Source organism: Schistocerca gregaria, chromosome 2, assembly GCF_023897955.1.
Source record: "Schistocerca gregaria isolate iqSchGreg1 chromosome 2, iqSchGreg1.2, whole genome shotgun sequence".
Classification (NCBI taxonomy): Eukaryota; Metazoa; Arthropoda; class Insecta; order Orthoptera; family Acrididae; genus Schistocerca; species Schistocerca gregaria.
Window position 1 is genome coordinate 368,415,458 of NC_064921.1, and position 72,089 is coordinate 368,487,546.

Here is a 72,089-nt window from a genome sequence, read left to right on the forward strand (position 1 = left end):
GCAGGACATTAAAAATGCTGTATCCAAACATTATTGGTTTGTTTTCCTCACTCATCCACATTAACTTACATTATCCCATGTTTAGAGGTAGTTGCCATTCATCGTGCCAAATAGAAATTTTCTCTGTGTCATCTTGTGTCCTCCTACAGTCACTCAACTTCGACACCTTACCGTGCACCACAGCATCACCAGCAAACAAACGCAGATTTCTGCTCACACTATCGGCCACATCATTTAAGTATGAGTGCATAGAAAATAACGGCGGCCCTGTCACACTTCCCTGGGCACTCCAGATCATACCCTTATCCCTGACGAGCACCCAACATCGAGGACAATAAACTGGTTCTATGATTTAGGACATATACGAGCCACCTACATATCTGGGAACCCGTTCCATATATTCGCACTTTCGTTAATAGTCTGTATTGGGGACCATGTCAAGTGCTTTTCGGAAATCTATAAATATGGAATCTACCTGTTGCCATTCGTCTATAGTACGCAGTATATCATGTGAAAAGAGGGAAAGCTGAATTTCTCAATAGCGATGCTTTCTAAGAAGATGCGGATCGTGGACATAAGGTTCTAGGTCTGAATAAAATTTATAGTATTCAAACTGAGAATGTGTTCAAGGACTCTGCAGGAAACCGATGGTAGGGATATTGGTATATAATTTCGCGATTCCGTTCTTTTAGCCTTCTGTGTATACAGGAATCACGTGCGCTTTTGTCCAGTCGTTTAGGACTTTGCACTGTCCAAGAGATTTGTGATGAATGAAAGCTAAGTAAGGTGCCAATGCCGTGGAACACACTATGTACAGTCGAATTGGGATTCCAACCGGAAGAGGCGACTTATATGTTTTCAGTCCCTTGTTTCTTTACGATAGGGATGCTTCCTTATTACGTTGACCATACGGGAGTCTGTTAGATGATCAAAAGACTGTTTGTTTGTACGAAACTCTTTCGTGAACCAGTTCTTAAACGGGAACTTCAAAATTCGGCTTTCGTTCTGCTATCTTCAAGTGACACATCAGACTGGTCAGCAAGCCATTGGATGGAAGCTTACACCCTCTTAGCGTTTTAACGTAGGGTCAGAATTGTCTGGAGTTATTATCAGTCTGATTAATGTATAACTTATTTGGATTTAGTGCCACCGCATTTTGAAGCCCATATTTCCTCGCACGTCAGTTCTCTGCGCTGCACACACCAACATCCTGATCTTGGCTTCTGCTTCAGAGGCACCAAAACTGGTTAAAAATTGAGTTTATCCTTACATCAAATGATGTATGAAACGAAGAGCTAAAATATTAAGTTTCCCCATTATTCCTTGATGCTCTGATTCGATTTCTGATCACAAATATAGCGGAGTAAAACCAAGGAAAACTGGATCTCACTCTTTGTTGTCAATTTTCATATGTATAATTCCAATAGTAAGACCTAAGTGGGTCTTTCTTAATTTTAGAATGATTTGCGCTTAGTAAGGCTTATGCTTAATAATACGTGCTGGTTAATCGAGAGAAACTAGTGTTAGAATATCATTTAACGTCCTGATAAAGAGATGGTGCTGATACTTATGAAATTTTGTGATTGTTACATTGATACATATTATATTATTAGGGAAAGCAAGCGTCAGTTTTTTCTGTGCAGCAGTTGACTCATTCCTAGAGTTTTCATGTAAGCGGTTGGAATATTTCTTGCCAGTTATTTTACTGAAGAGGTTGGCGATTTAATCATGAAAACATAAATAACAGAATTACTTTCGCATCTACTAGTATGGATTCCTTGGCCACGTATGAGAAGAAACTGACTTCGATCACATTAAGTAGTAACTGTCATCTAATAGTGCCAATTACCTTTTATAAATGTCATTATAACTGCAATATCCTGATAGATAAATACCGTCCAAACCTTAAAGATATATAAAAAGTGTCTTCCTTCGTGAATAGTACAACTTATGGAAAACCTTACTGTGATATGTAAAGCTCTATGAAATACTATGATTCCCACGCTATTTTGGCATACCTGTAACTTAAAGCAAGACAGTTAATTAAAATAAGATCCTTCTTCATCTGTTAGAACTGTAGCGACTAATATAGAAAAGCAGAATTTGTTTAAGACATTTGTCAGAAGAGGGAATGATATTTTCTCTGACAATAGGACGACTGAATTTCCTGCAGTTGTGTTTTTACGATACTAGGTTTCTATTCTTCACATCTCAGGCACGTCTGACCGCAAACCACGCGGCTTTGTGATCATGTATACAGCAATGTGCATATCGAATGACGTCAGCAGGTGTTATTGAATGTCCACATGCAGAGACATGACTGCCAACTATACACATGACATCAGTATGCACCAGCCTCTGTCCCCTCCCTGTCCCCTCCCCCTTTAATCATCTCCCTTCTCCAGCACTCACATAACTCCCCTCCAATTTCCCCCTTCACTCTACAGCTAATCACAATCTAGTATTTTAGTAGTCATTGAAATAAACTAGACATGGCCTGCACCTCAACAGGTATGGGATGGGGAGGTTGGGAAAGCTTATAGGTGACAGCATAGGTGGGTGTGGTGGGATCACTCATGGGAAAATTCCGGTAGTTGTGGGTGTTAGAGCTGTACCTTTTTTAGATTGAAGTCAGCTGATAGGTATTCCTGCTTAAGTGAAGTCTCTCTAACAAAGAAACCACTTTCAACAAAGTTTAGGCATCAGATTAATGAGGGAATTAGTATATTTCATCAAAATATACAGGGTATTAGAGATAAAGTCAGTGAACTGCTTATAGATGTTGACTCTGAAATTATTGGTATATCTGAACACTTCTTAAATAAGGAGATAATTCAGAGGCTTCCTTTACCACGATACAGGTTGGCTGGCAGCTTTTCTAGGAGCTCTTTGCGGTGTGGGGGAGTACCATGTATGTGAAAAACTGTATCCCATTGAGTCAATTGATGTTACAAAGTACTGCACTGAAAATGTGTTTGAATGTTGTGCAGGTGTGGTTAAATTTAGTGGAGCTAAACGTCTTACTATTGTTATTTGTAGATCCCCAGACTCCTAGTTCACAACATTTTTGCTAAAGCTAGATAAGGTTCTTGGTTCACGTTATAGGAAATACAAAAAGTTAGTTATATATGGTGACTTCAATATTAATTATATAAGTGATTGTGCAAGGAAAAGGATGCTGGTAGAACTCCTTAATTCATATAATCTTGTTGTTGTTGTAGTTGTGGCCTTCAGTCCTTAGACTGGTTTGATGCAGCTCTCCATGCTACTCTATCTTGTACAAGCTTCCTCATCTCCCAGTACCTACTGCAACCTACATCCTTCTGAATCTGCTTAGTGTATTTATCTCTTGGTCTCCCTCTACGATTTTTACCCTCCACGCTGCCCTCTAATACTAAATTGGTGATCCCTTGATGCCTCAGAACATGTCCTACCAACCGATCCCTTCTTCTGGTCAAGTTGTGCCACAAACTTCTCTTCTCCCCAATCCTATTCAATACTTCCTCATTAGTTATGTGATCTACCCATCTAATCTTCAGCATTCTTCTGTAGCACCACATTTCGAAAGCTTCTATTCTCTTCTTGTCCAAACTAGTTTACGTCCATGTTTCACTTCCATACATGGCTACACTCCATACAAATACTTTCATAAATGACTTCCTGACACTTAAATCTACACTCGATGTTAACAAATTTCTCTTCTTCAGAAACGCTTTCCTTGCCATTGCCACTCTACATTTTATATCCTCTCTACTTCGACCATCATCAGTTATTTTTCTCCTCAAATAGCAAAACTCATTTCCTAATCTAATTCCCTCAGCATCACCCGACTTAATTCGAAAAAATCAGCTGTTTAGGAAAGCAGATTCATTTGCTGTAGAGACATTTGTAAAGCTCATCAAGGAACAACAGTGGCAAGATGTTTATAGCGCTGATACAGTGGATGATAAATATAATACTTTTCTCAAGACTTTTCTAATACTCTTTGAACGTTGCTTTCCGTTACAACGTTCAAAACAGGGTACTAGCACAAACAGGCAGCCTGGGTGGCTGACTAGAGTGATAAGAATATCTTGTAGAACAAAGTGGCAATTATATCAAAACCTTAGAAACAGTCACAATCTAAATGCAGCAGCCCATAACAAACAGTATTGTAAGGTGCTTAAAAAAGTTATTAGAAAGGCAAAAAGCATGTGGTATGCAGATAGAATAGCTAACTCTCAGGATAAAATTAAAACCATATGGTCAGTCGTAAAGAAAGTAGCTGGTCTGCAGACACAGGTTGATGATGTAGAATCAATGCGTAGTGGGAATGTCCGTGTTACTGATAAGTCGCATATATGTACAGTATTTAATAATCACTTTCTGAAAATAGCAGGTGAACTAAATAGAAACCTAGTCCCAACAGGGAATCATATAGCTCTCGTAGAAAAAAGTGTTCCGAGACAGTTACCTGAAATGCTCCTCCATGATACTGACAAGAGGGAGATTGGGTTAATAATTAAATCACTAAAGACCAAGAACTCTCATGGATATGACGGGGTATCTAGCAGAATACTGAAGTATTGTTCCATGTATGTTAGCCCAGTACTTAGCCATATCTATAACTTTTAGTTAAGGAGTGGTCGGTTTCCTGACCGATTAAAGTACTCGGTAGTGGAGCCACTTTATAAAAAGGGAGACAGGGATAATATTGACAATTATAGACCTATTTCTATGCCATCCGTGTTTGCTAAAGTTATCGAGAAGGTTGTATATACAAGGTTACTGGAGCATTTAAATTCACATAATTTGCTGTCAAATTTACAGTTTGGTTTTAGAAATGGCTTAACAACTGAAAATGCTATTTTCTCTTTTCTCTGTGAGGTTTTGGACGGATTAAATAAAAGGTTGCGAACGTTAGGTGTTTTCTTTGATTTAACGAAGGCTTTTGACTGTGCTGACCACAACATTTTACTGCAGAAGCTGGACCATTATGGAGTAAGGGGAGTAGCTTACAATTGGTTCGCCTCTTACTTTAAGAACAGATAGCAGAAAGTAATTCTCCGCAATATTGAGAGTGCTAGTGATGTTCAGTCCCAATGGGGCACTGTTAAGCGGGGTGTTCCCCAAGGGTCGGTGCTGGGGCCACTGCTGTTTCTTATTTATATAAATGATACGCCTTCCACTATTACAGGTGATTCAAAAATATTTGTTTGCTGATGACACCAGATTGGTAGTGAAGGATCTTGTGTGTAATATTGAAACATCATCAAATAATGTAGTTCAGGAAATAAGTTAATGGGTTGTGGAAAATAATTTGATGCTAAATCACAAGAAGACTCAGTTTTTACAATTTATAACTCACAGTTCAACAAGAACTGATATTTTAGTCAGACAGAATGGGCATATTGTAAGCGAGACGGAACAGTTCAAGTTCCTTGGCGTTCGGATAGATAGTAAGCTGTTGTGGAAAGACCATGTTCAGGATCTTGTTCAGAAACTAAATGCTGCTTTATTTACCATTAGAACAGTATCTGAAATAAGTGACATTTCAACACGAAAAGTAGTCTACATCGCATATTTTCATACGTTTATGTCATATGGTATTATTTTTTGGGGTAATTCTTCTGATTCAAAAAGGGTATTTTTGGCTCAGAAACGGGCTGTTCGAGCTATGTGTGGTATAAGTTCGAAAACCTCTTATCGACCTCTATTCAATAGGCTGGGAATTTTGACATTGCCCTCACAGTATATATTTTCTTTAATGTCGTTTGTTGTTAGAAATGTTATCTTATTCCCAAGAGTTAGCAGCTTTCACTCAGTTAATACTAGGCAGAAATGAAATCTGCATGTGGAATGCACTTCCTTGACTCTTGTGCAGAAAGGAGTGCAGTATTCTGATGCATCCATTTTTAATAAGCTACCGCAAGAACTCAAAAATCTTAGCAGTAGCCTAAACACTTTTAATTCTAAACTAAAGAGTTTCCTCATGGCCCACTCCTTCTATTCTGTCGAGGAGCTCCTGGAAGAGCCAAAAAATTAAGCAAATTCCAGTGTTACATTATTGATTTTCTTTATTTAAATTAACGACTTTTTGCCTGAATACACTCCTGGAAATTGAAATAAGAACACCGTGTATTCATTGTCCCAGGAAGGGGAAACTTTATTGACACATTCCTGGGGTTAGATACATCACATGATCACACTGACAGAACCACAGGCACATAGACACCGGCAACAGAGCATTCATAATGTCGGCACTCGTACAGTGTATATCCACCTTTCGCAGCAATGCAGGCTGCTATTCTCCCATGGAGACGATCGTAGAGATGCTGGATGTAGTCCTGTGGAACGGCTTGCCATGCCATTTCCACCTGGCGCCTTAGTTGGACCAGCGTTCGTGCTGGACGTGCAGACCGCGTGAGACGACGCTTCATCCAGTCCCAAACATGCTCAATGGGGGACAGATCCGGTGATCTTGCTGGCCAGGGTAGTTGACTTACACCTTCTAGTGCACGTTGGGTGGCACGGGATACATGTGGACGTTCATTGTATTGTTGGAACAGCAAGTTCCCTTGCCGGTCTAGGAATGGTAGAACGATGGGTTCGATGACTATTCAGTGTCCCCTCGACGATCACCAGAGGTGTACGGCCAGTGTAGGAGATCGCTCCCCACACCATGATGCCGGGTGTTGGCCCTGTGTGCCTCGGTCGTATGCAGTCCTGATTGTGGCGCTCACCTGCACGGCGCCAAACACGCATACGACCATCATTGGCACCAAGGCAGAAGCGACTCTCATCGCTGAAGACGACACGTCTCCATTCGTCCCTCCATTCACGCCTGTCGCGACACAACTGGAGGTGGGCTGCACGATGTAGGGGCGTGAGCGGAAGACGGCCTAATGGTGTGCGGGACCGTAGCCCAGCTTCATGGAGACGGTTGCGAATGGTCCTCGCCGATACCCCAGGAGCAACAGTGTCCCTAATTTGCTGGGAAGTGGCGGTGCGGTCCCCTATGGCACTTCGTAGAATCCTACGGTCTTGGTGTGCATCCGTGCGTCGCTGCGGTCCGGTCCCAGGCAGACGGGCACGTGCACCTTAAGCCGACCACTGGCGACAACATCGATGTACTGTGGAGACCTCACGCCCCACGTGTTGAGCAATTCGGCGGTACGTCCACCCAGCCTCCCGCATCCCCACTATACGCCCTCGCTCAAAGTCCGTCAACTGCACATACGGTTCACGTCCACGCTGTCGCGGCATGCTACCAGTGTTAAAGACTGCGATGGAGCTCCGTATGCCACGCCAAACTGGCTGACACTGACGGCGGCGGTGCACAAATGCTGCGCAGCTAACGCCATTCGACGGCCAACACCGCGGTTCCTGGTGTGTCCGCTGTGCCGTGCGTGTGATCATTGCTTGTACAGGCCTCTCGCAGTGTCCGGAGCAAGTATGGTGGGTCTGACACACCGGTGTCAATGTGTTCTTTTTTCCATTTACAGGATTGTATGTTTCTTATATTTCATTTTATCTGTTTCTACAATCGTGCTACAATTTCATGTACTGATTCGTTCCATGACCATGGAGCCTTCTCCTTAATGTGGTCCCAAGGAACAATAAATATATAAATAAATAAAACACCAGCCACAATGTAGACCCATGTAGCCCCAGGGCAGCCATATGGGTCACGATTAGAAGTATCCAAATGATAAAAACATTTTGCACCTGCTCAAAGTATTTGTCGAAAAACGGACATCACGGGTGTAGCTTGCAGGATTTTCACACACAAACACATCTTCGAAACACACGCACAAACACACACACACACACACACACACACACACACACACACACACACACACATACACATACACATGCCCGCGCGCGAAATTCTTGTCAAGTGCTCCACTCTAAAATATGTCAACGATGTTAGCATTTCAATCTGTGGCTGTGACGTTGGTGGTGTATGAAACTATCTGACATCACCTGACCATTTTACAAATTTTTCAGTAATATTTCACCTTCGCGATCGCGAATTTAGGACTGAAGAAGATAATTTATTAGATTGTATACAAGGCAAGTATAGTTGATGATATAGTTGGCAATCTTCGTTTCAAGTGATTTAGGCCTACCAGAAGTTTTACTCAGAAAAAACTTTCTAGGTTGGTAGCAACGGATAGGGAACAGGCAGGTAGGATAGGGTGGCAAGGTGCCAGACCAGGAATAAGCACAATTTGTAGCCAGGATATTTACAAAAAAAAAGTCAGTGATTTTCCCTTCTCTAAAAATAAAATTATTCAATACAGGACTTCTTGAGAAACAGTTCTAATCATTTAACAAGAGAACAACATTTCCTCCGATTGTTACACAATATTTTTAAAATTAATAAGCAATTGAGGTCAATGAATGACTAGTACTATAATTAAAAAAGTTACTTCAGCACAACTAAAGGAATACAATTCTATAATTATTATATTCACAGGAACTGACATAAAACGCCTCTAGGAAACTATAAGAGGTAATAAAATTTGCAATAATTACAAATGATACAGAAGTAGATAGGGTGAAAGGAATATTTACATCGTTATGACACCAATTTAAACAACTAAACGGGTCTGGCAATAGAAAAATGTAGTAGATTCCGAGTATTCATACGTCAGATATGCTCTGAAATCATATAGAAGGTTGCAGCTGAACATAAATAATAAGTAGTAGTGGTTAAGTGTTCCTAAAACTACGGTCTACCTTGGCTAGGCTTAATTAACACATTAATTTCAGAGAGAACAATAGTTATAAAATGCTCCACATACGTCAGTATGTTAAAAACATTAAACATGTATCTCAACCGTTAGCAGCGGACCATGAGTAAGGTGAGGGGTACACTGCTTATATCGGTAAGTACCATCACCCACAATAAAATATAGGAGTAAAATATTAATCCAGGAAACAGAAAAGGAAAATATTCAACGCCAATTTTTGGATGAGTTCCGAAGCGATAACAGCGACAAGTTCTCTATGAACAATTTTCCCCTGTCTTGGTGTAGCGGATTTACAGCCTCCGACGTTGTGTGCCGAAATTAATACGCCAAGGCTAACCTCTTTCTCAAGGCGCTTCACCAAGCCAACAGACAGGCTTGGACTGTAGGAAGTGCACTGGAAGTAGGACGGCGCCAAGAAGAACGTACTCACTCCGGTACAACATACAGTAATATGGCAGTACACCGTGCCTAGCCCATCACTGGTCAAGTCACGACACACTCCAACACCATTTGCTTGGCGAACTGGACCTATCCGCGTAAGTGGACCTGGAAATTAATGGAATTCCCGCCACCTCAGAAAACGTACACCGACAAGAGAGATGAAGAAGTCATGGCATGCCGCCTAAAACCCTTCGGACCTCTATTTTCCCAGCGAAGTGCAGCAAGTCGACGTGGCATGGACTTAAAAAAAGTCGTTCGCAGTCCGCTGCAAAAATATTGAGCAATGGTACGTCTATAGCCGTTCATGACTAAGAAACAGATTGTAATGTAATAAAATATAAAAATTTTATTTGTTTTCTGACTATTAGTGTAATGTAATAAAATAAAATACCAGCCGTGACTTATACAAAAAAAGAAACACATATTAATGCAATGGTTCAACATAAAAGAGAAATAACTAATGTAGGAATATAACTAACAGGGTAATACGTTGTTCAATTTAGCCTGACGTGTATGAGCACTCAGTAAACTAGCTCAGTTCTCAGGGTAGTTACGTAATCGTCGATACATCGGTTTCCTCTCGATTCCCCAATATAAGATAACTAGCATCTACAGATGAAATCCTATAGTGGAACTGGAATCCTGTGACCAAACCTTTTCTGCCTGGGATGTTATCTCGTTATATAAAGAAAATCTGTAAATAAACTTGTTAAATTAGTAGTAGCTGCGTCCGGTCTCGTGGGATCTGAAATAAAATTAATTGTCCTAACAGACGGCACGTCTCGTAGATGAGCGAAAAGAGGAATGTTAAAGATTTTTCTAAGTTGGCGCCTAACAATGAAAATTCTTTGTTGAGGCCCATATCTACTTAAAACAATAAAGGTATGAGATTTACGATGGATTGACCACATACACAAATTCTTGTGACAAAATAACCATTATATTTTTCGGGTTTTAAGTACAACTTACATTATCAGCTGGTACAGCAAGATGAGCTTAACATAAGAACGTCCTCTTAGCTCTGAATCCAATCAGATAAGATAAGCGAATGACGAAGGAATGATAGTTAATGCATAGAAGCGCAAGAGGCCATGGAATAAGATGTCCATTGTAGTTCTATCTCTTCTTCCTTGGCGAACTTGTCGATAGTTTATAAAATTTATCATAATACTTTGTTTACATTTTTTTAACCCTAGTCAACCCAGGAGAAACAGTACATGATGCTGTTGCAGGATTTTGTGCACAAAGTGATCTCTTGATTATGTCCCATAAATGCTCGATGGGATTCATGTCAGACGATCTGGGTGGCCAGATCATTCACTCAAATTGTCCAGAATGTTCTTTCAACCAATCGCGAGCACTTGTGGCCCGGTGAAACGGTGTATTGTCATCCATAAAAAATCCATCGTCGTTTGGGAACCTGAAGTCGATCAATGGCTGCAAATGGTTCTCATGTAGCTGAACAAAACCATTTCGAGTGACTGGCCGGTTCCGTTGTACTAGGTGATCCATTCCATTCCATGTAAGCACAGACCGAACAATTATGTTCCCCCACACAGGCCTGCACGGTATCCTGTTGACGACTTGAATTTTTGACTTCGTAGGGTCTGCGCTACACTCTAGCCCTACCATCAGCTCTTACCGGGACGCGGTTTTCCATCTGTCTACGGCCCAAACGATATCCAGGAGAGACGTTCCAGGCGAGGTCGCGCTGTTAGCAAAGGCACTTGCGTCGGTCGTCTATTGCCATAGCCCATTAACTCCGAATTTCGCAGCACTGTCCTAAAGAATAAGTCCCACACTGGTTACTGGTATTATTTCACGCAGTGTTACTTGTCTGCTAGCAATGGCAAGTCTACACTAACGAGGCTGCTCTTTGTCGTTACGTTTTCCGTGGTGCCTGAAATATGGTATTCTCGGCACACACTTGAGTACAAAATCACACACACAATATGCTTACAATAATAATGTAATTATAATTATGGATCTCTGATTATAACATAACATTCGATCTTTGTACCAAAATTAAATTATTTCTCAAAATATGGAAGACCTCAGGTACAAAGCACTCGTGGCACTACTTGCAGAACTTAGTTGTTCAACAAAATTTAAAAATAATATACACGAGTTGCATATTGGCACTACTAATGCAATTTATTGGATAAGCAGCATTCATTGACAATGAAAGTTCGATGTCGGTAACACACTTTGCTGGCAAAATGGACTTTCGAATTAAATATTTTTACATTTAAGTTGGCGTATTAGTTATCAAAATACACATTTAGTACCACTACTGCAATAAATAATATGTTAGTCAATACGTGTATAAAATTTGTTCTATAGTGTTGATAGCCACATGCTTGGGTTCTACTACTGATATAACTTATGGGTTAAAGTCTGTTGGTCGACGACATTTATCAACGTAAAAGATGTTATTCCCAAAACAGCAGCACTGACAACACCTTATGCTCACAAAAAGCAGTTTGAGCTGCTACACTATTCATAAGTACATCTTCCCAAACTTGGAATGCATCACTGGATAGTGCCGTAAGTGGTATATCAAATGACGATTGTCAATACCAGTCAAAAAATTCTGAGCTCTTAGCAGCAGTTGTTGGTACCTCCTCAGCATAAAGAAATACTCCCACTATCATCATCTTAGCCAGTCTGGGTTCACTTGGCAACTTAGCAAGGATCAAACTGCAAAAACGTAAGTTCATCGTATTTTATCTAACCATATCATTTCCTAATTAAGACATCAGCATCATTTGCAGCAATAGGTGGAGTCTAAACTTCCTTGCTAAGAAACTACTTTATTGCTCCTAAAAGCAACAGTTTTATTGACAAAAACTCGTCTTAATGTTGCTAAAACTGATACCGAAGTCGGCCAAACATTATACTGACACACACGCTGTGGACCCGACTTGATCTTGCAATACAAAGGCCGAGCGGTTCTAGGCACTTCAGTCCGGAACTGCGCAACTACTACGGTCGCGAGGTTCGAATCCTACCTCGGGCATGGATGTGTGTGATGTCCTTAGGTTAGCTACGTTTAAGTAGTTCTACATTCTAGGGCACTGATGACCTCAGAAAATGGTTCAAATGGCTCTGGGCGCTATGGGACTCAACTGCTGTGGTCATTAGTCCCCTAGAACTTAGAACTACGTAAACCTAACTAACCTAAGGACATCACACACATCCATGCCCGAGGCAGGATTCGAACCTGCGACCATAGCAGTCGCACGGTTCCGGACTGCGCGCCTAGAACCGCGAGACCACCGCGGCCGGGGATGACCTCAGATATTAAGTCCCATAGTGCTCAGAGCCATTTGAACCATTTTGCAATACAAAGCATTGGTTATCTTATACTGTCACATAGTGAGGAATGCATGACATTTCGTCCCATATATCACCACGTTACAATATAACACCAACCAACTACCCATCTTACAGCAAAACTGTAACAAACTGCTATCCTTGTTACAGTCAAACTCTAACTGACCCACATAAAAACAAACAGTAACAAACTGCCCTTCATGATACAGTGAAACTGTTACAAATTGCCCAAGTTGTGGGGAAACTCTGACAATTTTACGTCCGTGTTACAACAAGACTATAATGAATTTAGCTCCGTTTCACTACAACACTGTAGATATCACTGTAATATTGTCACAGTGGTAACGCTGTAACAAGGATGTAACTACTGAGTACCTTTTTTCCATTGTAACCATTTCCCAGTGAAACTATTGTGCAGTTGAAATTTACGCAGCATAACGGTTTTCCAGTGTAATCTTTTTCAGTGTAACCATTTTAATGGAGCCATAGCATCGGAAGCCTAATGATGATGTTGACTAATCAAGCTGAGGCTTCTTCTGGAAAGTTGAAACTTGTTTTAACAGATGAAATTGATTATTCAGCACGTTAATACATATCGATTTCAGCAAGACAAGACTTGTCCCAACAAGCAAATTGCTGTATTCGTATTCGTGATGTCATATGTGCATTATGCATTATATCACACCTCTTTAACTTTGATGTTGTCATGATATCACATGCACGCCAAAAACGATGAAAGCATGATGACAGAAACCAAGAAGTTACTGAAGTGCTGTCTTTATGGCCTTTAAAATACTGTGCTGTGGTCGACTATTATGTTTTCAAGGCTGTTATAACGACAAAGTGCCACAAATTTCATAATTTTAGAGTGTGGCATCATTGTTCTATTATTTATAATTCAACGTGAAAATGGAATGTTGTCAGTCCCTTATAATGCTCTAAAAACAATTTCTTGTGCTATGAACCTTCATATCCTGGATATGTGCTATAGTACATCTACACTGCAAATGTGCCCAGTGGGTGGCAGTGCACTTCAACAGCATACAGAATATCTAAAGCTGTCTAACAAGCACCGACAGGGGTACTAGAGGACACGATATTGTGGTGAGGATCCAAAGAGGCTACAGAAAATTAATCTTTTTTCAGCTTTTGACAAAGACAATGTGTAGTTTTATTTGTTAAAATCGTTCAAATGGTTCAAATGGCTCTGAGCACTACGGGACTTAACATCTGGGGTCATCAGTCCCCTAGAACCTAGAACTACTTAATTCAAAACTATCCTAAGAACATCACACACATCCATGGACGAGGCAGGATTCGAACCTGCGACCGTAGCGATCGCGCGGTTCCAGACTGAAGCGCCTAGAACCGCCCGGCCACACCGACCGGTCATTAAAATCGTGTATACAGACTACAATTACCCATTACTCTAAATTTTATTACAGCTCCACGTCTTTTGGTTTAAATACATAACATTCCATGATGACTTTATTTACTGCTATGAGTAGTACGAATTCATAGTGACTTGCCGACAGCAACATATGCACTTCCATACGCAGATTACGACCATAGAGTTGACAACATTACTGTTCTGTAAGTAACAATACTTCGTGGTTGAAAGTTTCCTGAGGCTGTGATTCCATCGGTCTTATTCTTATCTACATGAACAGTACCTAGATGAACTATGTTTTGTCTGCCATGAAGATTAGTAATAATTAACGCGAAATGAAAATACCACATAACACCACATTACCATGGAACAACTGCTAATAGCTAGCTGTGGCAATATCGAGGCTATCTCAGTGTCGTAACGTTGCTTGCAAGTGGTAGGACGCCACCTGTACGCGTGGTAAACACATCGAGAAGGCATCTTGGTGATTGAGTTACGACAACAGTCAATACAATGTCCAGGCAGCTGAACATTTTTCGGTCTATGTACCGTATATTTGAGAAGGTGTATACGTGTGTGCGTGGAGAAGGGGGGGTAGGGTGTGTGTGTGTGTGTGTGTGTGTGAGAGAGAGAGAGAGAGAGAGAGAGAGAGAGAGAGAGAGAGAGAGAGAAAGAGAGAGAGAGACAGAGACAGAGAGAAAGGGTGGGAGGGAGTGGGGGCAGGAGGGAGGGCAGGAGGGAGGGAAGGAGTGAGGGAGGAAGAGAGTGATTGTTCATGTGTGTGTTCGATCATCACGTGACTGAATCAAAAAGTTGTACTACAAACCTGAGCTCACTTGGCTGACAATTTCATAATACCACCTGAAAGTAGGGCGATTATATTGAGGCTTGCTCCATACCTTTTTCAATTGCGCGCATGAAAGTGCTGACACACATACCTCCAAAGATTAACCAACTGAATACTAACATGAACAACATCAGCTAAATGTTCGTTTATGCAATACAATGCTGCTTTGATATTTTAAAAAAAAACTAGTCTTGCTTTGAGTTGTGCTACTCATTCTTAATGTTCCAGTAGAAATCCTATCACCACCATCGCCTTTAAAATCGGGAGGATTACCCATAAAATACCTTTCTCTTTCACACGTGGCTTAAAAGATGGATCCGTATAAAAGCTGACGTTGTCGGGAGTAACCTGCTGAATACGATTATGTTTCCATAGTATCCTTTACATGATGGATTATCATTGTTGTATAATCTCTTGCTAGATTTACAAACAGTGACAGAAACATGCTGCAGAGAGTCTCTTGTAATTTAAAATCAATTCTAGGATATCCTCAACTATTCTGCGATCTTTTGTATGTCGGCTATTACAGATATCAAAGAAATGAACAGATAATAAATCCCTGTTATGATAGGGTACTGTGAGATGTAATTTCCACTGAGATAACTCTACCGCTTGTTTCATACGTACGCTGCTATTGTTCTATGTTTATCAAATGTTTAAGACGTTAATCGATTAACGTCGACGTCAAACAATGGGAATGTGGATAAGCTTAAGATATAATTAGACTGACGGAAATAATCGCTACACTGAAATTTAATTAATTTGGAGTAGTGAAATTTCTGGAATGCATTTGTCTACGAGGCATATTTAAGTGATTAACATTTCAATATCACCGGTTAATACAAGCACAAGATAATCCATTGCAAATGTGAAATGCTGGTGCATTAATAACCGGTGCAACCAACCACCAGAATGTTGAACGCAAGCAGACATATGAACTGAGCATCCACATTTGTTATATCATTGCCACACAGCTCTATTTACATGGGTTACCTAACAATAATCCACTAATGTAAAGTTATGAACAACAATGAAAACCACTAAATTAACTACTTACCCTAATTACAATAAACTTCATTTCCTACAGTGTAATGCCATACTACTTGATGAACGGTTTTAGGTGGCTGATGTGACCAATTTCCACGGATTTTCCTGTGTCTCAAATTCATATACAGGTGGATGTGCAACCCATCTGTTGCGTAACGTACCTTTTTATGAAGGGAAAAAATCTGTTGCACACACGTTTTCGTCGACTGGAAAGGCGGAAGAATTTCAGCAATACTTTCTTCACCAGCCGATGCTGTCCAACACATGCTTTTTTTGTCAGCACTCTGATTTCTTGAGGGCCGTTTCGCGGATGCTTCTCAATGCTGGGTCCACTATCTCAGCATGCCACTGTCGTGCTTTGAGTGGATAATCCACAGTCTCCCTCAGTTTATTCGATGGATATTGGCTCTTGAGCACGGCCATGGGAGACAACAACGAAGTGCAATGAGGTGACTCATTCATCATATCTCATTCATCACATCTTGGAAGGCCTTAAGAAAAACCCTCCATGATGTGTGCTGTTTGACACAGTAAAGCCAGCATGGGGTGCCTTATTTCTTCATGATCCGTTCCGCGCAATGTGACGATGGATGATAGGCTGATTTGATTTTGGGGAGCCGCAAGGTTTCCTTCCACTTCCGGGAACTGAACTGCGACACCATTGTCAGATATGAACATATCTACGTGACCGACCTCTTGCAGGATGCCTTAGCATAGCTCTTTGGAGACCGTCTGTCCTGTCGCCTTACGTTATGGTGTCAGTTCCATCACCACCATCATAAAGCAGAACTCACAGCCAGTTCTGGGGAGGGGTCCTATTAGATATGTGGCCCCAATTTGTCGCTATTTGACCGGAAAGATTGGACATAGAAGAATGTGAGTAACCTGTCTAAGGTTAGGCCTTTTTTCAGTCGTTGCATACTGACAATACATTTCTGATGACCGAGTGGAATAGCGCAGTGACTAGCACACTGGACACGCATTCGGGAAGACGAAGGTTCAAACCAGCGCCCGGCCATCCAGATTTAGGTTTCCCGTGATTTCCGTAAATCGCATTACACAAACACCGGGATGGTTCCTTCGAATGGAGACGGCTGCTTTCCTTCTCCATCCTTCACTTATCCGACCCTGTACTCCGTGTCTAATGATCTCGTAGTCACTGGGATGCACCTCACTATATTTTAAGAGTGAAACAACATTTTTAATTTAAGAAGGAATTTCCGAGGTCCGAAATGCGTATTGCTGTGATGTGTGTACCAAATAGTCTTGTTTATTAGATTGGCAGGGGAACACACGACCCACATAGATTCCACTTCTTTCCTGCGGTAAAACAAAATACCCTTTCTCAGGAGGCAGAACTGCTTCATTGGCGCTTTCTCCCGCCTTTCCAAATGTTTTTCAGTTTTGCGAGAGCCGGATCTTTGTCTTGTTCTCTTGCAATGTCTCTCACAGTTAATGTAATTTCGTTTTCCAATGCACCCATACTTATGTGGAAGAGACTTAAATTGTTTTCTCGAAAATCACTATGAATCCCACCCGCCAGACATGTCGGTGAGCCCGACAGTGCGTCGGCCATTATGTTGGTCTCTCATAGCAAAATTAATCTAGTTAACCATTCACTGCTCAACGTGACGGGCACGAGGAATTCCAGGGCTCTATGATCGGTGAAGACGCGTGTCTTCCGACCGTACAGGAAATCGAAACTTCTTAAAGCCACAGACGACGGCCAGAGCCTCCACGTCTGTGATCGGGTAGTTTCTCTCGCACTTGGTAAGAACTCAACTACCGAGAGCTATGGTTTTGTGCAGCCGGATACCATTCACTTCGATCTCCTGAAAGATCAAAACTGTCTTTGGAGCTGTCAGTTGCCGTATATAACTCTATCAAGAGACCAGAGTATGACAGTAGAGGTGCTTTGAGTAAAGCGTCTTTAAAAGATAAGAACTCGCACACTGCGACGCTATGCCACCCCCATGGTGTCTTTCTGCCGGTAAGGTCGTGTAGGCATGTGTTTTCTAGTGGCCTTATCATTATGAAATTTTTATAGGAGTTAATGGGAGCAAGAAACTCTCTAAACTGCTTCGGAAATTTGGCAGTCGCTCCTACTTTGTCGCGGCGATGATCAATGCCGTCTGGACAGAAGACGTGGCCGAGGAATTTTACCTCGGATGTCCCGAACACCATGGACCTCCCATGTGCTTTCAGCGACAGAAATGTCGTCCACGCAACTTGTAATTCTCTCTTTCAGGTTCCCACTAAGTCTTCGTATGAAAGCCGACGAAGAAATGTTCAGACCAAAGGACAAGCGCCTGAACTGATAACAGGCTCCGAACAAACGAAATACTATCTACTGCGTAGATGCAAGATGCAAGTTCATCTGCCAAAAACTTGGGAGAAGGTCAGTGGAGCAGAATACTTCCCATCTATGAAACTTTTGCAGTAAGTCTTCGAGTTTCTGTAGTATATCTGTTTTTGGCGCAATAATCGTATTGATTTGTCACGAATCGAGTTCTAGGTAGTGAAGCCACTTTATAAAAAGGGAGACAGGGATAATATTGACAATTATAGACCTATTTCTATGTCATCGATATTTGCTAAAGTTATCGAGAAGGTTGTATATACAAGATTACTGGAGCATTTAAATTCGCATAATTTGCTGTCAAATGTACAGTTTGGTTTTAGAAGTGGCTTAACAACTGAAAATGCTATTTTCTCTTTTCTCTGTGAGGTTTTGGATTAAATAAGAGGTTGCGAACGTTAGGTGTTTTCTTTGATTTAACGAAGGCTTTTGACTGTGCTGACCACAAAATATTACTGCAGAAATTGTACCATTATGGAGTAAGGTGAGTAGCTTACAATTGATTCGCCTCTTACTTTAAGAACAGAAAGCAGAAGGTAATTCTCCGCAATACTGAGAGTGGTAGTGATGTTCAGTCCCAATGGGGCACTGTGAAGTGGGGCGTTCCCCAAGGGTCGGTGCTGGGGCCACTGCTGTTTCTTATTTACATAAATGATATGCCTTCCAGTATTACAGGCGATTCAAAAATATTTCTATTTGCTAATGACACCAGCTTAGTAGGGAACGAGCTTGTGTGTAATATTGAAACATCATCAAATAATGTAGTTCATGAAATAAGTTCATGGGTTGTGGAAAATAATTTGATGCTAAATCACAGTAAGACTGAGTTTTTACAGTTTCTAACTCACAATTCAACAAGAACTGATATTTTAATCAGACAGAATGGGCATATAATAAGCGAGACGGAACAGTTCAAGTTCCTTGGCGTTCGGATAGATAGTAAGCTGTTGCGGAAAGACCATTTTCAGGATCTTGTTCAGAAACTAAATGCCGCTTTATTTACCGTTAGAACAGTATCTGAAATAAATGACATTTCAACACGAAAAGTAGTCTACTTCACATATTTTAATACGCTTATGTCATATGGTATTATTTTTTGGGGTAATTCTTCTGATTCAAAAAGGGTATTTTCGGCTCAAAAACGGGCTGTTCGAGCTATGTGTGGTGTAAGTTCGAAAACCTCTTGTCGACCTCTATTCAATAGGCTGGGAATTTTGACATTGCCCTCACAGTATATATTTTCTTTAATGTCGTTTGTTGTTAGCAATATTAGCTTACTCCCAAGAGTTAGCAGCTTTCACTCAGTTAATATTAGGCAGAAATGAGATCTGCATTTGGAATGCACTTCCTTGACTCTTGTGCGGAAAGGAGTGCAGTATTCTGCTGCATCCATTTTCAATAAGCTACCACAAGAACTCAAAAATCTTAGCAGTAGCCCAAACACTTTTAAGTCTAAACTAAAGAGTTTCCTCATGGCCCACTCCTTCTATTCTGTCGAGGAGCTCCTGGAAGAGCTAAAAAATTAAGCAAATTCACGTGTCACATTTTTGATTTTCTTTATTTAAATTAACGACTTTTTGCATGAATATGTTTCTTATATTTCATTTTATCTGTTTGTACAATCTACAACTGAATATGTTTCTTTTATTTCATTTTATCTGTTTCTACAATCGTGTTATAATTTCATTCATGTATTGACTCGTTCCATGACCGTGGAGACTTCTCCATAACGTGGTCCCACTGAACAATAAATAAATAAATAAAAGTCGTATCGACCCGTCTTTTTTCTCGACTACAGGGAGGGGTCTTTTGTATGTTGACACAGCCTGTTCAGTTACCTTGTCATTGGTCATACGTTGTCTTTCGATTGCTGCTTTCTTCTTATACACCGTTGGCGCGGCAAAGAACTTGTTGTGTTCCTTAAACTTAAACGCATTCTGCAAATTCTCAATCCGACTACCGGTGCAAATACCTCCGTGTTGCACTGTATTATGTCGCTGTTCCCTATGGTAGTGGTGGACGTGGTTCATGTGCTCGACTGTTCAATCAGTTTGACCCGCAACCTCCTGGTTAGTCTTGTCTACCTATACTTGTTGGCCGCGGTAGGCATGCCCTCTTGAAGAGCGTTCTTGCGCATAGCCATGTTTCACGCAGTCTACAGGGATTTTGGCACGAATAGCTTGTTCTTAAAAACCCAACTGGATCTCCTTGCTCTTTTTTAATGTCACAACATCTCTCCTGTGATCAAGTACGGCCTATTCTTCTTCTAAGATATCTACACCGATGACGAGGTCAGTTGCCAATTTTGGTTCAAATGGCTCTGAGCACTATGGGACTTAACATCTGTGGTCATCAGTCCCCTAGAACTTAGAACTACTTAAACCTAACCAACCTAAGGACATCACACACTTCCATGCCAAAGACAAGATTCGAACCTGCGACCGTAGCAGTCGCGTGGTTACGGACTGAGCGCCCAGCGAGACCACCGCGGCCGGCGCCAATTTTGGCACCACCAGGAAGATCGCTGTTAACGTGTAAGTCTGGCATTTGAAGTTTAACTTAATCTGTGACGTACGTATGTTACTTTGCCTATAATGAAATCTTCACCGAGAGAACCCCACTTGTATTCGGAAGCACACTTGTCAAAGACCGTGTCGGTGACAGCCGAAATTTCACTTCCGTTGCCCAAAATCCCTTTCGGTTATGTGTTTCTATGTGTACTTTAATGACTAGGTGCAGTTGCTGCGATCCTACCGTGTTCTTTTTCTCTAACAGAATGTCCAAGATGTCCTTACAGTGGAGCGCACTGATGTGGCTTTTCCGATCGACCAGGCAGGCATCTACATAGCCTTTTCCGCTAATAGCACTGGTCTTTGCTACCCAGGACTTCCCTGTTCATTATTGCTATACGGTTATGGTGGGCACCATTCAACGACCTCTTCTTGTACTCTATATTGTTCCAGAAGAAACCTGTTTTGTCCGAATTCTCTCCCATTATCATAGCGCCGGTAGTACTGGTTATTCCAGCGTTCTGCTTTGCGGGGCTGTTTGCGGTTGTGTCCGCTGTCACCCGCGGTTCTATCACCGTTTGCAGGCCCTTCTGCGTAATAGCTACCTTTCTGCCCGTTGTTGTAATCAGGTCCACGTGTGTGTTCCCTCGCGCTCTGTTCATCCAGTGTGAAGTCCAGTTCTCGCGTAGTGTCCTTGTATGATTCGATATCTTTCTCAAATTTACCAATCAATATTCGTTGAAGGTGTGGTGTGAGCTCAATATGGCAGAATCGGATTATTTCGGCATTGCTACGCGGGTAATCGAGAAACTTTCTTTTTACTAGCGTCTCGAAGAATATCACAGCGCACTTGAATCCTGAGGGGACGAGATCCTTGCTAAACATGATTTCGCGCTTAATGGGTTCCTGCGTCTGGGTCGATCGATAGTTCGCCAACAACGCATCCCTGAATTCCTTGTACGATGAGCATGTTGATGCGATCGTACGCATTCATTCTGTGACACATCCCTCAAGGTGCCCACATACAAAATCTAATTTGCACTCGAGGTACTGAGAAGTCAAACTGTGAAACGTAGGTTTTAGGGTACAGGGTATTCCCATTGTCTATGTAGAATTTTATGACGACCAGAAAGTTTTTGAAATCAAACGTATTGTCCGTACATCCGCATAATGTTGTTCATGATAGACTGTTTGGTGCTACCCCGAACCCATCATGCCTGCGTCGCTTGCTGCAGGACTCGTCAGAATACTGAGGTGTTCGTCTGTTCTGCGTAATGGTATGCAGTTGTTTATACCACTTGGCTTTCTATGGCCTCGTGATATTTGTTCCATGCGCTTCCCCTACTTTTGTAAAATCATTCGAAGTTTTGTCACGATGGACGAATCATTTCGTGTTCGCCTTATCTATTTCTTGCTTTATCTTGCGACCTTGCTCTTTTAACTTCTTGATCGCCGTGTGACCCTTCTTCATCTCTCCGACCGCTGTTGTTGCTAATTATTTAGATTTTTGTGCCTCCTTCAAGGGACGCACAGCTAGTGTTCAGGTCTTTTCCCCTTCCACTTTCACTTCCGATTTAATCTTCACGATCACTACTTGTGCCAACTGTTTCTTCTTTCTTCATTGCCCTTTCTTCCGCTTCCTTTTTCCTTTGCATTTCCCGTGCTCTCATATCTTTATCACTCTATTTTGCCCTTTCGTCTGCTTCTTTCACATAGTTTTTTTTTAATATTTTCTTGAATTTTTGTTCCTGCATACTGCCCTTGCTTCCATTTTCTTGAAGAACGTGAACTATTCTTCACCGCTCTGCTCGTTTACTACTTTATTGTTGCGTGAGAACGTGCGTAAATTTGGACATCATAAGACCTCATCATCTTCTTCGTCACAGTGGTGGTTATCGGCCTCAACGTGGAGCTGGTTCCATTCAGGCGCGTGATCGACCCTCTCAACTGAGACTGGCTGTGCCGCAGAAATGACCGCAGATTTTCCCTCGTGATGGCGACACTGTCACCCCTCATTGCCCTCTATCTGCGATTGCGTCAAATTGTATCGCAATAACTTTTTCCCGTGCCTTACTATGTGTAATCAAGCGCAAAGAACATTAATGTTCACATTTAAGAAACACGTCGTATAACACAACAGAATTTCCTAATAAATTTAGTCGTAAAATATACCTCATACAGATTATTTCACCGTCTCAGCAGCCTTCACACACTCACAACACCAATGTCAGCACCGTCACACGATACAGAGACGTGGGGTAGAAGCCACGGATCCACAGTACATGTAAAACACAAGTAATGGAGTAATGGGTGCCAGAAAACTAATACTGATGTAAAGCGAACGCGGAAATAGTAAAGGTTGCCACTGATTTTGAAATCGGATGAAAAAAATGAAAAATACGTTAAACTCACTAACTGACTACGTAATAAAAAAGAAAAAAAAGTCAGATTTCCCACAGAACACCCCAAAAAACGAATAATGAGCAGGGTTCGCCAAATTATGCAATACCCCGTCGTGTGGGAGACTGTGAAACCTATCAGAGTAATGGACATATCCAGACTCCGTCACACTCCTCTTAAGACTCCACGTTAACTGTAAATTACGCAACGCCATCGCTGTCTTGAAATGCTCAAACATTCATTCAATTAACAGAATATATCAAACTGAAGACAGCTACATGCCCCTTCACATAGAAACGAAAATGAAACATCAAACGAGTATTTACTATGTTAACCAGTTGCAAAGTATTTGCATCAACATTCTGCGAAAGAACAAAATTGATTGATGACAACAACTAACAAAAAAAAGTTCAAATGTGTGTGAAATCTTATGGGACTTAACTGCTATAGTCATCAGTCCCTAAGCGTACACACTACTTAATCTAAAGTATCCTAAGGACAAACACACCCATGCCCGAGGGAGGACTCGAACCTCCGCCGGGACCAGCCGCACAGTTCATGACTACAGCGCCGTAGACCGCTCGGCTAATACCGCGTGGCAACAACTAACAAATTAAGCAAGAGCAGGGATGGCTCCCATGTCCTAGTTGCACATTACATTATTAATTCAATACATCTCAACGATTAGTTTAGAAACTCCAGTGGTCGACTGAATACCACAACACAAGACAGCAAGGTATGAATCGGGTTCAGTGGAGCTGTGCCGGCCGGAGTGGCCGTGCGGTTCTAGGCGCTACAGTCTGGATCCGAGAGGCCGCTCCGGTCGCAGGCTCGAATCCTGCCTCGGGCATGGATGTGTGTGATGTCCTTAGGTTAGTTAAGTTGAATTAGTTCTAAGTTCTAGGCGACTCATGACCTCAGAAGTTAAGTCGCATAGTGCTCAGAGCCACTTTAACATTTTTTTTTTTTAGCGGAGCCGTGGCAACAGTACGCTTTCTATCTAACATTAAACCCCACCTAGTGGATCGTGCTGCTGTACACTACCACGAATCTGCTGCGGCGGTAATTAGGATGACCGAGATCGTAGTGGAGAATCAGAATCTAGCTCGTCAGGACTTGTGGACACCTCCAAGCACCGCGACATCTCGAACTGCGATGTGTCCCCAACCACCATCAAACCAAGTGTGCCTTTCTCTCTTCCACCAGCTCTAGACTCGGCAGCTGTGGTCAATCTGGCCGCAAATGCGAAACAGGGGAAATGTTACTCTTTTCAGCCCATAGAGTGTCAGTGCCACGTGTAACAAATCCCCTTCCAGAATGTTCTCAGTCACGGACCAGCCAGAGCACATCTTCCTCGACACTTTTGTCTTAGAAATTCCCGTCTGACGTCAGCCGACAAGGGTGAACCAGAGCGCAGTTTGAAACTTCTGAATTTCCCGGAGCCAAATCACATTCCAAGACTTCTCTTTTTCCGCCATACATTGCTGTGTCCGAGTAAGCACTTCAAACTGTTGCCTCGGGCCATTTCAAGAGGTGAATCGTGCCGCAGGCCGCTAACTCCGACTTAGTGAAAAAGACCGGTGGCCACTTAACACGCGCAAGCCAGCTCTGAGCTTCCACGACACACATGCCACAATCAGAGCAGTGTATAGCCAGCGCGTTTCTCACATGTTGGCGACGACCACTGAAATTTTATAAGATACCTTTCCCAGTGATAAACTAACGCAATGAGACTTTAAGTAGAAACACCTACGATCCCGCCTATCGTCAGTCAGAACAAGGGGCAGATAAATTTAGTATAAAAGGAAAAAGGCTATCCAGACGGCTTGTGAGCTTCCACACTATGGGGCCAACTCCTGATCAGATTGCTGCAGCAGATGTAGTACGATGGGCCACCGCCATACGCCGAACACGGTGGTCTTCCCTGCTGGTAGTGCCACGTGGTCATCTGGAAACCGGCCTTCTTGCTACCGTGCATTCTCGAGCCTACCGCTACCAGCTATCATGTACAGTGGCTGCATTGCTTCAAGGTCTTTCTATAATATCGCAGATGGGACATCCAAGTTCTCGTAGTACTCTTACACGAACTCGCTCAAGCTCAGTGAGGTGTTGACATCGGCATCTTTGTCGCCTTAAAGGCTTTGTTGACTGACTTCAACTCACGACATCCAATCTCAAACGCAACTAAGACTCACGACCGTTACGTCGTGTATTAAAAGCAAACCTGATTTGCATCCTCATGGCGCTACTGGCGCCACTATTATGCGACTGGCGCGAAATCTGAATAGACGTCAGCATTCAGATGTAGAAACAGGCCTAGCAAATTTAGTTTGTGTCGCACAACTCCTTTTTGGTGCTGCGATTCTTTTCCGTCAGTGTAATGCGGAATTACGTACATAATTTTTTATCATATTTCGCTTGACTGTGTTGACTTTTCGGGGATGTTATGTCACTTATTTCGTCTTACTAACTCACTGCTACGATTCATTCAACTTTATCCTGGTCACGTCAGTATGTAAATTCGGTCTTCCCATGGTATATGTGGCACGTACCTTCTCGATCACAGTGAGCTTTCCATGAACTCCTATCACAGCTGGGGCTCTCTAAAAGCACTTTATGATGGTTTACATGTACTATTTCATATCACTGTAACACTGTATTTGAAATGCACCAGTTATTTAGTCATTTCGTTTCGTGTTCGAAGTGAAGAGTTAAAAAAATTTATTTTTGTTTAGTTCCACATTATTAGTTTGCTTATCCATCTAGCAGAACTCTGAGACCTCGTTGAGCAGAATGTGAATATCGCATTCTGTCCATTCTTGCAGAGAATAAAATTTAAAGACTAGGTGTAGACAAGTGAGTTATATACTGGACCAGTACATACTTAGGTTCATTACACTGTGAGAAAAACTTGAAAACCACCAAGTTTTTCACTACGTTAACCTGGAGAAAAATAGTAGAACTGAGTTTAACTACTGCAGTACTAATCTATTAAAAGATGTATATATAAGTAATCATTAACAAAACCTATAAACATATAGGTGTATGGACGTTATGATATGAATTTCGTTGTACTTTTTTTCTTAGCTTCAAACATTGCATTATTATACTGAAGGTACGTACAAGTAAATATCTACGGGTTACACGTCCTACCTCTGGAGCTTCCACTGCAATACCATGTGTCTTGTCATATCTTCCAGTCCGCTGAAAGAACTGGTATTTCATGGTCTCTCCGACAAAAAATATAACGGGATGGAAAAAAACATCTATAAAAAGAGACGAAACCGCCATAAAACCGCAAGCGAAATCGGTTCTTCTCACTCGATTTAACTGTTAATATTTAGAGTCGTAAATGCTTCGGGAAGCTTTGCAGCTACAAGGATAAAAGAAGTGTAGCTACTGTGAGCTGAATTACTCTTAAACGGTGACAGTTATACTGTTCCCCTTTCGTCTGTAGCTACACATTTTGCACAAATTATCCTGCTACGTGTTTCGATGTACATCTAGTGTACAATATGAAGTAGCATAATGCGTTTATGGTTTTATAGACGAAACAGTTTCAGTAAGTCCTTTCAGTTCACCGCATTGCTTAGTGATTAAGTGTAAGGGAAAGGTTATAACTGATGGAAAGTCGCACTGTTTGTGAATTGTTCTCAGATCATTTACAATCTTTTGTATCCAGTGCTTGTGCAAAAGTGTATAACCAGAGTGTGATGTATTTTTTGGGACAAAGTTTTCACAGTTTTTAAGAGCCGTACGGACCGTGACAAGGTGCCATAGACCACGCGGCTGTTCTTAGCAGGTGTCAGTAGTTCAGCATTAACTGTTAAGCAGTGTAAAAAAATTTACATTAACATGAAATTACTAGAAACGAGAAAACTATGTTCTCGAGGCTAGAAAGACACGTAACTATTTCAGTTGGATCCTTTATTATTTGAGATAAACTTCTTCAGCAGCAAATATGATGGCGGTTCCACGAGCGCTATGATCACTTTGAGTCAAAAATACTTTTAGAAAATACTGGATAAAATGCAAGTTGATTAGCAAGAAATGCAAGTTCCAACTTGAATGACGAAATTAGTAATAAATCCGGATGTATGGCATGGAACGAGATGGAACGTTTGGTGAAGGTATGATTAGTGGAACGATTAGAGTGAGAAAGAGGTTGTACAACGTAATGCCTGTCTCTTTCGTCGTTTCGTAAAAACGACATGCAAATCGCATATGACAAAGTGACTAATATTGACTGTCTTCTCTCTTGCCAAACGCGTGAAAAAACAAGCTGTAATCAAGGATGTATCACTAGGCGTACTGTAACGCATTATGATGGAGCCTCAATTACACACAGTCTTAATTTACAGAGTACAAGTTACGGCTAAAAAACATAGATAAACGAATAAAAAAGTGGGCATTTAAGTTGTGGGACTACAGAAGAAACTCAAAACGCAAAAACAAGTGTTCCTACAGTAGAATGTGTTTAGGGATAGAGAGCAAGGTGAGAGAAATGTGGACTTTTTGACAATTAAGATATAAGACGGAAAAAGCTATTAGTGATAAAATTTTTTACCCGATGTTGCTACGAAAACCACCGCGAAATTTCTTGTTTCTAACCTGCTCTATTGTTACGTCGGCGAGCATGACGTCACTAGCAGCAACTGTGAGAGAGGGCTGTGTGACACGTACAGCTTTCGTGTCTCCACACTCCGCGTAAGTGGTCCTAGCAGAGAACGGCGACTGCTGAGAAACACGACGCAGCCTGAACCTGCTGCGCCGGGTAACGCTGATGCCCGGGTAGTGCTTCCGATTTTCAGCTCTAGAACTCCCCGAAGCAGCTCCCTCAGCCACTTCTGCAATGGAGTGGCATCTCACATTGCCTGGCGGACCAATTCCACGACAGAAATACACTACTGGCCATTAACGTTGGTACACTACGACGACGACGTGATACAGACGCGAAATTTTACCGACAGGAAGAAGATGCTGTGATATGCAAATGATTAGCTTTTCAGAGCATTCACACAAGGTTGGCGCCGGTGGAGCCACATACAAAGTGCTGACATGAGGAAAGTTTCCAACCGGTTTGTCATACACAAACAGCAGATGACCGGCGTTGCCTGGTGAAACGTTGTTGTGATGCCTCGTGTAAGTAGGAGAAATGCGTACCATTAAGTTTTCGACTTTGATAAAGGTCGGTTTGTAGCCTACCGCGAATACGATTTATCGTATCTCGACATTGCTGTTCGCGTTGGTCGAGATCCAATGACTGTTAGCAGAATATGGAATCGGTGGGTTCAGGAGGGTAATACGGAACGCCATGCTGGATCCCAACGGCCTCGTATCACTAGCAGTCGAGATGACAGGCATCTTATCCAAATGGCTGCAACGGATCAAATGGTTCAAATGGCTCTGAGCACTATCGGACTTGACTGCTAAGGTCATCAGTCCCCTAGAACTTAGAACTACTTAAATATAACTAAGGACATCACACACATCCATGCCCGATGCAGGATTCGAACCTGCGACCGTAGCGGTCGCGCGGTTCCACACTTTAGCGCCATTAACCGCTTGGCCCCCCCGGCCGGCTGTAACGGATCGTGCAGCCACGTCTCGAGCCATGAGTAAACAGATGCGGACGTTTGCAAGACAACAACCATCTGCACGAACATTTCGACGATATTTTCAGCAGCATGGACTATCAGCTCGGAGACCATGGCTGTGGTTGCCATTGGCGCTGCATCACAGACTGGAGCGCCTGCTTTGGTGTACTCAACGACGAACCTGGGCGCACGAATGGCAACACGTAATTTTTTCGGATGTATCCAGGTTGTGTTTACAGCATCATGATGGTCGCATCCGTGTTTGGCGACATCGCGGTGGAAGCGTGTATTCGTCATCGCCATACTGGCGTATCATCCGGCGTGATGGTATGGGGTGCCATTGGTTACACGTCTCGGTCAGCTCTTGCTCGCATTGATGGCCCATTGAATAGTGGATGTTACATTTCAGATGTGTTACGACCCCTGGCTCCACCCTTCATTCGATCCCTGCAAAAGCCTACATTTCAGCAGGATAATGAATGACCTCATGTTGCAGGTCCTGTACGGGCCTGTGTGGATATAGAAAATGTTCGTTTGCTGCCCTAGCCAGCACATTATTCAAGTCTCTCACCAATTGAAAACTTCTGGTCAATGGTGTCCGAACAACTGGCACGTCACATTACGCCAGTTATACTACTCTTGATGAACTGTGGTATCGTGTTGAAGCTGCATGGGCAACTGCATCTGTACACGCCATCCAAGCCCTGTTTGACTCAATGTCCAGGCGTATCAAGACCGTTGTTACGGTCAGAGGTGGTAGTTCTGGGTACTGATTTCTCAGGTTCTATGCACTCAAATTGCTGTGAAAATTTAGTTACATGTCAGTTCTACTATAATATATTTGTCCAATGAATATCCGCGTATCATCTGCATTTCTTCTTGAGATACCAATTTTAATGGCCAGTAGTGTAACTAAAATTCATTGTACAGACAGCTCTGCTAAAAAATTTAAACATATGAATGGATGATGATATTGCGAAATGTATCGCCTTTGAGCTTTAAAGCGTTTGTCTCAACAATACCAAACGCGAGAAGCTGCGTATTATTGGTAAAAATCAGTCCGTCGGTCAAAGAACTCCACTGTTGCCCACGAGTGGGTACACTTGTCTTGTGACGGATTATTGCCGTCTTTGTATGTGTTGGTTGTCGTTCCTTGCCCATGTAAAAAATTCCATATTTTACCTGGCAGTCCAATTATACAATCTGTACTGTTTACTACAGTATTCAATGACGTGATGAGTGGACAATAACTCCTTGTTAATATCATTTCCGTCTCTCGATAAAGAATAAGAAAACACGAATACAACACGCTTAAAATGGTCTCCTTAATGAATCTATTTAATATTATTATGCGGGAAGGCTAAGAAGAAGTATAGGAAGACGAAGTGTGGGATGCGACAGCATGAGAGAAGTTAGATAAAGCATTAATAAACTTAAGCAGAAGGAAGGAAAGAAGATTAGGTTTTAATGTGAGTTCGACAATGGGGTCATTAGATCCGGAGCACAAGCTAGATTTGTTTCAAGGATGGGGGAGGAAATCGTTCTACCTCTTTAAAACGATCTATCCCGGCATTTAATTGGAGCGCTTCTGGAAAATCACGGAAAACGTAAGTGGAAACGAGGCAAATAGATGACATTCCCTCAGAATTATGAATACACTCGGGCAGCCAACTATGACAAACCAGATCTAGGTTACGTGTTGTAGTACAAATGTATCACTGTATCAATATGGAGGTTTTGACGTACCAGTTGCAAAAGTGGTGCTTCTTAATCTCCTTACTAAAAGCTGTTACACCTACAGATAGGTGAAGTGTCCTCAATGTTAAAGAAGAATGTAATATCTTCATACAAAAGAAGACAGGTGCTGATATTTATGAGTATAATCGAACAATGAACGTAATGTGACATGGTTACCAAATACAAACCCGGTTAAAAGCAGAATGACTGGTAAACGCTCAACTGGAGGAGGATCAATTTGTGTTTTGGGGAAATTTAGGAACTCGCAATACTATTGACTTACGGTACATCAGAAGATGGAAGATTTTCTAGATGTAGGGTGATGTATGATCAGAAATCGGTTAATTCGTTTGTGCTGTGAATAAACACGCCAGTGGTGAACACGCCACTGGACTGTCTCGTTTCGTTTTACTCATAGTATTGTCTGTCGATGATCATCAGCCCATCAGCCGTAGAGCCAAGGCAACAGATCCGTTTTCAGAATTTATATGTAGGAATGTGAAATCTTCCTCCTCATCAAAATCCATATTGTTACAGTGGTCTGACATTTTAATGAAAATGTAAACAGTAGTCAGGAAAATTAAATTAGTATAAACTCGTAGTTCATCAGATACGACTGGGAGGGGGGGAGGGGGGAGGGAGAGAGGTGGATAATGAATGTATTTCAGCAAAATATTAGGGGAAAGTAAACACATAACGGTACCTGCATAGTCATATCCAATATGGATGATAAGTAAGGAAGATCAGTGTTGAACGCTCTGTACGACGAAGCTACTATTCACCGAATATGAGATCGCACGAGACAAGAATCAGGAATGGAAGTGGTCGTACCGTTTTCAAAGCAACTATCTCAACATTTGCTTTAGAAACGAGGAAAAAAAAAAAGAGTCAGCATTACAGGTATTTCAAACCCACTCCTCCCTAACGCGAATCTGCACCACCTTAATATTGACATTGATAAAAGAGGTGTTAGCACATTTATAAGAAAAATGATAGGTATAAATAGAAAACATCGTGTGGGGAGAGAAACTGGTCTTATTCGCCTAGAGATTAATGCATATGCTTCGAAGTTGTGTAATGTAGCTCCAGCAATATTGTTACAGTGAACTTACTCCCACCGGAAACTATGTTATAGTGAACTTACTCCCACAGAGCAATTGGGAAAATTTCAAGAACAGTAACAATATTTTATTTTCTTTTTGCCGAGAAACAGAGAATGATTTATTTGTGAACACGTTAACTTTAATTTATTTAAAGGTATGCAACAGCAAGTTTTCGTGGAGTCGTTTACATATACACTCCTGGAAATTGAAATAAGAACACCGTGAATTCATTGTCCCAGGAAGGGGAAACTTTACTGACACATTGCTGGGGTCAGATACATCACATGATCACACTGACAGAACCACAGGCACATCGACACAGGCAACAGAGCATGCACAATGTCGGCACTAGTACAGTGTATATCCACCTTTCGCAGCAATGCAGGCTGCTATCCTCCCATGGAGACGATCGTAGAGATGCTGGATGTAGTCCTGTGGAACGGCTTGCCATGCCATTTCCACCTGGCGCCTCAGTTGGACCAGCGTTCGTGCTGGACGTGCAGACCGCGTGAGACGACGCTTTATCCAGTCCCAAACATGCTCAATGGGGGACAGATCCGGAGATCTTGCTGGCCAGGGTAGTTGACTTACACCTTCTAGAGCACGTTGGGTGGCACGGGATACATGCGGACGTGCATTGTCCTGTTGGAACAGCAAGTTCCCTTGCCGGTCTAGGAATGGTAGAACGATGGGTTCGATGACGGTTTCGATGTACCGTGCACTATTCAGTGTCCCTTCGACGATCACCAGAGGTGTACGGCCAGTGTAGGAGATCGCTCCCCACACCATGATGCCGGGTGTTGGCCCTGTGTGCCTCGGTCGTCTGCAGTCCTGATTGTGGCGCTCACCTGCACGGCGCCAAACACGCATACGACCATCATTGGCACCAAGGCAGAAGCGACTCTCATCGCTGAAGACGACACGTCTCCATTCGTCCCTCCATTCACGCCTGTCGCGACACCACTGGAGGCGGGCTGCACGATGTTGGGTTGGGGCGTGAGCGGAAGACGGCCTAACGGTGTGCGGGACCGTAGCCCAGCTTCATGGAGACGGTTGCGAATGGTCCTCGCCGATACCCCAGGAGCAACAGTGTCCCTAATTTGCTGGGAAGTGGCGGTGCGGTCCCCTACGGCACTGCGTAGGATCCTACGGTCTTGGTGTGCATCCGTGCGTCGCTGCGGTCCGGTCCCAGGTCGACGGGCACGTGCACCTTAAGCCGACCACTGGCGACAACATCGATGTACTGTGGAGACCTCACGCCCCACGTGTTGAGCAATTCGGCGGTACGTCCACCCGGCCTCCCGCATGCCCACTATACGCCCTCGCTCAAAGTCCGTCAACTGCACATACGGTTCACGTCCACGCTGTCGCGGCATGCTACCAGTGTTAAAGACTGAGATGGAGCTCCGTATGCCACGGCAGACTGGCTGACACTGAGGACGGCGGTGCACAAATGCTGCGCAGCTAACGCCATTCGACGGCCAACACCGCGGTTCCTGGTGTGTCCGCTGTGCCGTGCGTGTGATCATTGCTTGTACAGGCCTCTCGCAGTGTCCGGAGCAAGTATGGTGGGTCTGACACACCGGTGTCAATGTGTTCTTTTTTCCATTTCCTGGAGTGCACAATATCCATAGAACTTTCAGCTGTTATCTGTTTTTATATCGAAGGTCAACTTTCTTGAATCTGTAATTCTTAATCTAGTTTAATATTTATCTCATATATGTACAATCTTTTTCAAGACAATAGTAAGTTTATGTATCCACGCAACATGTAGCACACATGTGATCACCCACATTAAACTCATCATGTACCTACATACACAGTTTTGCCGCTCGGGGAAGCCGTTGACATAGGAGTGAATAGATAACATTTTGGATAGGAATCCATGTACACAAAGTACCATTTCCTTGCTGCAGTTGTGTGAAAATATGTTTGCTAGGTAGTTATCTAACAGGTTATTCACGGCGCTAGATGGTTCTGTCGGATCAGCTGATGTCATTAGACAACTGTCCTACCTCTCTGATCTGGTACAAGTCTGACTCGCGTGTCTGTGAGTGTAAGAGCAACAAGATTCAATACACGTTTGCAGAATTCACCGACATGATCCTTCTGAATGGAGAAGCTTACAGTAATGGAAGAGTTGCTCGTCGCCTTCATCAAGATCGTTCTCGACAACGACCGACTCCATCGCATACCCTTCTCGCCACAATTACGCAACGGCTTCGAGAAAAGGTACCTTAAACTTCAGCAGCAGGTCTTTATTGCTCCAAGGAGGCAGCACGAACCCGAACTGGAAGAGACCGTTCGGCATTACTTTGAAGAGAACCAGTCAAGGGGTACACGAGCAATTTACACTGAAGCCCCAAAGAAACTGGTATAGGCATGCAAATTCAAATACACGTATATGTAAAGAAACAGAACAGGGCACTGCGGTCGGCAACGCCTGTATAAGACGACAAGTGTCTGGCGCAGTTACTACAGTGGCTACTGCTGCTACAATGGCAGGTTATCGGGATTTAAGTGATTTTAAATGTGGTGTTATAGTCGGCGCACGAAGATGGGATACAGCATCTTCGACGGGGGATTTTCCCATAGGACCACTTCACGAGTGTAGAATGAATCTGATACAACTTCAAATCTCCGACATCGCTGCGGCCGGAAACAGATCCTAAAGAACGAGACCAACGACGACTGGAGAGAATCGTTCAACGTGACAGAATTGCAGCCCTCCCGCAAACTGAAGAGATTTCAGTGCTGGGCCATCAACAAATGTCAGATTCGAAACCCTTATATCAGATCGTTTTGTTGTCCATCTGTCTGTCTATTACTAAGCTTCCAGGTGCTGAGCCGACTTGTCATATTTCGACGACTGACCCTGTGTTCTGCTTCAACTGCTGCGAGTTTTGCTGTTACGTGGTGTCGCTTCCTGGGCTCCAAACAGACTGTGAGCTATTGTTGGGCTCAGGCCGCTATTTATAAACGAGTTCGGTTCCTGACATCGATTGCACCCCACAATGCTCTTTTGTTTTACAAAATTCGCTCTGAAATTCAGTTAAACGCAAACTCCCCCTGTCTTTTTTATTGTGATTGATGTAACGGTCAACGAGATTTTAATACACGAAGTGCCTGATCCCAAGCGGTATTTAAATTGAAACCTTCCTCCCTGTTTATTAGGTTTCTGATACACACTGAAACGCCAAGCGCCAAAGAAACTGGTATAGGCATGCGTATTCAAATACAGAGATATATAAACAGGCAGGATACGGCACTACGTTTGGCAAGTGTCTGGCACAGTTGTTAGATCGGTTACTACTGCCACGATTGTAGGTTATCAAGATTTAAGTGAGTTTGAACGTGGTGTTATAGTCAGCGCATGAGCGATGGGACACAGCAGCTCCGAGGTATCAATGAAGTGAGGGTTTTCCCGTACCATCATTTCAAGAGTGTACCACGAATATCAGGTATCCGGTAAAGTTTCAAATCTCAGACATAGCTCTGGCTGGATAAAGATCCTGCAAGAACAGAACCAATGACGACTGAAGACAATCGTTCAACGTGGCTGAAGTGCAAGCAATTTCTGCAGATTTCAATGCTGGGCCATCAACAAGTGGGAGCGTTAGAGCTATTCAATGAATCATCATCGATATGGGCTTCCGGAGCTACTCGTGTACCCTTGATGACTGCACGACTCAAAGCTTTACCTCTCGCCTGGGCCCATCAACACAGACATGGACTGTTGATGACTGGAAACATTTTGCCTGGTTGGACGAGCCTCGTTTCATATTGTATCGAGCGGATGGATGTGCACGTGTATGTAGACAACCTCGTGAATCCATGGACTCTGCATGTCACCAGGGGACTGTTCAAGCTAATGGGGGCTCTGTAATGGTGTGAGACATGTGCACTTGGAGTGATACGGGACTTCTGGTACGTCTGGATAGGACTCTGACAGGTGACACTTACTACTTAAGCTCCTGTCTAATCACCTGCATCCATTCATGTCAATTATGCATTCATACAGATTTGGGCAGTTCCAGCAGGCCAGAATTACTCCAGGAACAATCTTCTGGGTTTAAACACTTCCTCTGGTCACCAAACCACCCAGACATGATCATTACTGAGCATATATTGGATGCCTTACAACCTGCTATTCAGAAGAGATATCCACCTCTTCGTACTCTTATGGTTTTGTGCACGGCGCTGCAGTATTCTGGGTGTCAGTTCCCTAGATAACTACTACAATCATTAGTCGAGTCAATGCCACGTCGTGTTGTGGAATTTCTGCGTTCTCGCGAGGGCGTACACGATATTAGGCAGGTGTATCAGTTTCTTTGGCTCTTCAATGTATTTATTTCGACAGACTCGCTAATTACGCTATCCGAGAAACTTGACGTTTTCACCAAGATGCGGGACTCATCCTATTTCATTACACGATAATATTCGAGGCATTGCTCGGCGACAGCTGATTTGCTCTGTTGTTTTCGTAGAGTGTGTCGCTGATGTTCCTTGCATCTCTCCTCGACTGCTTTGATTATCTGTTCAACGTATGTCACATTCGCATAGAATTCGATACATACACGGCTTTCGGGGATCTATATTATCTTTAACATTACAAACAATTATTTTTATCGTAGTTGAAGGAAGAGAAATACAGTGAATATCATGTTTTTGTAGGGTTCTACCTATATTTCCGGATAGAGTGCCAGCGCAAGACACATAAGTGATTTTTATCTTCTCTTCCTATACCACGCTCAACCTCTCTCTTAGGCTTCACTGATTCTGACTCCGTCGCCCTTTCAGTTTGAGGCTCTGAGTGTCAGTTGCTTCGGAACTCCAGTCGTAGGTGTTGTAACTCTCCGGCGAGACATTGAGCTGAAAGTGTTCGAAAGCTATGGACCAGAGTCTTTCGCACCGAATTTCTTCGCTACGGATGGTGATGGCTCGATTCGTGGAGACAAAGGTCAGTGTGTAGGATTTCCAGCTCTTTCTCCGGTTGCATAACTTGAATAGGTTTGTGACACGAAAGTCGTCGGAGTACTGTCCAGTAGAAAGATAAGCACGCCATTGAGCCACACGAAACTATCATTATTATTATATACTCTCTCTAAATTTTTGGGAGACTTTCGGAAGTACACTAATCTTGTTTGAAATTGACTACTCAAAAACAGGTTTAAGGTGGTATATTGTTAAAAGGAAGACAGGTAGAGAAATCAATGGTGGCAGTGTTTCTATTAGTATCAAGCGTTATAAAGGCCATTCATGTAGACACATGGTCTTAAAAATTTCAATTTGACGGTATGTAAGAAATTTGGTTCCTGTAGATGACAACAAAAACAAAATAATATACCAAATAATTTACAAAGACGTAGTGCAACTTTCATGTAAGGCGCACAGTTATGCTTTAAATGAAACATTCAAGATATTTTCAAGAAATTAAAATGTTATGTTAGTTGTCTCTCTGTAAGAGAAATGGCTTTTCAGAATGAAAATAATACACGCAAGTTGATTTTGGTAAAGTTTTAGTGAGGCAGTGCACTGAAGAGTTGCTACATCCTCTTCGTGATTAAATATTTAGTGAATCATAGATTGAATTTCTAAAGGGTTACTCGTGTGATCCTAGTATTTATACATTTGCAAAACATATAATGATTGATATTTCCTGGAATGATTGCAGAGTCTGTACAAATTTAAACAAAGCTGTCATTTCCTCACGGCTGGGACTGTAAATACAGTTACACGGCATACCACTTTTGCTGCAAGCAAATAAGGGTAGTGTGTCCACATCCATTTGAAAACAATGCTTCAATTATATTACCCAGAACATTCTATTCTGTTGTGTTATTATATTTGTACGTGCGTTCGAAACACCTACATCTCCAGCTTCTCAGAACGTATGCTCTCGGTATTTAACATTGCAGTAAATCCTGATGCGGAACGCCTCTCTTGCAGCGTTTGCCACTGGGTCATTTATGAGGAAGCTCAAAACTGGCCAGCAGTGCCTAGTAAAGCATAGTAATCTTACAGCCTCTTGGAAATGTTTAAATTACAGTGTAATCTTTTGGGCAAGTGGAATATTAGCAGCTGGGATGTTTTATGAGTTATGAGTAGACTAAAATAGTGTTGTTGTTGTTGTTTTACAGAGTTTTTAGATGACAACTTGGTTCGTTTGATTCGTATTTGAGTGAATGGAAGTAGAAAGCTATATTAAGTTTTTAAAGTAATTTACACCCGAAGATTAAATTTTTAGCATGGAGAGAAATTACAGTGGAATAGCCGCAGGGTTCGATCATGGGTCCATTCCTGTTCTTGCTTTTTTTAATGATTTTTAATCATTCATCGTGACCTGAACACTTGCTATTGACTCGCTAAAAAGAAAACATTGTGTGATAGTCGCCTCCTTAGGAATCTAACCAGTGGAGAGTCTAGTGTCGCAATCCGAGAAGCTATAATGGTATAAATCTCATTGCGTTATTAGCTTGCCCAGCGTCAAGAATTGGAGGAGAGTGTCTGAGCAGCTTCGAAGGAATGAAGACAAGTCTGCGCACCGTTTAAGCTTTGAAGAGTTCGAATCACACGCCACCACGCAGATACAGTCAATCCAATCAAGAAATCCGAAATTGAGAAGTTGGTTGTGTATAAAAAAATAGGTATGATGTCTACTTCAATAATGCCATGAAAAAATATATTACCAGTCAAAAACTTTAGTAACGCGCAGAAACAGAAAAGATGGTGATGCATTTAAAATTATAGTATTTATTTGGTAATGAAATACTGACCTTGTAGATATATGTCAACTTTTCTCAGAAAACTTCACTGTTATGTACTGTTCCTACCACCGCTTATCTTTTGAAAATATGTCAAATATACGATTTCAATGTCAGAAGTCAGCAATCACCAGCAAAAAAGAGTAGAACGAATCCTAAAATTTCAATGACGGCAGCACCGTAGATAGTTTTCACAGAGAAATGAGAGCATTTCTGGCGAGAACGAATGTCATCCGCACACTGAGACTCAATGTACGCCTTCGACCTAGGGACAAACACGTTATCTTGCCACAAATGAACAATCGTACGTACACTCTGTTAAGAGTTAAATAATTTCATTTCAGTTGTTGGAGTTTCATGGAACTGTGTCGAACAAAAGAACATTACATAAGCCCGAATATTGTATTGAGAGTTTTAATTTGTGGATCTGTCGTCAATTCTGTCCCTAACGCACATACTGAACGAGTTACGTACGCTCTACTGTCAGGGGCAGTAAAACCGTGAGAGCTGAAATGTGAGCGAATGGAGACGTGTGAGGCGAACGTAGTGAGAAGTTACGATGTTGTGAAGAGGGCGCATAGAACCCACGAGGGCGCCGTTTGTCCCTGGTTGGAGCAGCAAATACACGACGCACTGGGGCCGTGGGGAGTGACGTCGCTTTTTGTAGCCTATCCGAACTCCCGCTACCGACAGAATAGCTGGATTTCATTGGAACTTGGTCCACTGTCGGAGTTACGCGATAACCTTGTAACGCTCACCGCGTAATCTAATAGAAAAAGTAATCTGGGCAGGAGTTTCATGAAATTACCTCCGGGTGAACGTCTGCCACAGACATGCACGTGTTACGGTCGTTAGACGGTCTACGGCACTTTAAAACTCAGAGTAGGTAAGTTTTCCCTGAACTGCAAATAACTCCGTCAAAAATTATTCTTTCAGTTTAAAACAAGATGTTTACTATTCATCATTTTTCATTAGGAAGTAATTGATTATGTTTCGTGCTATTAAGAGCAGGTTATTACTGTCGATTCCCTGTGCAGTTTATCTGTCTGTGATTAACAAAAGAATGGAAAAAATCACGAACATGGTTTTGTGGTTAAGGCGTTTCCTGCTGTTTGACTGACACATGATTTTCATTTTTCGCGTTTAGTAAATGACACGAGACATCTCTGTTATACATAGAATCTGCTGAAAAGAAATACTGCTTTCCCATCCAAGCACCGTTCGATGAGAGAATAATTTAGATACCTATACATCTGTTTAGCGTAATGGAAGACATATTCTCCGTTGATAAGAATTTATGTTAACATTTCCTTTCCGACAGTCCTTAATATTGGCTGGAATAATTTTATTCGCACAAAATTTTATGTTCACCTTACACGCACACACACACAAACACAAACAAAGATGCAGAACTCATCTACAGCAATATAGAATAGCTTTCGATACAATTTACGTTTCTAATGTTTCTCTGTAAAAATACTTCTAGAGCACATATTCGCTACCAAGCATGTGCTAAAAGCGTTTCAAATATTTTAGGTAATGGCGATACGATCGAGTGGAAAAACCACATCGATTTCACTGGCTGTATGTTTTATCTTTTTGTCTTGATCATAAATATCAAATAGCAGGTTTCAATGGTGATATACTGATATCAGATCTTAGAAAATTATAGCGTCGAGAAATTAACTGTTCAGTGCGAAACGCAAATGCAGTGACTGTACAGGTTATATCTAATTTAGGTACTATCTTCCAACCCGATAGCAGTATATCGCGAATGAAACCGGTAATGATCTATTCAATTCCTTCAAAAGGTGTAACGACAGGAGAGTAAGACACACTCGACAGTATAATGTGGATATTACACAGGGAGCGGAAATGGAATTATTTGTAGGAAGTGATGTCGAAGAAAATTCTCTTAAGTCTTCTAATATTATAATTTCACGACTGTCCTTTTAACGATATGGTCACAGCACTAATAACTGTCACGAGGGATTTCTTTGACTGTTGTCTTAGTCGTAGAATAAAAGGATCGGAAAGCGGGGTGAACATGCTTTATATGCTACCAGTATGTGAATAGCGTGTTGTTTTTCAGTTCTACTGCGCGTCAGTATATATAGTATCGACAACAGCTACAAGAAGAACTCCACTTTTTGTCAGAAATATGTGCTTTGCATATGGAAGCAGTTAATATACGTGATAGTAAAAGTGTAGGAAATTTGAGTGCCGGGTGCTACTGCGTCGTCCGCTTGCTACACTGTCGAAGAAATTAATCGTGTCTTATAGACCATGGAATGAGTTCAATAGCGGCGTTAGAACTGTCTGCACTGTAACGCGTACAAATGAAAAGATAAATGGTTTTATTTTCTGGGAAGGTCGTGCTGACGCGGTATTGGAATGGACAGGGGCCATGGAACCTTCAGACCATAAATCTCCTCTTGGATCGATCGTAACACTGGTGTTTACATTCGATTTGCGGAGAGGATTTTAGTCCACTCCAAGAATTAGAATTTCATTTCCGTGCTCTTTTGTGCCGATTTCTCTACGTTTGGCGCCATTCATTCGACGAATCTTCCAGGACCGACACTGTACCAAAAAAAAAAAAAAAAAAAAATGTTCAAATGTGTGTGAAATCTTATGGGACTTAACTGCTAAGGTCATCAGTCCCTAAGCTTACACAATACTTTACCTAAATTATCCTAAGGACAAACACAGACACCCATGCCCGAGGGAGGACTCGAACCTCCGCCGGGAACAGCCGCACCTTATGAACTTTCATTGTCTGCGTAATCGTTTTTAAACAATGAGTCATTATTAGACGTAATACGAACTGCTGTATTTCGACGTCGACCACTATTACTGGGACCAAAAGAAGTGATATAATATAGATGTGAAATAACAATGAATGCTGAAGATTACGAAATAATGTCTGATAGAACATAATGAACTTGCGACGAAGTACTTACGCATTTAAATGACTCCGGTGTTTACTTTCTGTGATCTAGATTCTCACTGATTTCTTCCACGAAGAGTAAACGAATTGACGTACTTATGTACCACTTTTCTAGCATCACTACACACACTGCCCGCTTGAATAAAATTATTAGTTTTTTATGGATTCTTCAGTCACCTCTTGGCGGAATAACATCATATTTAACTGTGAAAAAGGACACATTTTAATTTACACATTTATTAATTGTCTGTCACAATCCGGTATTAGGCTTATTAGGGCCACAGTTAGTCCTATTGCATACAGAACATACTACTGAACAACAAGTCGAACCTTGAGAGCTAAAGACATTATCTCTATACAGAATATTTTACCATTATATCAAGCAGAAATTGCCGAACCACGTGCTCGTATCTTGTGTTATGTATCAACATTTACAGGTATATTAGTCACCACGTTAAAGTTGCACACTGGCCTCTAGCGCTGTCTGTATGTTGAAGTGGAACCTGGAGATCATGTGGTCCTCCAATGTTGATGTAAGTGATGACAGTGAAGAAGTACTATCAGGCAGTCCATGTATGGAATCATCAACCTAGAGACGTCACAGAATGTGGAAAAGAAGGTATCGTGTTTGGGTGTGCCCTTCACCACAACGTGAATGAAGTTGTTCGATCTCTTAGAGTGTCAACATGTCCACAAGGGAGCATACCCATTGTAGTCGAACGAGTCGAGAATTTGCTTCTTCTTCGTATGATGCCGGCATTTACGGATCGTTTAGCCCAATGAGGTGCTTAACTCATAATGTGTGGAGTTGCAGATAAGACCATATGCGCTTCTGTGATGATTTGGGAGTGCTTTCCGTATAATGACATGGGTCTACTCATACATACAGCGAACGTCAACCGTGATGTTCACTTCAAAATTTCATTGACCAAGTGTCGCCCTTTCTTCTACACCCTTATTTGCTTATGATGTGGTCTTATGATGTGGACATTTCCAAGATGACAGTAGCTGTGTCCACAGGGCTCACACATATGCTGCCAGTCCGACGATACTCAGGTATCCCATCGCACCCCGACGGCCTCGTAAAAACACCCGATCATAATGCTAAAGAAAACAGCTGGGACTGTTTGGCACAGTGGGTCAGATTTTGTAATCAGCATTTCCGAATTTTGGTGCCTGCATAAGATCAAACGAAGTGTGTCTTCAGGTGGATGTGGGACAACTAAAGAAACTTTCCGACTCTCTTCGTCACGATGTGAGGCCATTATCGAGCGCAGAAGCGGTGTTACGCGATATTTGCGTGATATCACCAGGAGTGACTTCTGTTACCAGTATAAGAAGCGTTTGGTTACTACAAATGAATTTGGTAGTGTGGGGAAATTAGTTAAGGGTGGATGAATTACAGTGTGAATAGCTTCCACTGAAAGAGAGGCACATTTACATACGAGTAACCCATGGTCTCTCAGCGCAATTGAGACGATCACACTGACACCTATTAGTGTAGTTTTCCCATTGGGAAGATACAATTTACAGTATACAGGGTGTTTGTTTTAACTTGATGCGTCTAAATATATCGAAAAATTAGCATCGTTTAAAAAATGTTCGAAACCAAATGTTTGAAGATGACATCTGCCCGTTGTCTGACGACCACCCCAAACCCTCCCACTTTCCCGACCACCCCCACCCCTTACCATAATGGAGGGGGAGTCAACTTCTTATTTTGGATGGGATTTTATTGCAGATTCGGTTTGTACTCCAAAAAATACCTAGGTGGTAGATGGCACTTTAATCAGCGCGAGAGTTACGATTGGGCGGAACACAGCGAAATCAGTCATCTTCATGTGAGATTCGAGGGGGCTCACCGAAATCAACATCCTGATTAGGTGGGGGCTTCCCAAAAGTATCAGAAAACTAGATTACGTTACATGTAGCTCAGCTGCCAGAATTCTAAGTGGCTAAAAGAAAATATTTTACTGCACAAATCAATTTGCAAAATTAAAATAAGTTTTTAAGGATAATATCTACTGCTTAGAATAAGGAATTACATTTGTTTGGAATATGTAAAGTAACTCAAATGAGTCAGGTCTAGTTTTCAAACACAGGAAAAACTGAATTTTGGCGATTATCTCGCCGTGGCGTGGAGTCGAATCTGCGATAAAAATGGGGAAGTTCACAGTTTAAAATAGAAAGTTGATCTCCGCTAGGAGGGGGGTGACCAGTGTTAGCACAGAAAGATGTCCCACTTGAAAATGTTACCGTTTCCTATCGAACATTTGTTTTGTACGATGCATATTTTTCGAGATATTTAGCTCTTCCAAGTTAAAAGTTTCTTTTTACTTGGAAGAGCTAAATATCTCTACATGCAGCAGGATGATAACATAGTGGCACCTTTGTATTTGGACAACTGTTCAAGGCGCTCCATGAAAATTTCTGCCATAAGAAGACACAGTAGAGACCCCATTGCAAAAGCATTAAAACACTCTTTGTAGGAGATATTCGTTAATATGTGTGCATTATGATACAGATACATACATTTATGTAATGAAAAATAAAAAATATAAAAATCTATAGAATCGTTAGTAAACCGGAATGCTACTGTGCACACAAAATTCAGCAACGTGGAAGAATTATTAACATTTAGACTCTGGGCACAAGTTGTAATAAACTATTATTGTTGCATTATTTGCTTCGAAAGGTCACGGATGATCTGCAGCCCCATTAATGTTTAATACCCGTTTGTTCTCCGTCCCTAATTTTCTCGTTAATGGGATGTTAAAATCATCTTTTAAAATAATTTTTTAGGTCTTAATATTACACTTGTTTGTTATATACATGTCTGCTTAGGACAGTAAAGATTCTACTGCCCTGTGTGAAATTCACTCAAACAGCTGTTTTCTTACGGTGGTATCATTAGGAAAATATGCTATGTTAATCTCAAGTTATAAACTGCGTTGTCCCCTGTGTCAGTGCAGCAAACTATATGCCACTGTCGTTGGAGGGGTTTCATACTAAGAATTCTCCCTTCTTCAGTCAAGGAAGCCTGTAGTAACTTCTGAATTCCTGCGCACTAATGAAAGTAGTATTTCAGGAAACTCGTACCGTTGCCAAGAGACGACTACGACTTCTGGAATGGCTGAAATGTTTCTTCTCGCAGTGAGAATAACTTCCTCTGGCCTCGGGAGCTGTGAAAGAAACAGTGTCTTAAGGTGACGAAGGGTTAATGCCTCTTTTCCAAACGACGTGTTCCAGTGATACTGTCGGTGAAATTTTTTGTGAGGCTTTACTCGCCAATGTTTGCGGTGCATTTCTCAGGCCCGTTTATGAACAGTTAACAGTAGATGTAGTTTTTTGTTTCAATGTAGGACCACTGCAGCGTCTTTTCCATACTTTACTCATACCTTACTTGCACTTTTTCGAATGAATGGTGACTACTGTATCTTCCGTATGTAGTCGTCAAGTGGTAAATACAGAATGAGGTTGTGTGTATCATTCTGAGTGATTTTGCACCCTCCAATGGTATTGTTAAGTTGACATAATCTCAGCCTTAATTCGATTTTAATTACGAAAAGTTTCTCTTACCACGTGACGGAAGACACACAATGGTTTGTAAAGAACCGCAAGCAATGTTCATGTGGCCGGTCTAAAGGTAGTTTTAATCATAAACTACCAGAATGCGTCCTGAAGAAAATGTCAAATGTGTCTGAACAGAGAACTGCAATTTATTTACTCAAAGGATAACTTCCTAGCATCAAAATGTACCTGTGTGCGGCAGAAGTCAATTGTTTCCGAATGACTTACATACTGTTTGAAGCACATAATCTCGTCGTACAATGTTATTTTCTAACAGAAAAACTTTGTCAGATGTTCGTTTTTTCTGATGTTGTAGTAGATATTTTATATTTCTTATTTTAGATGATGCTATACTGGTATATATTTGAAATTTATTTTCATTAATCGTAGAAAGGAAATACTTTACATTTACTTAAATTTAATCAAGCAGTAGTGGAAAAGGCGCAGTTCTTATTTACATGCTTCAGCCAATAACAAATGGGCAAAATGCTACATTTGTGACGAGTTGAAACCCAATCCTGTTTCTGAGACAGCCGAACAGAAAACTGGTTAGGAGATGCAGGGTTTGATTTGTCTAGATAGATAAGCTGCCAGCGTTGCAGAGATTCAATCGTAGTTACTGAATTGACTAAACCTGGTAATCTTAAAAAGTTGTTGAATGACAATAAGGGTTCTCATGAAAGGGGAATTATGGCGCTTTCAAATTATAAAATGCACTAGCCCACTTTCGAATCATTGGAAGACTACATCCTGTGCACTAACTTAGAACAACACTAACTTAGAACAATGGAATCACAACATTAACGTTTAACAACGAATAGCACTCAAGCGACGGCAGAGAGTGCACACAACGGTTGATTAGCTGCAAATAGTAAGCTAACATGCGTTCGACTTTATTTAGATTAGCCCCAGTCTTAATGTACAAAACGGCTTTATGTACTTAATCGAATTGTCCTTCCGAAAACAACTAAGTTGTGAGCCGCGTAACAGAGAGAAAATGAGTGACAAGTACTCTATCATTTTGACAGTCGGCAATTTACCTGTAACAATACCCTAAAATTATAATCTGGTTATTATCTAGCTTCTATGTTGATGAAAACATACGTCACAGATGTTATTAAAAAATTAACGTACGTGAAATACGACAAAGCTTTTGAAATATTACCTATCAGTTGTCAGAGAGAGCACATACCACGATGAACAGAAAGAAGCAAACTAGTATCAACGACACGAGATATTTTTCATTTGCACTATTGGGAAACTAGTTTTGTTTGAGATCTGTGCTCTTTGTGAAGCTTTAATATTTCTAGCAACATCCTATCGAAATGGAAAACTTTTCATACACTCGTTGGACAACAATGTCTCAGTCAGAAATATAAAGACTAATATCTATGTGTGCATTTAATGGGTTGCGTCGAAATATATAGGCAGTGATTGTCTCGGTGCATACAAATACATGAATTAGCAGCCCTTTTATATTTTTTTCTTTTTTTGTTTAATTCGTCCCTGCCAAAGATGGTATAACGGTCTGCTGCAGACCTCTTCTTTTCATAAAAATCCCAGACAGGCGGGAGATATGGAGAAACGCTGCCAGTTGCATAACTAGAGGTATTTTGTCTGGAATTTCTAGCCTTGAAGTTCGCCTGATAACCAAGGAACACCGCCCTCAAAACCTTGGCAAGGATACGAGAATGATTCAGACAACAAACAACATGAGTGACATGGTATTACAGAAATTATTATGACGTGTTTAGCGATAAACCTACAAATTCAGCTACAGCAATAGCAATGAGAACACAATCAGCACTCATTTTTACACCAACTTACCACTGGTTCAGTACATTTCACACGCATACTTAATTGGACTTACGTCATCTTCTAAGGAATGAGAGATGTTGTTTGTATAGTACGCACAAGAAACAAAATTGAGAAGAATAAATCTTGCTGGACAATTGATGATGATCTGTAATAAAAATTGTAAGAATACCTCTGTGCCGTTTTTTAACGTCTTTCATTAACGAGTAAGTTTCCAGAAGTAAAAAATCGACTATTTTATATGCAATGTATGTTTTAAATTTTTTCTAACAATGACTATGCTTCTGAGTAAAACTTTTCAGTTCAGACGTTTCCTTTCCATCCTTTTAGTAGCATTCTCCATAGCTGTTTACACACCCGAGGTGGTTAGTGATTTAACGTGAGGTTTTGCAATACATGGTAATAATCTTTTCACGTGCGATATGGTTAGTGACAAAGTTTATGACTTTCGGATAAATGCCCGAGCAACAGTGCAAGATGTCATTCGGCGGACGGACTTTCCTCTTGGATAAAAAGAGGCATCCATCTGCACTTCCTTTTCTCCTGAGTCAGAGTGTTAGGCCAAAATATTAAGTCCTCCACCGGATGCAAAATATTCAAGAGGCATACACACTTTCTCTCTTCAACTGCCATTGCCTGCTTTCTCTACTTCCCATTCTCTTTGCCGAACTACGCCTGTTCCCTCAGTCCATCGTCTCCTTCTCCCTCTTCCCGTCTCCACCAAATCCCCCTCTGATACACTTCATCCTGCCCCCTACCGTCTCCTCACTTTCCTTGTCTCCTCCTCCCCTTTCTCTGTCCACTCCTCCTTCATCCACACTCTGTTCACCTCCCCCCCCCCCCCTCTCTGTTGTTTTCCTCTTCCCTTTCTCTAGTTCCTCCTCTCCTTCTTTCTGGCAGTCTCTTCCTCCCTCCTGTCTCAGTCCATCTCCTCCTAACCCCTCCCTCTGTCCATTTCCTTTCCTATCCTTCCGCTGTACATTTGCGCCTCACCCCGTCTCTGCTCTCTCCTCCACTTCCCCTCCTCTGTCCATTTACTCCACACCATCACTGTGTTCGTCTCCTCCTCCCTCATACCTGAGTGCAGGTACTCCATCCCCCTTTCTGTCTGTTCATCTCTTCCTTCCTCCTCTCTTCCCTCTTTACATCATCACCCCCAGGCTACAGAAGATTTCTGGTTCTTACCCCACAGTATTTCTCTCAAGATTGTAATATGTGTACCACTTTTGGTAGAAATCGATCCAGGGATTTAGCAGGATCTTTTTAGCCCCCAATTTACCAAAAGTACGCACATGCCACATATGTTCCATTTATATTTTTACATATTTCACACATATTTGTACACATATTTCACCTGTATCTGTAGCTAATTTCGTCCTGCAGATTCGATATCACGCAGATCAATCTTTATGAAGTCATATCTCCTGAACAATATGTCATACATTAAATTAAGTTGGTACATACATTCAGTAGTATATTCTTACACAGTCTGTGAAACGTATTGCAAATAGATGTAAAGTTGTAATAAATTAAAACGAGATGCAGCATGTTTCCTCCCAGATCCGTGTTTATGACGTCATATCTCCGTAACTATGTGTCATACAATGATATAATTTTGTATAATACTGTCTGCATAATGTGCCGTGATTACCGTTAAATTTCAAGAAGTACCAAATAAAAACCTGATGCCTAATGCGACAGTTTTACTGAATCAACAGCAACAATGTAATATACGATACACTTTTTTCCTTACATAATTTAGTAGAGCTTGTCAGCGAGAGAGGTTCTGTAAGTTAGCGCGTCGGTCGTGTGCTATATTACTTTTCCATCCCCAGCGCCAACCTTTTCGTATATAGGTGGGTCTCACACCCACAGTGATCCTGGTCAGACGGTAAGTGATACGTGCAGCAAGTTTGGCTGAAATCGGTCCAGTGGATATATATATTACTCTTTGTAACGTAAATTAATATTGTGGAATATATTCGATTTATAAACACATACGGGAGGACGACGTTTCAGCCATCTTGATTTATGTTTTCTGTGATTCCCCTAAATAGCTCCAGGCAAATGCCAGGATGGTTGCTTTGAAAGGGCACGGCCGACATCCTTCCCGTCCCTCCCTAATCCGATGAGACCGATGACCTCGCAGTTTGGTCTCTTCCCCCAAACAACCCACCCCAACCCCAAATACATATGGAATCTTTATTGCAGAAGAAGTAGTTTAAGGAAAGTAGTAACAGACTTACAAACGCGTACAGTAATTGTAAGCCAATGTGAAATGTTAATGCGGTTAATAGAAATTTAGTAGTTAGTAGTAAATTTTTAATTTTTTTGCAAAAAAAAAATAAACTCTCCGTTTGCCACATTTGACGCTTGAGGAAATTATATAAACAAACTTCCTATAAGATGCGGACGCTATTGAGACAGATAACAAAACAGGTGTACTACTATGAGTGAAGCTTTTCGTGGTTGAAAATTCATCAATTCGGGAAATAAGAGTCGTTTTTATGTGCTGATTCAGTAGAACAAGACCGGACTACCAGTTGCCACCGTATGAGCGGTTGTTACTTTTTAAGTGATTTGTTAGCGGGTGCTGAAACAAATTGCCATAGAAATATTCCTCACTGTATCTCAAGTTTTCAGTGATGGAGTACTGAGCACCAAGACGGAGTCTCAGTAACTACTTTCCACCTCTCACAGCTAATACCGCACGAGATCTTTCGACGCATGTGCTATGACAACTTCTTTTTTTTTGCAAATATTCACAACGTTTAATTTTAATTTATTCCAATGTCCATTGACTTGGAAACATGCCCATTTCAAACGTCTCTTGTTACCTCTGAATTTATTGGTTACCATTGTTGCGGCTCTATAAAATATTGGATGGGTCTTAATTATACGAACTTCGAACGTGTTAATCTTCCTAGTGCCAAGTGTGGTTTTTTTGAGTGCATATAATGTACTGGAAATTCAACGTGAAGATCAAAATGAGCTGGCCGTGGTGGCCGGGCGGTTCAAGGCGCTGCAGTCCGGAACCGCGGGACTGCTACGGTCGCAGGTTCGAATCCTGCCTCGGGTATGGATGTGTGTGATGCCCTTAGGTTAGTTAGGTTTAAGTAGTTCTAAGTTCTAGGGGACCTATGACCTAAGATGTTAAGTCCCATAGTGCTCAGAGCCATAGTGCTCAGAGCCAAGATCAAAATGATCAGTGTAAGATAATTTCTTAGGGGCAAAGATTTTATATTGTGCAATTTACCCGAGAAATAACAATCGCTAAGGCAATGTTCTTCCTGTTGTATGGTTAAAATACGTCATGAACTACGTTATTTTCAGGTGGCCAGAAAGTAGCGTCATTAAGAATTCGAAACCAAGACACTGCATACAAAATAGAGACGGCGCATTTTTTGTCCTTCCGCTTGCGTAAAACAGTCACTTCTCAACTATCTGCCTGAAGTTAGTTATTCGAATCATTGTTCACTGTTGAGATCAAGGGCACCGACTTAGGTACTAGTTCGTCTTCTAACCAGTTACATTACATCTTGCACTGTTGCTCTGGCATTTATTCGAAAGTCATAAACTTTGCCACTAACCATATCGCACGTGGAAAGATTATTACCATGTATTCCAAAACCTCACGTTAAATCACTAACCACCTCGGGTGTGTAAACAGCTATGGTGAATGCTACTAAAAGGAAGGAAAGGAACCGACTGAACTGAAATTTTTACTCAGAAGTCTAGTCATTGTTAGAAAAAATTTAAAACATACATTGCCTATAAAATAGTCGACATTTTTACTTCTGGAAACTTACTCGTTAATGAAAGACGTTAAAAAACGGCACAGAGGCATAAAAGGATAACGTACAAGGAGAGGCCTAAGAAACTACATTTATATATTTCTGATTTTCTAGAATCAAACACTTATTTGTAATACACTAGTTATCTTTGACACATATAATTGTAAATATAGCACAAGACATAAAGTTAGCAAATTTAATTAGGTATTTTCGTATGTCTGCTAGATGTGAAACAGGGAAATAACAGAGGAATTATCAAATGCTCTACACCTGATCTAACGGAAGCTACAGGAAAATGAAGAAGCAACATATTGCAACGCGAATACCGAAGACACTGTTGTACTTCCGGGATAAATGGAATCAAAACTTTTGATGATGAAGTAAAACAGTAATTGATTTATTTAAGACACTGCTCGACCCTGATGTTCGCAAGAGAAACGTACAAGTAAACTGGAGGGTCCTATGCCAGAGTGAATCAACTACAAATTTTGACATTTTAGGTTAGCTATTGATAATGGTGCAAAAAATTATAAAGATTCATATGGCAAAACGAACCAGGGCTACTGAGGGACACTGAGCGATTTTCTTAATGTTGGCATTTCTGGAATGTTTCACGTCTACATTTATCTCTGGTGCCGGAGGGAACTAAATCCAGTAACAAGATGGCAGACGAAGTTGCATACAGGAGTTCAGAAGAGTCAAATGACAGTAATGTTGACATTGAGTGTGGTTCCAGCGATGAATATGTGCTATCCTCACGTCAATCAAGTAGTGAAGGTATATTTTATACTTAAAACTGCATAAATGTGGCTACGAATGGTGTACAACATTAGTTCGTTGCATGCGATTATTGAAGGCTACTGTCATATGCAAAAGTGAACTAACTACGTGAACATGTGCTGTGCTACTATCTAGGGAGTAAACTGTGAACTACGTAGTGGAATACTCACAACTACCGATAGGGACATGTTCCTGATCGATTATTATAGTCGCTGAACATCGTGAATGCCGTCAGCGTTAGGAACGTAGTTGCTACACTTTGGCAAATGAAATATACGAAAACGCATCATTTTGACTGCATATCTGTTGTCAACTTTTATTTAACTATTTTACTTGCTAAATTGTATTCGTAATGATGTAAGTGGAGAACATGTACGCCATAATTTTACATTAAGAAACATTTTTATTTTTTGCAGAACCCAACGAACCAATTAGGGTGCAGCGCAAGAAAAGCAATCCAGGTAACTGGAAAAAGAATGTTCGAAAGACTCGCAAAAACAGCGGAAACGCATTTACATCATCGACGGGACAAACAGTAAAGAGAAAAACATGTCGTCGCAAATGTTATGGAAAAGTCCCACTGCAGGATCGACAGTTATTTTTTGATATGTATTACAGTGATGGACGGTATGAAACAGAAGATCAAATGCTGAAGATCCCCTAAGAAGATTTACTTGACATTAATTTATTCCTACCACATCAGGTGATGTGATAGTTTGCAAAAATATGTTCCTATACACACTCTGTGTTAACAGTGCAAAGATTCACAGAGCTCTTCTGAAAGTGAAGTCTGGTCAACTACAAGACAGAAGAGGAAAACATGAGCCGCATATTAAATTTCCTGAAGAAAGAATTCGTCGCATCTGATATCATATTAATTCATTCCCATGCTATAGGAGCCACTATTGTCGGAAGGATAGTCCCGATAGGAAGTATCTCTCCTGTCGTCTCAATTTGAGCTTCATGTACAGGCTGTATAAAGAGCAACTGATAGCAGAAAATGCAGAGTCTGACATTGTGTCACAATCATTGTATGAAAAAGTTTTAAAAACTAAGTTCAACTTCTCATTTAAATTGCCACACAAAGACACATGCAAGAAATGTGATATCTTTCAAATTAAAACCAACTCTCTAAAAGCACTAAAGAACACTTCTGACAATGTGAAAGCTCTTGAAGATGTAAACATGGAAAGAGAGCTACATCATCGACAGATTGTCCTTGCAAGGGCAACACTACGAAAAGACAAAGAGAAAGCAATAAACGGTGAATGCGCAGTCCTTGCGTTCGATCTGCAAAAGACAATTTCACTCCCAAAAGTTCCCACAGGTGTTGTGTATTACAAACGTCAGCTTTCTTGCTTCAATTTGGGTATCCATGATATGGGTACTTCCAAAGGAACTATGCACCTTTGGCATGAGGGAATAGGAGGTCGAAGACCAAATGAGATAGGATGGTGTCTTATGAAACACCTAAATGCTAATCTTACGAAAGAACCTGTTGTGTTTTGGTCAGACTCATGTGGTGGCCAAAATAGAAATTTCAAACTGGTAACAATACTAATGCGTATCGTTCAAGATCCTGCTCAGCATGTCAAACAAATCATTCAAAAATGTTTAATCCCAGGCCACAGTAATCTTCCCAATAACACTGATCCGTTCATATTGAGAACAAGATGAGATGCAACCTAAACATTTACCATATGCATGAAATCCAGAACATAATGGAAACACGCAGAGTCAAGAAACAAAAGTCCGATGTGGTGGAAATGAAACGTGATGATTTCTTCAGCTCTGACAGCTTAACATCAGTTTTCAGAAACAGGAAAAAAGTTGAAGGACTAATTGTAGCTTGTTTGAAAATAAGATGCATCAGAATAAGCAAAGAGAAGCCCAACGTAATGCAGTTCAAGTACACACACAAAGATTGATGTGGAGAACTATGAAGTTAGTTTCTCTAAACGAGCTAGAGGTCGGACACCCAATCTTCACCACGTAGCACTGAATCTCAAGTATCCCAGAGGATGACCACTTACGAGTGCAAAGAAGAAATATCTTGAGTCAATGCTGTGCTTTATTCCGCCTATCTACCATGATTTTTACAAGAACTTGCGAAGTGCCGCAGAGGTAGCTGGAAATTCTAGTGAAGATGGGTTATCAGAAGATGAATGAGATTTCCGAAAATTCTGTATAAAATATACCAGACACAGTTTCCTTATAGTATATGAACAAGACTGCTATAAACATAACATGTGTGACGAAACAAAAGTGCTTTAATAGTTCAAAAATGGTACAAATGGCTCTGAGCACTATGGGACTTAACATCTATGGTCATCAGTCTCCTCGAACTTAGAACTACTTAAACCTAACTAACCTAAGAACATCACACAACACCCAGTCATTTAATAGTTACATCTGTGCTGGGACAATGTACTTATTCAAACTTTATTTCACTTCCTTATAATCACCATAATTTTTTCAGACCTGTTATAGGTGCATTTTGATTGAAAAGCCAACAAACAAGATTCAGTATATGTCAGCAATCTGTTGAAGATCATTTACTGCCCTCAGTATTTCATCAGATTTTTTTAAAATGTAGTGTAACTTTAGAGCTGAATACCTCGAAACATGTAATTTGTAGCTGGTTCACTCTGGCATAGGACCCTCCACTGTTCCATCCGGAACGTCCTCTGCTTTATTCAAAGTTTGGGGACTGCAACTGTCTGACGTAAAACCAGAACCACACAGTCCTTCTTCTTACAACAAAACCTCACAAGTGCTGATAGGCTTTCACCGACATGTGCTGGCAACAATTGAAAGAAATGCTCAAAATTTACGAGAGTGGAGGAGTTAATTCTATTTGTCTTCGAACACATGATACTCTGTTAACGTTCATGCTATAAATGAAACGGAAAATAAATAAATAATTGTTTCCTCCGCCGTAAAACTCGCAAGTGGGAAAGGAATAAAGCACTCGCTAAACAAAGTTTTTCTATCGTTTAGCTTAATCTTAAGACATCATCCTTATTAACCTGTAGCTGGACCTAATAGACGGAAAATAAATGTCATTGATAAATCTATCTGTACCTGTAATCTTAGTCATCAATACAGTGTGCGGTTATAACCTTGACGTTGGCAGTTATTCTCATGTTTTTTGCATTTCGATAGTACGGGAAGGAGAAGTGGCGATGCAAAATTCCTGGTCTCCAGTCATCAGAGGTTAGGTTGATGGCCCCTCCACAGATTTCCTCAGAACGTAGGATTTGAAACCGTCGGTGGCGATCAGTGCTTCACGATTGCGAAGCGGATATAACCATGTGCCGACACCGCCTTATATCCGTTCCCGTCTACTGCCATGATTAACAACAATACGAGACAGAAATAGTAACTTAGCTAGAAGCACGTGGTGGGGGAAATTGCGGTATAATCGGGTACCTACGGAGAATCCTAGATAACAATGACAGTTTTAGTTGTTGGGACTTCAAATATATTTCAGTAAAAGATAAACAAAGCATAAAAAGTAGACGAACTATATTGACTTACATCTAATTGTTTACATTATATTTAATATAACTGAGCACTGTGAAGTATACGGTTATACCTCATACTTTGGGGCAAAAGTGGATATTCTGATATGAACAGATGAGCAATGTAGTGTTTTCCTGTTGAGGCATGAGACACACCAATACTCACGCAAGTCATATTCAGTCCACTCTGTACAACCCTCTTAGGCCCACTTCTCAAATTTTAAATACTTTGCTCAATTATTTGATTTTCTTGTTGGCCAGTACAGAAGACAAAGCGTTTATTTTCATTTTAGGAGGATCTGTTCACCTCACACGTCTTCAGACTCTTCTGACTCCTCTTCGTGATTTAGGCCCAGAGTTGTTCAACATTTTTTAACCTATTGGAAAGATGTTTTAGTAACATTGAGTTCTTTTTTGTAGGGAGACTTCGTGATCACGGTGCCTTTTCCTCTTGACCTCGTTGATGAATACGAGAGATCGCAACGAGGAACTGGCTTCACAGTCTTCGGTGATACAGCGAATGAAGACTGTCATTGCACGTCAGTCGACCGACCAGGACAAGGAGAACAAGCAGAGACTCACATTGTTGTGCTCTGGGAATCTGATATTATTGTTCCCTTTGTGTCTGATGATGCAAAATCCTCTTCGCCAAATGCACTAACATTAAGCGTAAAAATGCCCGTCTTTTTTTAAAGGTAGATATCTCATTTTGCATTGCTGCTGTTCTGGTGTATGCAAGTTCGAGCAACTGAGCTATTTAGTACTGGCTATCACTCTTCCAGTATGGCTGTTGTTAAGCCATGTCTCAATTTCCAATCGTATAAAGCGCTTAATGGTCCCATCTGAAATGAAAATGCGCCTCTTCAACAGGGGATAATCAGTCAAATACTTAGTGAAAAATAATTTGCTAATTTACAAAAATTATTCTGAATTCCATGTGAAGCTATTAAATTGTATTTACCGTTAAAAGCATGTATCTCTTACATCATACTTATAAGTTATGTGCAACCAAGTCATCAGTTAGTTACGATTTTACCCCATTGCTGCTACCCAATGTTACCCCAAATGCCCTTCTCTGTAAAATTTCTTCTGCATAAGAAATAAGTTGAGGAATTGTTCGAAGTGACAAATGTTCATAAAGCATGTTAAAAGTATTACTTATTGCACTACTAGTTTAGCTTGTAACACGATGGTATAAATCGGTTACTGAACAGGAAATGTCACAAAGTGAGATCCATAAATACAAAAATCAAACAAATTATTTATCTCAACAACAAGGCGTCTGATATGCCAAGCCTAATGGAGTATTGAAGTTCCCTTCTGTCTTCGTGGTATAAACGCCACAAAACAACGTTATCAACTCGTTAAGAGAATTATGGGCCGGCCGGTGTGACCGAGCGGTTCTAGGTGCTTTGGTTTGGAACCACGCGACCGCTACGGTCGCAGGTTCGAATCCCGCCTCGAGCTTGGATGTGTGTGATGTCCTTAGGTTAGTTAGGTTTAAGTAGTTCTAAGTTCTAGGGGACTGATGACCTCTGAAGTTAAGTCCCATAGTGCTCAGAGCCATTTTTTTGAACCGGTTTCGCCCTCCCCTTTCCGATTATACCCCAAATTCCCCTGTCAACTAAAATGGTTTTCACGAAACTTTCAGCGACTCGAGCGACTAAACAACACGTAATACATTTGACAGAGGCCCCAAAGTGACGTAAGAAAAATGAAGACACGTACGTAGGAGTTCCGACGTAGAAAGAACGTTAGAGAATGTAAAATGGTGGAAGAGATTCCAAAATAATGTGGAGGTGTAAGTGTAAGCTGCAGGGAATGACGGGCAGAATATAGGAAGCACAACAGCAAAGAGGCCACGATAATAATGTATGAGGCAGAGCGACATGCCCGGTTCATAATGGTTGTAAGACAGAAATGCATGCTTTTGCTCCTCCTGTTCAATCAGTACAATGAAGAAGGAACGAGAGAAATAGAAGAAAGGAACAGTAGTAGGATTAAAATTCAGGATGGAATGATATAAATGATATTTTTCCGAGATGACATTCCATAAAGTAAAAAAGAGTTACAGGAGATGCTGAATGTGATGAACAGAGTAATGAGTGCAGAAAAGGGCTGGTAATATACCTAGGAAGTTGAAATAACTTAGGAGTAACAGAAATGAGTTTAGAGGTCAACTTAACACAAATACGAGCGACAACAAAGTAGATGAAGTGAAAGAATTCTGTCTCGCTGCGCAAAACAACATTTCACGGACGAAGCCAGCAGACTAGCCTTGGATAAAGCAGTATTCCTGGCCAAAAGAAACCTGCTAATATAAACAATCGGTCCCACATTGAGGACGAAACTTTTTGAAACGTGCATTCTGACGACAGCACTGAGTGAAAGCGGATCAAGACATTTCGGCACACCGGAAAAGAAGACAGCGGAATTTTTTCAGAATTTGTGTTGTAGAAGAATTTCGAAAATTAGGTAAGCTGATGAGGTGAGGTTTCCTTCAGAACTGGTAGGGAAAGGAACGTATGAAGAAAAAGCAGAATAGGATAGAACAAGACGATTAGACATGTGTTAAGACATCAGGGAATGATTTCCTTGGTATTACAGGGAGCTGTACAGGATAAAAATTGTTGGGGAAGACAGAGATCCGGATATATCTAATAAGTAATGGAGGACATTGGATGCATACGCTATTCTGAGATGAAGAGGTTGGCAGAGGAGATCAGTTCTTTGCTGGCTACATTAAACCAGTCAGAAGACGGATGACTATAAAGAATTTTGGATTTGGTTATTTATTACATAATGTATCTATTTCGTTCGCAGTACACATACTCATAGAGAAAGCACACATTTCGTTGTGTGAAAAATAATTCTAAATCTCCTCCAGCTATGTGGATTAGAGCTAGCAGTTTATTCCAAGTAGCCTTGAGTGCGATGTGTGGGTGTGTCATTTCCAGAGTGGTATCACCGTAGGTGGTAGCTACTACCTCCAACAAGCATGCCCCTGTTACGCATTGCGGCAGGGCCTTCGTAGTGTCTGAAAGAGCCGGGAGTCGGTGGTGTCAGCGTGCGGTGCGGAAATTGACGTCGGGAAGCATAAGCCACGGCGTGACGGTGGCTGTGGATGAGGTCGGAAAACGCGCGGTGCAGCGCGGTGACAGCTTTATTAGAAACTGTGTCCACCAGCGGATGGGAGGCACCAGCGGGTGGCCGCTCGGAAATTGAGCACACGCTGCACACACATGCTAAGTTCCTGTTGCTCTGCGAGGAGCCACAGCTAGCGCTTTCCGGCTGAAATCCCCTTACATGAGACTGAAAGGGAAAGGACACATGGAAGAGCGGAGCAACTATAATTGCATCTTTTTTCCTCTGACAGTTCACATTTAGTTACACAACACATTACAGACGAAATACAATAATAATCATTTTAAAGAATAGGCAAGATGAACTTTTTTTACTTCTGAAATTTATCGGTTTAAGCCACTGATCAAAGACCCCAAGCCACAAGCAAGAGATCAGCAATAAATACTAACCGCAAGACAATAAGGTAAGACATTTCTTAAGTAAAGCAATTTGGCCTTGGAATAAGTAAAAGAAATACTCTCCCAAAACGTTATGAAGAAATCGCCACTTACGGCCCTAAAAAGGATTTTGAAAAAATATGTTTTTGTTAATTTCAATATTAATCAGACTAGGCTTTCAAAGCAACATCTTTAGCTACGTTTACAAATCACAAGGCCAAAACATTCAGTCTTCAGGACAGACCAACCATGAAAGTTAAGTGCCAACATTTACAATCCAGCAACATTTTCTTTCATATGCACAAAATGTTAACAAAACGGAAGTGATGCTAAAATAATCATAAAAATATCCCAATCATTGACCATTAGAGAAAATAAGCTCAGTTTTTCCAGATGTTAGCACAGTAAGCAGATACTGAAATAATCTGATTTACAAAGTGTGAAGGTTAACCATAAATCGTATAATGTTACCCATTTCAGGAGAGACATACAAAATTTGGCCGAAAATATTAACACACGAGCTTGTGCTAATGAGCGTAGGCTGAATAAACGTAAATAAACAAATAAGCCGATGGCGCGAACGGCTCCACTAAGGTAGTGTAGGGCAGAAACAAACACCCCGGAAAAACACCATGCCGGAGCGTAACAGCAGCACGTCACCGCGACCAAATGCCTCCCAAACAGCGGACCTGCAACTCGTCAAACTAAGAGCTGATAATAAACACCACTCAGATGAAACACGAGCTGAAAGACAGAAGTTAAGAAAATGAAATTCACGCAACCCTTATTAACTTAATGGCATAAGACCTTCAAATATGCCATAATTATCAAACAGCAACGGTACTCAAAACTGCACAGAGTAAACAGCGCCTAATAACATAAAACGATAAAATGATGGCTTAATAAACGTTTCCCACAAAAACAGCTTAACCGAAGCTTAATCGAAAAACAGTCAATAAGTCATATAGGCTACATAGCCGAGATTTGTTTGCGCCCAGCTGTAATTTCTATGAGAAAAACCTCTAGCGGGTGATACTTACTTACTTGCTAGCTTTTAGAGGAAAGCATGGCACATACATTTCACAACGCTCTAAAACACAAATTGGACAGCGTAAATTTGTTTGTCAAATTGCCTTAAAATGATTAAGAGATGAAATAATAAATCCAAGAAAATATCACAAGGCGTCAAAAATAGATTTACCACAGAGCTCACGAGCATTTTAACAGCACTAAACACCCAGTTTCAATTGACACTAGGGTAACGACAAATGCCCTGAAAGCTCACAGAAAAAACACTAGTTTGAAAGCCACTACATTTAAGGTACTAGAAAGCTCGTCGCGTAATCAACTAACAACAAGGCAAAACTTAAAGTACCACTTATAATGGCAAAAAGACACCGTTAAACGTGCGGAACTAGCACTAACAGTTAAATGGATCAAAATCAGACCAGTTGCGGTTAGCAGCAGTTACAACAGGCGATCTTTATCTTTATCTTTATGCCCGTTCACGCAGGAACACTAGTGACGGTCACCAGAGACAGTCACCAACGGAGTTACATTCCATTGAACTGGAGCATTAACACAGGGACACGACACTGTCTCTTTTTTTTTTTTGGTCATCAGTCTACTGACTGGTTTGATGCGGCCCGCCACGAATTCCTTTCCTGTGCTAACCTCTTCATCTCAGAGTAGCACTTGCAACCTACGTCCTCAATTATTTGCTTGACAAATTCCAATCTCTGTCTTCCTCTACAGTTTTTGCCCTCTACACCTCCCTCTTGTACCATGGAAGTCATTCCCTCATGTCTTAGCAGATGTCCTATCGTCCTGTCCCTTCTCCTTATCAGTGTTTTCCACATATTCCTTTCCTCTCCGATTCTGAGTAGAACCTCCTCATTCCTTACCTTATCAGTCCACCTAATTTTCAACATTCGTCTATAGCACCACATCTCAAATGCTTCGATTCTCTTCTGTTCCGGTTTTCCCACAGTCCATGTTTCACTACCATACAATGCTGTACTCCAGACGTACATCCTCAGAAATTTCTTCCTCAAATTAAGGCCGGTATTTGATATTAGTAGACTTCTCTTGGCCAGAAATGCCTTTTTTTCCATAGCGAGTCTGCTTTTGATGTCCTCCTTGCTCCGTCCGTCATTGGTTTCTTACTGCCTAGGTAGCAGAATTCCTTAACTTCATTGACTTCGTGACCATCAATCCTGATGTTACGTTTCTCGCTGTTCTCATTTCTACTACTTCTCATTACCTTCGTCTTTCTCCGATTTACTCTCAAACCATACTGTGTACTCATTAGACTGTTCATTCCGTTCAGCAGATCGTTTAATTCTTCTACACTTTCACTCAGGATAGCAATATCATCAGCGAATCGTATAATTGAAATCCTTTCACCTTGTATTTTAATTCCACTCCTGAACCTTACTTTTATTTCCATCATTGCTTCCTCGATGTAGAGATTGAAGAGTAGGGGCGAAAGGCTAGAGCCTTGTCTTACACCCTTCTTAATACGAGCACTTCGTTCTTGATCGTCCACTCTTATTATTTCCTCTTGGTTGTTGTACATATTGTATATGACCCGTCTCTCCCTATGGCTTACCCCTGCTTTTTTCAGAATCTTGAACAGCTTGGACCATTTTATATTGTCGAACGCTTTTCCCAGATCGATAAATCCTATGAACGTGTCTTGATTTTTCTTTAGCCGTGCTTCCATTATTAGCCGTAACGTCAGAATTGCCTCTCTCGTGCCTTTACTTTTCCTAAAGCCAAACTGATCGTCACCTAGAGCATTCTCAATTTTCTTTTCCATTCTTCTGTATATTACTCTTGTTAGCAGCTTCGATGCATGAGCTGTTAAGCTGATTGTGGGATAATTCTCGCACTTGTCAGCTCTTGCCGTCTTCGGAATTGTGTGGATGATGCTTTTCCGAAAGTCAGATGGTATGTCGCCAGACTCATATATTCTACACACCAACGTGAATAGTCGTTTTGTTGCCACTTCCCCTAATGATTTTAGAAATTCTGATGGAATGTTATCTATCCCTTCTGCCTTATTTCACCGTAAGTCCTCCAAAGATCTTTTAAATTCCGATTCTAATACTGGATCCCCTATCTCTTCTAAATCGACTCCTGCTTCTTCTTCTATCACATCAGACAAATCTTCACCCTCATAGAAGCTATCAATGTATTCTTTCCACCTATCTGCTCTCTCTACTGCATTTAACAGTGGAATTCCCGTTGCACTCTTAATGTTACCACCGTTGCTTTTAATGTCACCAAAGGTTGTTTTGACTTTCCTGTATGCTGAGTCTGTCCTTCCGACAATCATATCTTTTTCGATGTCTTCACATTTTCCCTGCAGACATTTCGTCTTAGCTTCCCTGCACTTCCTATTTATTTCATTCCTCAGCAACTTGTATTTCTGTATTCCTGATTTACCCGGAACATGCTTGTACTTCCTCCTTTCAACAATCAACTGAAGTATTTCCTCTGTTACCCATGGTTTCTTTGCAGCCACCTTCTTTGTACCTGTCTCACCGAGCCATAAAGCGAGAGTTGTAGGGGCGGGCATATAGAGCGCGAGCAATACCAACCATTGCTACACCAAGAAGCCGTTATTCTATATTTTTCGGTCAATACAAAACGCTAACATCAAAAAGCGCACAACGTGGTCATAAGTGAAGAGAAGCTGAAGCACACTGAAGGGCGTGGTGGACACTTCGATGCAGCCACTAACGGTGCACAAGCAACCATCCGATATCCTCACAAACAGAGCCGATGGCCCACACAGCCGACGGACTGACCACTGCCCTCTCGCCACGTACCTAGACACTTCTCTTCTGCACACGCTCCGGCGACTTTTCAAGTCTCCCTGCCAGCGGTAACACACAGAAAGCGAAGGGTAATTCATGCCATCCAGCAGGATGCCAGCAAAAAAAGTTTAAATGTGGGTGAATTCTGAGAGACGAAACTGCTGAGGTCATCGGTAGGTAGACTTACACACTACTTAAACTAACTGAAACTAAATTATGCTAAGATCAAAACACACGCCCATACCCAAAGGAGGACTCGAACCTCCGGCGGCAGGGGCCGCGCAATCCGTGACACGGCGCCTCAAACCGCGTGGCCACTCCTTGCGGCGGGGTGTCAGCAGATGAAGGGAAAAGAAAAGATAAAATACCCGCCACGGCTCACATACGATCTAAAACTCTTACGGAAAAATTGAATCTCCCAGCCAGTTAGCATAAACTAAAACTTACAACTAACTGATGACAACTCCTTTTATTATAGCACCAAGCAAAAATAAGAAATGTGATCTATTTCTCTTAATCGTCGGTACAAGCGTCTACGTGAGCATTTTGTCGGTGCGTACGTCCAGAATAAACGAAATGATTCCTAATTTCCCGGGCATGTGTGTTTACTTTGCAAAGATATTTAAGAATTTGTCTCTTACTCACCTAGTCTTTTACTGTGAAGCGTAAATCCTAGAATTTTTCTAATGTACTTAGCAAAATATTGACAGGAGATAGCACGAATAGATTGATTCGAGTAAAATCCATGAACTACCTGTACATTTAAACATGTTTTGAGAAGATAATCAATATAATGATGAGAAATCGTACTAGCTTTACAAGACGGTGACTCTGGTCCAACATCGCAGATGACACCGAGCGAATTGGTGCAGTGGTTAGCACACTGGACTCGCATTCGGGAGGACGACGCTTCAAACCCGCGTCCGGACATCCTGAATCAGTTTTTCCTGATTTCCCTGAATCTCTTCAGGCAAATGCCGGCTGTTCCTTTGAAAGGGCACGGCCGACCTCCTTCCCTGATCCGTCCGAGCTTCTGCTCCGTCTCTAATGACCTCGTTGTCGACGGGACGTTAAACACTACCCACCACCACCACCACCACCACCACCACCACCACCACCATCACTAATCCGTCGGGACCGATGACCCCGCTGTTTCGTTCAGCAGATGCCGGTCAGATACTCCAAAAAATGGATCCATATCTGTATGGAAACGCATATTATGCATCTGTACACGCAGGTGGTCACAGAGAAATGTTTCTAAAAGTCCCATGTATTGGAGAATGGACAAACCTAAGTAAAATACGTCGACGGCAACAGTCGAACGCACTGGGAATGAAGGTCGTCTCTTCCTGTAACATAGTAGGGCATTACATCAAATTGTGTTAAATTCCTGGGAAAAAAACAGATGGAGACGCACGAAATGGCCATAAAAATTGATAAAAGCAATAGCGTAGAATGAGATCACTTTCCGAAACAAAACTATTGATTATGCACCGCTTCGTGGTCGGCAGCCATGAAATGTAACATACGAGGGTCAGCCAAAAAGTAATGCCTCCTATTTTTTTTCTACGTTTAATTGTCAGGAAATTTAAATGCAATTACAAAGGTTGAAAACCACAACATTGAGGATCATTTTGTCATTTTTCAATGTAATCTCCGCCCATCTCTACAGTTTTGGTCCATCTTTGAACAAGGGCATGTATCCCAGCACGGTAAAAATCACAGCTCTGCTTCCTAAGCCATTGACGCACGGATGTTTTGACGGCCTCCTCATCTTCAAAATGAATCCCACGATGAGCTTCTTTTAGTGGCCCGAACAGATGGAAGTCTGATGGTGCCAGGTCAGGGCTGTATGGGGGATGAGGCAAAACTTCCCATCCAATTTTGACAATCTCGTCAGAGGTGTGACGACTGGTGTGTGGTCTTGCATTGTCATGCAAAAGAAGAACATCTGCCATTGATTTTGTTGGGCGAACTCGCTGAAGACGTGCTTTAAGTTTTTTGAGGGTTGTGACGTATTGAACAGAATTTATTGTGCATCCCTGCTCCAAAAAATCAACCAGAATCACACCCTCTGTATCCCAGAAAACTGTTGCCATAGCTTTCCCAGCCGATCGCACAGTTTTGAATTTTTTCTTCCTCGGCGAGCTTGTGTGACGCCACTCCATTGACTGCCTCTTTGATTCGGGTTCAAAAAAATGCACCCATCTTTCGTCCCTGGTCACAATTTTTTTCAGAAACTCATCTCCCTCCAAACGGAAGCGCTGCAAGTGTTGGGAGGCTATTGTTTTCCTTGCCTCTTTATTCTGATCGGTTAACATTCTTGGAACCCACCGTGCACAAACTTTTGAGTACCCCAATTGTTTAATAATCGTGATCACACTGCCTTTACTAAGAGAAATAATGCGACACACTTCATCTGCAGTCACCCGACGGTCACCACGAATGATGTCATCAACTTGCTGAATGTTGTGTGGAGTCACTGCACTCACCGGCCTGCCGCTCCGCTTTTCGTCAGTCAACGGTGTTTGCCCTTCAGCTTCCTTACAACGACGAACCCATCGTCTTTTAACAGTGCTGACATCCACTGTCACAACACCATACACCTTCTTCAGTCTTTCATGAATGCGTATGGACGTTTCACCTTCTGCATTCAAGAATTCAATCACACAACGCTGTCTCAAACGAACATCGATGTCGGCCATCTTACAAACTTCTGCTGTGCTGCCACCTGTTGACACAGAAAGTTACTACTGCAGTGGATTGCAGAAGAAGGTTTGAAGAATGGCGCCAAATTCAAATTTTTCACTTAACTTAATTTTTTTAAGTAGAAAAAAAATGGGAGGCATTACTTTTTGACCGACCCACGTAAATATGGTATGGAAAATTTTGGAATTAAATCGGACACCGTCTTCAAAACTGATATGACAAGAAATTTTATGCATTTTGTTTTCTGCATCTCGCAGTGAACTCATCAACTTCATTGTTGATGACAAAAATGTAGAATTTTTAAGACATGTACTACACGCCCTAAAACTGTCCAAAATAAATTCTATGCGACTGGTGCCTACATTTTAGTCATAGTAAATAATGTTCCTGATATGAAAAGGGCTGGTTAGCAGTCACAGTGTTAATATGATCCTTTTGGAATATGTGTGTAAAAGGCAGCTTGTTTCCGATATAACCTTCAAAACATTGACGAACAGAAGGGAAGACAGATGTAAATTGCAACACATTCCGTTGGACTGAATAAATATTATGATTTAACGTCCAGTAATTCATGGCATCTTTGGAAACAGAACACAATATCTGACAAGAACAGGATGGCGATACAATCGTTCGTGCGCTTTCCGAATAAACCATCCCGCTGTTACTGGTTGCTTTGTGAAATATTGGGGGGTCGCGGTGGGAGGGGGAGGAATTAGGAATATTCCTAATTCAGCTCTTGTACCGAGGCTTGGTGGAAAGGGGTTTTGACTAGTTGGACTTTGTCTTCTGGTCCCCTGGTGTGGAAAGCCACGGGAAACATACTGCACGGTGGTCCGACGTGGACCGGAACCCAGCTGCTACCAAAATCGCGTCCAGTGTGCTGTCCACTGCGCCACCTCGCTTTCGCTATGTTTCCGTTCGTGGTCAATAGTCCCATAATGCTCACAGCCATTTGACCCAATTTTCTACTCATGTATCACGACAGTGGAATAAAAACAGTGCACAGTCGAGGGAGTATGGATAAAAACAGTAGCGTATTTTGTGTTTTTGAAGAAATCCGTTTAATTCCTAATATGTAGACTCCTTTGTAAATGTTGTTCAGTTTGAAATATCATCATATGTTCGGTTCGTTAATCGCAAGCTTGGCAGCGGACTATTCTACCACCGATAGTTAAAACTCTGTCAGCAGAAATCCATGTGTTCAGCTTTGATGATAAAGAAGACGCAGGCGCAGCTCACTGCTACACATTGCGAAGCTTTCGACAATAAGAAAGGAAAGTCTGTAACACGAGTCATCGTCCTCCGCATCGAACTATTGCAGTTCAGCCTTGAGTGTAATGGTATTGACGATAGAATGAAAAACAAAATCATACAATTTAATTTTTTCCTTTTTTGTTATGCAATGCAAATGTGTGAGGCTCACTTGTTATTCCTTTGTTACTGTGCAACGAAAATGTATGGAACTTGCGTAAATGTGTAATAGTTCCGCAATAATATTAACATTTGTAAAATTGTGTGCCACAGTGTAAAATATTAATAACATATTCTCGGGTTTCAAGCCACGGCGATTGGTCAACTGCCCACGAGCTTTCGGCAGAGATCCCCTCTTCTATTGTCAAGTGGTTGACTCTTGTGTGAATACCTTTCGTCCCCAGTCCTCACCATATATGACAATGTTTTGATGGCCCGACCGGCGCGCCCGCTTCAAGCCCCCTACTACACAATTAAAGGGCTAACTCAACTGCAATACATCTATTACATTGAGGGTGTTGTCCGATTTAGACTTACACTGCTTCTTACGCTATCCCAGAGGCAGTTGGTCTTTTTAATAATACAGATAGAAATACCGTCGAATGCCATACGGTGTCCGTTTTCCAGTGCATGTTCCGCTACAGCAGATTTTTCGGTATAGCCTAGGCGGAGACACCTTTCATGTTGTATGCGGCGTCGTTCGATAGTACGAACAGTCTCACCGATATAAAACTGGGCACACGCACACGGTATTTTGTAATTTCAGGTGATCTGAGATCTACATCGTCTTTCACAGTGTTCATTAGTTTCCGGATCTTTCCTTGGGGCCAGAAGACTTATCGATTTTATGTTTCTTCAGAAGCTGACTAATCTTTCCTGTTATTGAGCCACAAAACGGTAAAAACGCACTGTTCTTCGTGTCATCTTCCAAGGCCTTCTGCTTTTCCAGCTCAGGTGAAACTGCTTGTGAAATATATCTGTTGTTGTAACCGTTTTCCATGAAAACTTTATGTAAGTGCCTCAGTTCTCTCAGCAGGTTTTCGGCGACGGAGACGATTCCAACTCGATGTACCAAGGGCGTCAGGACACACCCTTTCTGTGCTGGGTGGTGATAGCTGGTGGCGTGCAGATGTCGATCCGTGTGGTTGGACTCTCGATAAACGGTGTGACTGAGACACCCATTGGATTAACGGCGGTAACAATGTCCAGGAACTGCCCTACTCATTTCCATCGTTAACGTCATGTGGCCGTTCATGTTGTTGACGTGTTCCAGGAACTCTTCCACCTTATGCCCACGAGGCCATTGTCGACGTAGCGATGAAAACTAGGCATTGCTGGAGCCGTGTCCAAAGTGACGCCCTGAAAATAGTCCATAAAGAGGTTGGGTACCACTGGGGCTAGTGGCCTCCCCGTCGAGATACCGTCCGTCTAGTTGAATTATTCTCCACCACGCAACGGTGACGTCAGTGTATCTTTAAATAAACCCAATATGATGGCGTCGAAGAGGCGGGACAGCAAATCTATATTGTCTGTGATGGGCACACAAGTGAATGACAGCATAACTAACCATAATATCGCATTTTCCAAGGGTGTCTCTTCCCGAGTTTTAGTTTTCGTTATGTATCTTCCTTGCCGTTCCTGGACGTCCTTGTCTGCCGTAAGCACAATGGGTGTCTCGGTCACAGGGTTAACAGCAAGAGGCCACTCACACGGATTTCTATCTGCCCGTCACAAGCTGCCAGAACCTAGCACAGAAACGATCTGTTCTAAAGACCTGGGCACATCGAGCTGGAATCGTTTCAGTCGCCGAAAATCTGCCGAGGAAACTGTAGCACTTTAAATCTTCAAGGAAAACGGTGACAACAATAGATAAATTTCGCGTGCATTTTCGCCTAAGCCGGGAAATCAGAATGCCTCCGAAGAAGACACGAAGAACATTGCGTTTTTATCGTTTTGCGCTCAAAAACAGTGAAGATTAGCCAGCTCTTGAATGAAGATTAAATCGATAAAACGTTCAGCCTCCCAGGAAAGATCGAGCATCTAATGAACACTGTGAAAAAGATATAGATCTCAGAAAATTTGAAACATACAAAATACTATGCGCGTGCGGGTAGTTTAATGTCGGTCAGACCGTCCGTACTATTGAACAACGCCGCATAGAACATGAAAGGTGTTTCCGCCTAGGTTATCCCGAAAAATCAGCTGTAGCGGAGCAAGCACTGGAAAACAGACACCGAATTCCATTCTAAGCCTCTGGAATATCGTACTAAATGAAGCAATATAGATAAAAATATCGGACAACACCATCAATGTGGATGGTGAACTGCAGCTGAGTTAGACCTATCATCCTGTGATTGGGGAGCTCAATCTGGCGCGGCGGTCGCGGCAACAGAACACTGTCATTTATGGTGTGGTATAAGCATGGCAGCGGCATTCAATGACGTCACTAGCGGCGGCGCGGCTATATAAGCACGGTAGCGGCATTCAGTGACGTCACTAGCGGCGGCGCGGCTATATAAGTGCGGTAGCGGCATTCACACGATAGCCAACCACTTGATAATAGCGAAGGAAATATCTGCCGGAAGCTCGTGGGTGGTTAATCACTTGGCGCGGCTTGACACCTGAGAGTATTTTAGTAATGGATATCGCTGCGAGAGCATGTAATTTTACGGTCTAAAATATGCATTATACGTCAAAATACGTAAAAATACAAAATTTATAACTATGAAATAAGTGTTCTTTCAGTGTAATTCGTTGATAATTCAGATTTTCTTGTAACTAGATTGAAAGGAACAGAATATGTATTTACAAGTAGATAACATCCTGGATCGAGCGAAGATAGCAGTCGCCATCGGCTGTCGCGGATTGTAACAGCGGACAGACGGACGACAGTTCGTTCTCGAATTCATTACTGACAGCGAGAACTGGCTATCAGTCGTAGTACGCTGAAACAGACCCTCCCTACGTAAATCAGAAGCTGTTGTTAGCACGGCATGCTTCTGTTGTGGTGTGCGTCTGTTGTGGTGGTATGCTTCTATTATGGCGTACTGTGAAGGTTCACAGTTTACGCCACACTGAATGGAAGTCCTGATCAGTATTTCACTCACAGAAAGAAACTTTTAATCTCTTTTTCAACGCCATAATCGTGCGAAAAGTAATCAGATTTCCGTAGTAAAAATATCATAAGCGTTCTTGTGAGGAATAATGATTTTGTAACTAAAATAGTAGTGTTTGGCATTAAATTCCTCATTTTTACATAAACATTTGTGGAATCATACATGTAACTGGAAAACCGGTTCCCGGAGTTGCCACTCTATTTCCCTTTTTATTGCCGTCGCAGAAACATTCGTTTGTTTTAGTGTTTATTAATTTCACAAATATCTCTGGAATACGCGTATGTTATATTTGTCTGTACTTAAAAAAATAACAACCATTACCGCAATATTTATGAGTGCAGATTATATTTATTTATTTATGACGTTGCAAACCTGCTCCCTAGAGCCTACATCCGGTTCTGGGTATCTCCTCGCTCACAGTACTGTTTAAATAGGAAGCATTTTTTACTACGCGAAATGCCGGACTGGCGAACTCTGGATGTTTACTACGAAAGAGGTGCTGCTAAATCATAGTTTGCGCATTTTCGTTAGTTTAAGCTGTAAGCTACATAAAAAACGATTACGTCGCTTAGAACATCCTCAGTCAGATTATTACCACATTTAAACAGCACCTAGGTTATTGCTATATTTGTAACGCGATTATGACCATTGAGTTTCCACCATATGTATTGTAAGGGAACTCTTATCGTAAAACAGTATAAACATTATCTGGTTTACTCGTATTAAGTACATCAGATATTGTGTTCTCTTTAATACTGTTTTGAATAAAAAAAGCGATGTAAGTGAGAAAGCTTCAAAATGTAAAACTCTGTCAACAATTCTTCTTACCGTGTGGTTACTGCAAACAATGGGAGCAGTCTAGGTCAGTAATTCACTGCACTTGTCTACATTGCTCACTGCTGTTATTACTATGTATTATATAACACACTGATCTGTTAAAGTCTTAAATCGGGCTATTGTTCCCATGCATATTGTGAAATCCGTTAGTGTTAATTGAAATGCATAAAGATATGTAATTGTTTAGATTTCATTTCCTACTTCCGCTTTTTTCGAACTACACACACACTGTGGGATCAACGACTCGTATGTAGATGCTTTTACAATAAATTATGTTTACTTCTTCGCTTTTTGGTTGCGTATAGTGATGTGGATCCTTAAAACTATACTTCATTTCTCAGTAAGTCGCACGCACACGTAACAGTAAAGTTTAGAAAACATTGTCACATAACTGATTCCATGCATAAAACGTAAGCTATAAGGGTCGTCAACACTGAGAAATAAAAGCGATTCACAATTAGTGTCCACACGGAAACACCAGATAGAATCGCGCTATTTTCAGAATCTTCCACGCCAGGTGGCTTTTGACATTTCCAGTACATTTATATTCTCTTTGCTTGCCACTTGTCGTTCATTCTGCATTGCGAGAGAGAGGCTAACCGGAGACGACGGAAAAGAAGCATCCTGGATAACAAGACTGGATATCAAGAGTTTGTGAATTTTATACGTAAAAATCTGTGATATTTATCTTAAACTGGATAGTTTTCATTCTTTGGAAATTTTAAGACAACCTCTTTTCCAATTACAATAATTTGTACATCAACAGTTAGAAGGGTCCGTCGCTTCTGTGTGACAAAGGAGGAACAGTTTCTTTCCGTTGAGGCAGAACAAGCCTTCTCTTTCCGTCTGCTTATTGACTGCATTTACGATGCAGCGACAAAACTTTATGCGAAATGTAAATATCCATATAATATCGTCTGCGTTGCTGTCAGCGCTAAGCGGCCGGTCTGAGAAGGTTGTGGAAGAGTTATACTTTTATTATAGCAGTTATAGCGGCGCACCGACAACATTTGAGGTCATGAATGTAAGCAGTATAGAAGCCTAGCGCTGAATTCACTGTCCGTTCACAACTTAGGCCCATGATGGAGCCAGCCCTAAGCGATAGTTCATTATCGCTCAGCATATTATTGATGTAAATTTCTGTAAACGTCATCGGCTCTTCCAAGCAACATAACGGAAGATGCTCATCGATGTATTTTCTCAGTTCTGACATTATAGGATATGGTTATTATCTTCCACTACTCGATTTGTGCCTATCTGGAACCATATGCTCCACAAAAGACAGTCCGAAACTGTTACAATGTAATGCATCAATAATTATTATTCTAGCACTATCAATGCTTACTCCTCTTACGTTATCTCACCTTCTCACATCACATTGTTAACCAATGTCTACTAAAAGAAATTCTAGCTGTAAATTGCAATACTGTTTCAACATTAGGAAAATCAGTAACATTTTGTGAACGCAACTGGCATTTCACTTTAATTATGTTCTTTTCTGTATTAGTGCTTTACGCCATATACACGGTGTGATCAAAAGTATCCGGACACCTGCCTGAAAATGACTTACAAGTTCATGACGACCTCCATCAGTAATGCGCGAATTCATTATGCTGTTGGCCCATCCGTAGTCTTGAAGACAGCTTCCACTCTCGCAGGCATACGTTTAATCAGGCGCTGGAAAGTTTTTTGGGCAATGGCAGCCCATTCTTCACGGAGTGCTGCACTCAGCAGAGGCATGGATGTCGGTTGGTGCGGCCTGACACAAAGTCGGAGTTCCAAAACATCCAAACGGTGTTTTATAGGATTCAGGTCAGCACTCTGTTCAGGCCAGTCCATTACAGGGATGTTATTGTCGTTTTACCACTCCTCCACAGGCCGTACATTATGAACATGTACCCCAAAATGCTCTTCAACAGCGGGAAGCAGGAAGGTGCTTAAAGCATCAATGTAGGCCTGTGCTGTGATAGTGCCACGCAAAACAAGGTGGGGTGCAAGCCCCCTCCATGAGAAACACGACCACACCATAACACCACCACCTCCGAATTTTACTGTTGGCACTACACACGCTGGCAAATGACGTTCGCCGGGAATTCGCAATTCCCACATACTGCCATCGGATCGTC